General features: G+C 31.4%; 4 protein-coding genes across 4 annotated transcripts; all 4 read right to left on the bottom strand.

Annotated features, from left to right (window-relative positions):
• Positions 1-320: 320 nt before the first annotated feature.
• LOC134726234 (uncharacterized) lies at positions 321-19,736 on the bottom strand. Its single transcript, XM_063590636.1, has 6 exons — positions 19,637-19,736; positions 8,490-8,762; positions 6,297-6,566; positions 5,752-5,799; positions 2,553-2,603; positions 321-409 (listed from the first exon to the last, which is right to left on the bottom strand). Exons 1-6 carry the CDS (start codon positions 19,692-19,694, stop codon positions 321-323), a joined length of 789 nt encoding a protein of 262 aa, XP_063446706.1. The 5' UTR covers positions 19,695-19,736.
• A 2,559-nt stretch (positions 19,737-22,295) lies between these two features.
• On the bottom strand, positions 22,296-35,944 carry LOC134726233 (uncharacterized). The gene is made up of 9 exons (XM_063590634.1): positions 35,830-35,944; positions 34,921-35,193; positions 34,051-34,332; positions 30,819-30,881; positions 29,977-30,012; positions 28,805-29,113; positions 27,386-27,466; positions 24,821-24,896; positions 22,296-22,572 (listed from the first exon to the last, which is right to left on the bottom strand). The coding sequence occupies exons 1-9, from the start codon at positions 35,903-35,905 to the stop codon at positions 22,296-22,298; spliced, it is 1,473 nt and encodes a 490-aa protein (XP_063446704.1). The 5' UTR covers positions 35,906-35,944.
• Positions 35,945-57,792: 21,848 nt separating this feature from the next.
• On the bottom strand, positions 57,793-59,166 carry LOC134726232 (uncharacterized). The gene has a single exon (XM_063590633.1). It carries the CDS (start codon positions 59,164-59,166, stop codon positions 57,793-57,795), a length of 1,374 nt encoding a protein of 457 aa, XP_063446703.1.
• Positions 59,167-59,337: 171 nt separating this feature from the next.
• On the bottom strand, positions 59,338-60,726 carry LOC134726231 (uncharacterized). The gene is made up of 2 exons (XM_063590632.1): positions 60,510-60,726; positions 59,338-60,056 (listed from the first exon to the last, which is right to left on the bottom strand). Exons 1-2 carry the CDS (start codon positions 60,724-60,726, stop codon positions 59,338-59,340), a joined length of 936 nt encoding a protein of 311 aa, XP_063446702.1.
• Between the last annotated feature and the right edge of the window lie 222 nt (positions 60,727-60,948).

Here is a 60,948-nt window from a genome sequence, read left to right as displayed (position 1 = left end):
ATAGAACTTGTGTAGTTTAAAGTTAAATTGAATGAAAACATGGCTTTTTATCTATCAAAATTACTAGAAATATACAAAAAAAAAAACATTTTTTATACACAATGAAAATAATATATTTCATGTTACTACGAACATTAATTTGAACTGCATACAACCAGCTGATATGTGCCTGAAACATAACTTAAATTTTAAATCGAACCTTACATATTGTTTTTCTTACGAAGAACGTATGCATCGTTATGAAAATTTAAAAAAATGCAAAGTTCACCTTTAACTTGTCAATTATCTTGTTCTTAGGCAACACTAATTGATATGACGTATTACACACCTAAATTTGAGGATTTTGATTCAACCTGGTCAAACTCATCAGTAGGAACATTCGTTGAATATTTTCCAGGTGTGTCTGTGTCTATTGAATAAAAGGGATAACACTATGTACAATTAATTTAAATACTAAGGACTATCTAAATACAGTCGAAATAGAATGTAAAGATAAGTATGGCAAAATATAGCCGATCAACACACAGAGACTAATATCATATGGATTATTAGGGACGAAAAATGTAATTGTGATTAAAATGCGTTCACTGTAATGCAAGACACGCCAACCGGTACATGCTACTTGGTATATCAGTGCCTATCCTAACAAAAGCGCCTAAAAATTAGTGGTCGTCATTGGTTGATGTCTATATTATATGTTATTTTGCTGGTTGCTATACTATTCTTTTACACTAAATCAAGCCGTTTGCCTTCACGTCTGATTGATTCACATCTCGTCATTTTTGTATTTTAAACTGACTGTACAAATGTGTTTTTCACATTTTTCCTACTAGACGTTTACCGATTGTTGCTTTAATGAATTTTACTTATTTTAATATTTGTCTTGTTTGCAATCATACCGCATTCCCTACCTGTAAACGTCAGAAAGTATTGATTCATTTATTATTGCGATTTTGTAATTTGAGAGTAAACTGCGAACTAATTGTTGCAATATAAAGAATATTATGTTTTATTCATATTCAGAATTTCAAAACGCGTGTCTAAATTATTGCGATTATTATAACTCTGTCACATTTTTTGCAATAGTACAATCATTGAAACAATTTCTGAATTTGCATGATTTTACATTAGGAAGCTAAACTGCTCACGCAATGTCTCGTAAAGTAAATTAAATACAAATTCCTCCTTCTGACAGAAAAAAAACCTCATTTGGACTTAGTAACACAAAGTGTTGTTATATTCGACGAACTTCTAGGTCAATATTACTCAGATAGCCTTAATACTATCAACTTATAAGTAAAGTTTGAAACTATAATAATGGTCCATTATGGCTATCATTTGACAAGCATTTGTAATCATTGATATTACACTACACCGGCTTTTTAAGTTTCAGTACAGCCTATTACACTATTTTTGACGCAACATGCGAAAAATTTAGGTTCATGTTTACAACAATTAAATTAATAATGAAAATAAAAATATGTACAGACAACTGCAGTGTCATTTTCATCTAATTCAGCACTGCGAAGGAGATACTGTTTTTATGTAAGGAGTTGAAATATAACTTCTCAGTGATCACAAGCGAGGCCGAATTTAGACATTTCATCATTAGAGAAATTGTGTGTTAAGCATGCACTATTTCCTTGCATAGATTACCTTTAAGTTTAAACATATTTATTAATAGTGGTTTTGGAAACAAAATGTTGCTACTTATACTTATTCCTCTCCATTTGCCGTTGCGAGTGCTGCCTTATAGTGACATTAGCCTACTCTTTTTCGAAATCTACAGGGGGGGTCTTTTACGTGCAAGAGATAACGCTCTCTTAACACGGATCAGCCATCTATACTTATTCCCTGTATAATTTCCCATGAAACATGTACATATTATCAAATTAACTAATAATATTTAGCAATATGCATTTTTTTGCGTTATTTTTAGTGTCATACGGTTTTCAAACATTTAATAAAAAATGCCAAACTGACGTGAATTCTTTTTGTGAACCGGTTAGCCGTTGACATCGCTCTTACAACTAAGCACTATTAACCCTGTTAATGGTAATCAAATACCATTATTACATTTTACATTATATATTTGTTACTTGATTGGCTGATACGGAATAACGTGTCATAGTTTAATTTCGATTTTTTTCACAAAATTTGGCAGGAGCGTTGAATAACACTGACAAATTGAAGCCTTAATAGAGCAACCCTATTATATCCCGGTAATAACCCTTGTATGTCCACGAGTTGACTCCCTATAAAATATGACGTCACTTAACGTCAATTAAACAAAAACAAAATATGGTAACAGTCATGTAAAAAGTCCACCAAGTGACGAAGAATTATGACCATACAAGACTTTCGTTTTGGCAATTAGCAATTTTAGTGCATGAATAGTTGTTATCTGTTTAATATGATATAATTGTGTTGGTTTCTCTGTGTATTTGATAGTCATAGTAACATGATTGGCCAGAAATATTTCAATTTTCTATCATCTGATCTATAAATTGTATACTCATACAGAATGCACGAAAACGTCTATTCATACTCACTGTCAGGAGTTATTTCGTCAACATCGACAGCAGTTGTTACAAGCTCATTATCTGAAGAAAAAAACAAAGATACACGAAAAAAATATTATGTTAATCGTTGTTTATTTGATATTCCTTAATACAGGTGGTGTGTAAAAGAACGAAAAAATACAGGAAAAGTGTAACATACACAGTTATTCCAAATACAAAATTACATCTCTATATATGACTTTTAAAAATTAAGAAATTGCTAAATCTAGACTGCGTGAAATTATTCTATAATAGTTAATTCTTACCAATAATAGATTATTGTTGAATATTGTGGAGTAGTTGTAGCAGTGATGGTTAAAATAGGATATAAAAAGAGCAGCTAGAAAAATAGTAAAAGCACACACCCTTCGCTCTTTCCGAACCCTTATTCAAAAACATAAACTGGATGACAGTTGAACATTAAATAAAATATCAAACATTCATATTTGTGATGATATTGTTCAAGTGCATCTAAAATGATGCCCAACCATATCTTACTTGAAAAATGAGTTGTAATATTTTTCAGACAGAAATTAAACCCATACCCATTGACAATTGCTGTTCAAGAAAACCTCATACCAAAAATAGAATCGTTAAAGAACTGTTTTCTGTATTCCGGACCATTTTTGTGGAATAATTGTTGATACTATCAATGATAAATATTATTTCTTTCAAATACAAGATAGCAGATCATTTATTGAAATCAACCAGTTGAAGAAATTTTTTTTATCCGGTTTATTTTTTCAGAACATTTTTTTTCAAGTTGTATTGAACATCATACTTGACCTTTATACTAATGTATGTCATGCATATGTTAAGTATTGATTTGTATTTTGTAGCTTTTCCGTTTCCATAACGGTTGCGTCATCCCTCGACCCATATCGGCCCTCGTCTAAAGCCTCGAGGCCGATATGGGAGTCTCGGTGTGATACCCGGACCAATATGGAAAAGGGCATGTTTTAATCTATACATACAATATTCAAACTAATTTTTGCAAGGTATAATTTCGGCAATAAAAAAGTATTTAAAAGAATATCAAATATGTCCAACTGACTTAAAGGGAGAAAACGGTCCAGTTTTGCCCTCAGTGTTGAAGGTTTTTTTTTAAATCCCAGAAAGGTTTAAAAGATATGTATAATATTTTGAATGGTAAAAAGTCAAATCCTCAACATAAATGTGAACAAAAATAGACATTAATTCTCAATGCGAACTTTAATTAGAAAAATATCCATGTATTGCCTATTTATATTACAAAACAAATCAAACTTGCAGTGGATTCAATGAAGAATAATACATCGAATTTTAGTCACGAATGATTCTCCTTAAAATAAAAATTAAAGGTACAAATATTTGTAGTTTTGGGTGCGGAGAGGTCAAAACAATAGAATATATATTCTGGACGTGTCAATATATATCAAAATTATGGGAAGACCTTAACTCCTGGATATTTTAGAAGACAGAAATAGAACTTATTAGTACTTAAATATTAATTTGGTTTTATTTGGTATTTCAACAAAAGCAGATAAAAATGATATAAGTAACTTAATACTTCTGTTAACAAAATTCTATATCTATAGATCTGAAGCAAATTATCTATGGGACAAACCAATATAATAGCACTTAAAAAATATTTAAAGGAAAGCTTATTTATAGAATAAAACATTTTCTATAAAAATGAATTACTCAGTAGGGCAAAAAATTGCTGGAACCCCTTTGCTCTTTTACTATCATAAAAAAACAACTAAAACCAAAAAGACTCCACATATATATTATGTATATATATTTCCTATCCAAACAGCCTCTGTGTTAAAAAGTCATTATCTGCAATGTATCAAACGAAAAAAGCTGTGTCCATTTAATGTATTATACATCTTCTTTTTAGTGTATATAACTATTATGCATACAAATGTGTGTAACTTATTATGTTCATGTGCAAATAAGAAAAAAAAGAAATTTAATACAAAAAAACAATATATATTCAAAACCTGTGCATTTGTTATACATATAATTATGTTTGAAAATCTGAATGGTAAACTTCTTTATTTTTGAAATTATTGACATGGTACAATTTTTTTTTCAAATATTGAAAATTTAATGTAGAATACTAACAAGTATTAACAACTGTATACATATGTTATTTACTAATGTTAACGAAGCAAGGATAAGGTACCGGTACTTGATGTACTAAACTAACAAATGTTCAGATTTCATTAAAATATAATAAATTTAAACAAAAAAATCTTTGTATATCAAATGTACAAAGGCATATAGTATACATTGTATATCGTATTAAAAAAAAAAAACATTTCCAAAAAAGAAATCAATTAATATTTTAAAATATGTTGATATTTTAAGCACTTGAGGTACTTGATGTTTGTGTTTTATTGTTTAAACTGATATTTTTGAATTACATAGTATTTGGCTGATAAGCACTCTTTATCACCTTTTTACTGTACTATATGTATCATGTCAAAATTAAACAAAAAATATGAAAACAGTTAACACCAGTACATTATAAAAACAATACAATTGTTTAAATTTGTTTTAAGTACAGAGATTGCCCGCGAAACAATATTTCAGGTATGTGCAACTATCAATGGCCTTTTCGTATAAAAGGCTGTAAAAAATGATTATATTGTTAAATATATGAGCATGGTGTGTTTTTGTTAATTTTTTTTTGGTTAATTTTAAAATTCATCTTGTTCATTTAATTTTATTACATATCAAAGAGACTCAAAAATGATATATCAGAATGTGTTTATCATATTTAATAGTAAATTAAAGTAAGGTAATAAATAAAAAGCAAATGCACCGATATATAATTATTGATTTCACACATTGGTCCATTGGACAATTTTGCAGTTAAACTTAAGAATATCATCAATTCCTAAAACAAGTCTATAATCATTTTATACCACTCATGTATTTGAATAAAAAGGTTAGGAAAGATAACATATTATATACATGCACTTCAAGCACAATTACGATATTAAGTTGATAGCTTTCCTTTATTTTTGTTATTTGATTTTGCCATGTGATTATGGACATTCCGAATTGATTTTTCTCTAAGTTCAATATTTTGTGATTTTACTTTTTTTTCATCTTTCCAAACACTTGCAGATATATAAATTCAAGTCTAAAATTTCAATAAAAGGCAACAATCGCAAATTGCATTATTCACATTACAAACCTGATGAAGTGCTTGGTATGTTTGTTGTGGCTAGATAATCTGTTTGTCCTAAAAGGAAAGGTTAAATAATTATCTTGTTTCTTATCAAAGAATAATCAAGCAAAAATGACACAGACGAATTTATCGGACGTTAAACTCCACTGAAACAATAATGACGTTGCAGCTTACAAAAACACACAATATATGATAATCAAATTTATAAATGAACCATAACAACTAATTTACCTTGTCGTACCACTGATTAGATTTATAAAGGTTTAATTGACAAAAAAATACTGTATGCCTATAACAGTATCATCAATTAGATTCAGAGGACAGAAACAAAAATACAGGTATGTACTCCAAACTGACGATTGGTGTAATGGATTTATGTGAATATGGATATTTAATACTACATGTAGTATGATTTTTTTGTTGTAATTCTTTAATACATATTGTTTATAACACGGTTCTCTCTTTTTCAAATGTTTTATCCTTGTTTAAATGGGAAAGGGGGTTACGGAATTAACATGCATAGTCAATATAAAAGGATAGTAAATGCTTACTGCCACAGGCAAACTGAATGTTGGCGAATCTGTGATGAAAAAGGGATGAATTGTTAGTTGTGTCAGGTATGCATCTGCGTTTCTCATTGCATAATGTTTTAAGAGTTTCTGTAGAACAGTTAGTGTCTATGCTATCACAGTCACTCCGGATCCTCTGTGACCAGATATCTCTGATATGAATGTGGTATCTTGGAGGACACATCACCTCTTCTAACGAATTTGCACATGTATTTACATGTGTAGGGTGTTTCTCTCGCCACCAAAAACCTCCTAGAAACATACACAAATGTGATGAGCTAATTTCATGACATATACTTTAAAAAAAGGAATCATCAAGATATGAATTTCATTGAAATTGCACTAAAGTGTATGATGTACAACTATCCTGTTGTCATCAAAGTCTGACAATTTACATCTTTAAATATTTTAGTATTTCATTGTAAAAGATGTACCTGCATTCGTTTGAAACGTCTGATTTAACGCATTTGCGGTATCAAAGGGTCACGTCGATTAATTGTATCTCATTTGACAAACAGTTTTCAGATTTTCATATATACCTCGTCTCATTTAAAAATTTATTCCGATTAAATTAAAGCATATTGCAACAGGTTAAAATAAAAACGTTTTGGAATTTTAAATAAATACTCTACATGGAGGGAAAACGTTTGTTTGTACTCAAAAGATAAGTATGCATAATTTCAATTGATTGGGTGATATTTCTTTATTCAAGGACGATGAAAGTTACATAAAATAATTTACAATACAACATTTCAAAAGTGATCGAGTTACATGTATTTAGAAGCATGATAAAGTGTTAAATTAAATTTAAAACATTTGTAAACGTTATTTTTCATATCTGGAACTATATACCCATATGGAATGTATGTAGTTAAGTAAGCCAACAAAAATGGTTCCATGAAATTGTGTCTTGTTGAACTATATTTCACATTTCATCTGTGAAATTACGTTCACGGGACAGAAATTCACATGTGTTAACTATAACATAGTGAAAAATTGTCCCTAGTATTTGGACATTATTTCATGGATATTTTATAAAATCGAAAGGGATGTCTTATTTCATTCGTATTTTAAGAATAGAAGATGCAATCACACATTGAAACTACATGTTATAGCATGTTTATAAGAACTACTATTATATCAACCGATCATGACATTTTCGAACATACCTTTGCTTCAAATGGTTAATGTATGTTTTGAATAGCTCATTTGTTCGAGATTGACTTACAAAAATCACCAATCAAGACCCTTGTGATTTTTTTTTTCATTTTAATTACACCTTATATAATAAACCGGGGTTTTGATTGATTGATAGCCAGTGTATTTTCACCAATGTACTGCTATCAAATCAATATCGCTTATTTTTAAAGCCGCCGGGGCGTTTGCTAAAAGGATATGCCTTTTTTATCCTCTCTGCCGTGGTATTTGCCAAAAAATACTCTATTTGACTGGACGCTTGTAACGTCACGATCATCAATGCGTTTTAGTACATTAACATTCTGTGTACTCAAACAGATATATCATGTTATAGATTTTTGCCTTACGGCTCGTTAAATTTAACATTCTCTCGACTGGTAATTTTCGCAAATACCCCTCATCAACATAATATATCTGTTCAAAATTTAATCTTAAATTTCTAGCCGTGTTTTGAACAATCAATTTGCGTTTTGTTTTCATTGCCTTCGAGCTGGATCTGCTCTTCTATCGGCAGGACCTGAGTTTATATCAATTTAAAAAAATCGATGTCAGTTTTATGTCAGACAATATAGGTGATAAAAAAACCTAAGCAAATGACAGTTATACACAAAACAACAAAGTGTGGGGAAATCACATCTCAACACTTTTTCTAGCAACACAGATAAATTTCTTAAATATAAATATACACAATCACTTTTACTTTTTATCTATAAAACTCTAGATTTATTCACTCAATATGTTCAATATGATTAAAATAACAATGTAAGTTAAATTTACAATGTCAACAAAACGTCTGTGTCTTTATAATTGTTTACTATTTGCAACACACAGGACTACTTGCAGTTAGTACGATGCCAGCTTTAGACTTCACTTAAACTGATAGAAAGATTGAAAGTTTATTGTTTCTGTTGATATATATATATATATTCTACACTACTAGTACGACTGCATTTATTGGCAAGGTATGGTAATACTCACTGCTACACTCAAAGAGTACTTTCAAACGTCTAGGTGGTCTTTGGCAGCTATTCTTAGACAAAATGTCGGTTGGAAGGGTACAACTATTTTGTCCAAGGCAATGGTCATTGAAGTATGCATTTACATTTGCAAGACATATATCTCGGTTGTTGATATCCTGACATGATGATTCACCATACACAATCGATTTCCAAGTTATTGTTTGGTTTTGAGGGCAGATTACATTTTCATATTCTTTCCCCGAGTCTTCGCATAAGGTCAGTTTAAAAGAATCTACAATTTAACATATTATTTAAAGTACAACTCTATACGTAGATTAATTCATTATTATAATCACGTCAAGAATGGCGAAATCGTAATCTGCAATTGTAATTGATTGTATTTGATTACATTTTTTCAAGTAATCGACAGTAATTTTCGATTACATATAATCGTGATTTAATCGAATACAGCAAAAAATTGGATGTAATCATTGATTACTTTTCGATTACATTTCGGTTACTTTTGTAAAATAGTTTGATAAAAAATAACATATTTCAGAGGAAGATATGTATGTTTGTTAAGCAAATGCCGTATTTCTATCTATTGGCTCATGCTGCATTATGAGCAACCAGATCCCCTACCTATATTTACTTTATATATCTAGTTTTTGAAACAAAATGATGTACGTGCTTGTCAATAATTCAAGAGCTTTAATATCAAAATAAGTTAAAAGATTTGAAATAATAAAATAGATCGTAAAAAAGAAATGTGTCTGTCCTTTGTTAAGTTCTGTACCACATTTTCAAAAGTGGTAAGCTTATTTGTATTAAATTTCCTGAAAACATCATTTTCAATCAGAGTTGAAATTAAAGCTTATAATAGATAAACAGTTGATTTCTCAAATGTTATGATATACATTGTATATAAATTAAATTAAAAAAAGAACACAAAATCATTTTAACAATAAACCAATATCAAATACATTGAAATCGTTTTTAGAAATAGATACATGTATCCCTTTGACACTATAAATATATGTTGCATATAATTTGATTGGAGAAGTTAACAAACCTAAAACAGGTCGGGACCACTACCTTATATGGAAATGCATGAATTAGCATACTTATGTTCTCGCACATGTAAATTTTGATTTACATGTGACGCAATTTATTTTTTCCTAGGTTTTTGACCAATCCACTAAATGAGTCACAACGCATGATGGACTACTACGTGTTTACAATCAATCAAGAACACGTGTTATTTGCTGAAATACAACACATTTTTTCGTGCAATGCGGGATTCTCAATTTCGCTTAGTTTTTCATTTTGTGTATCCTCATTTATAGTTCGTGATATAAAGTATTACTTCCATGCTCAGATTAACGAATAGTTGTTTTTATGCTAAGAAAAAAGGGTCTGAATTACCCGATATATAGCCATTAACACGTTTGAAGATGGCACAGAGATTTCATGTATTTGTCAGCCACTAGTCAGCAACGAAACAACAGCAAAAAACAAAATAACCCATGAGACAAATTTACTAGCATAAAGTAATCCGTCGATAAACGCCGGTGCTGATATTCACGAGTACAGCAATGTTCGTATAGATAATTAAAGGCAAATGTGGGATACTTGAATTTTGTGTTCGTAAAAAACGGCGAAGAAATATTTACACATATGGTAGTGTTAACAAAATTTATAAGTATTTTTTTTTTGTCACATTTCAGAATATGGCACTTCCAAACTGTTCCATTTGTTTTGAAGGAAGTGAAGTCAGCAACTGTAATTTCAGTTTATTCGTTTTTTAACGGGCTCGGACATTTGCCAAACTGAATAAAACCATTACAGCTGATTTTGTTTACCTACAAGGTAAAACTTTGGTTGGCTTTCTTGCTTTGTCACTATACAAATCCTTGGTTGTTTATATACAAGCTTTGAAAATAAAATTGACATCTTTAAACAAAATATATATATAGGCATAGTTTAACTTGCATATTTTCTATTTTGTACAATATACAAATAAAGCAAGCAGGCTAACCAAAGTTTGGCTCTACATGCATAAGGAAATAAGCTGTAACGATTTTATCCATATGTATGAGCGACAAGGTGGAACATTTGAAATGTTTTGAGAAAATTGCAGCGTTGGGTCTATAATAAAAAAGAAGATGTGGTATGATTGCCAATGAGACAGCTGTCCACAAGAGACCAAAATGACACATAAATTAATATTTATAGACCACCGTCTGGCCTTCAACAATGAGCAAAGCCCATAACACATAGTCTGCTACAAAAGGCCCCTTTATGACACTGTAAAACAATTTAAACGAGAAAACTAACGGCCTTTATTATATATAAAAAAAATGAACGAAAAACAAATATGTAACATATAAACAAACGATAACCACTGAAAAACAGGCTCATATGCAATATTTTTTTTTTGATGGGATAAATTTCTTGTCCTTTTAAATATCTAATTGGGCCGTTTTTTGTTGGGATTGTTCTACACAAGTAATTTTTGGGTCATTAATAGCTTACTTTTCAGCATTGAACCTATGTCTGCTTACTTTACTAAATTATGTCTTTGTTAGTAAGTTGTTTCATTTGGCACTCATACCTCATCTTCTTATTTCTATATACAAAGCACGTTTAAAAAAAACTAATAATAGGTGATATGGCACCGACTATGATCCAGAGACTTATAATATTTGAGATATTTTACATATGTCAACAGGAGAGCAGCCGAACGATAAGAAACCTCTGAGGTAAATTTTGTGATAAAATTTGCAACAAACGGATATTGTCGATGGATGAAACTATAAAAAATATATAGAGCTATATACCGTACCCGCTCAGTGGCGGATCCAAAGGGGGGTTCTGGGGGATTAACCCCCTGTTTTGCACGATCAGTGCATTTGGATAGGGACATGTAGTTGGAACCCCCGCCCCTTTTGTCCAGGGTTAGGACCCCCCTTTTTTAAAATGGCTGGATCCGCCCCTGCCGCTTTCATAACACTTATTTTTAGCATACTGAATATTATGATGTTATTACAATTAGTTCAGATCCTGATAAAAAAAATACACATTCAGTACAAAAAGAAGTGTTTCAATGAAAGTTTTCGTGTTTTTCTAAGCAGAAACGATTTTGGAATGACAATATACAGGTTTAATAGAGCTCAAATGATTTTCTTACTTTACAGTGGTCACTTCATTGGATATTTCAGTGGCGTGTCGTGAAATTAATGCAGGTTCAATTCATAATACTGGACAAAACCGGTTCAATTTCTTTTTTGCAAGGCGAAAAAGAAAGTCGAATCGTGAAGCCAATAAACAATACTTTTTTAATCTGAGCATGCAAATTGAAGATTACGTTATATATGTTACATTAAATATATTTGCAGAATAAAAACTTTGATAATGAGAGTCCCAGACAAATTATTAGTTTGACTGTTTTCCCACTAATTCCAAGTGTTTTACGTAGTAGTTTACTCGTATAACTTTTAGACTAGTTTGAATCTCGGTCTATTTCTGTAATTTATTCTTACATATTTTTTAACCCTGTATGCGTACATTGCCTATGTAAATTTTTAAATTGTTTGTATGCACATTGAACGACAAATTTATGTGACGTATATTATTTTTCTGACGTCAGACACTCAAATCAATCCATGTGTTCGTAGATAGGTTTTTGTGTCCTGTTAAATTGTTCCCTCTTAAAAGTTTGGATTCTCATAAATTCTATGTATAACTTTTGGACTAGTTTGAATCTCGGTCTATTTCTGTAATTATTCTTACATACTTTTGATTTTTTAACCCTGTATGCGTTCATTGCCTATGTAAATTTTAAAATTGTTTATAATCCTGGTACTTTTGATAACTATTGTATGCACATTGAACGACAAATTTATGTGACGTATATAATTTTTCTGACGTCAGACACTCAAATCAATCTATGTGTTCGTATATAGTAGATATTTTTGTGTCCTGTTAAATTGTTATACGATGATGACTGATGTACCCATATTTTGACTATTTTATTAATTGTGACTGTTTATTTAACGCATCATGTAAATGTAGCGGAATTTGATGAGACTGTTATTAAAGTGAGAGGGTTAGCGCTATAGAACCAGGTTTAATCCACCATTTTCTACTTTTGAAAATGCCTGTACCAAGTCAGGAATATGACAGTTCTTGTCCATTCGTTTTTGATGCGTTTTTTTTTTTTGATTTTGCCATGTGATTATGGACTTTCGAAATTGATTTTCCTCTGAGTTCGGTATTTTTGTGATTTTACTTTTTACTCGTAGTAGCCCACATTGCATTGTAGTTCGTTGAGTCGATTGGTCAGTTTTTTCAAGGCCATATTGGCCTTGTATTTTGGAAATTACTATGCAAATTTATTTTGACGTCAGAAAATCTAGAGTTCTCGACCTGTTAAAATCATTCTTGCCTTTACTAATGAGATGATCACAGTCTTCTAATCAATAACAAACAGACTTTGTTTTTATTTCAATTATCGTATATCTAATTAAGAAGGAGATTTACAATATTTAGCCCCAGGTTATAAATTGTACTCCAGTGACAATCAAATAATCTGTCATTAGGGTGGTTACCCAAAAAAAAGGTTTAAATCATGCACGTCACTATAAAAGTAAATGTTGATCTCAATTTTTTGCTTAACTAATTAATTATTCTACTTTTTTTTTTATATTTCCTTAAATATTACAATTAACTATGCTAAAATATTTTTTTTAAAGAGTAAAAACAAAAAAGCTTACGTAAGTCAGTAAGAAAGCGAAATTTTGGAAAAACAATTAGTTATGAATTAGTGATTGTTGCAATGCGATGACATCTTTCATTTATGTTAAAAGTCAAAATTTCAAGTTTTTTTTAAATATTGCTACATGTGTAAGCTTCATTAAGAGATTTGATCTAAAAACAGCTATTAACTTATAATTTAGAAACAATGCTTTACATGATGTATTTTGTAAAGTTCTTAATTTTCACTATACAAATGTTGAGCAATATTATTGTGTTTTACTCATATTACTTTTTGTTGAAATGTTGTAACATGTAATTGGCAGTAATCGAAAAGTAATGTAATTAGTTTTGATTAAGTAATCGATTGTAATCGATTGTTATCGAATACATTCTAAAATTTGAGTAATCGATTGTAATTGATTACATTCATAAATTTGAGTAATCGATTATTAATCGACTACATTTGTCAATTATCGTACCCATCCCTGAATCACGTATACACTTGTCATGTACTTTTCTTTTTCGTCCGTTCTCACTACCGTGAAGTACAGGCAATATATTTAATTTATGCAGCAAACCTGTCTTATCCCTACTTATTAAATTGGTTAACGGCGTTGATGCAAATTATACCACAAATCTTTAGTAGGTTTTGGTAAAACTTTGACATACATTTTACACATGAATCCGGCTCCATTTCGTAAGTAAAATAAGTAAATTTAAACTGTTGCAAAAGCTAATTACACATGTTACATGAAGATATTTTATTTTCATTCTGCGTTTCAGTTTTCATGAAAAGCAGCCAACATGTTTTCCTATAATGAATTGACTTTGTCTTTGTCTGCCCACCGTCTATAACCTTCTATTTTCTCATAAAGCGGAAGTACATTAGCAGCAAGGAAAATTGCAACAAAAAAGAATATATATTCTTTTTTTTAAATTTAAGTTTTCCATAATAACACTGTTATATTTTCAAAGAAAATATATTATTTATAGTAATTAAACTAAATTCTTAAATTGCCAAAATAGACAATAGAATGACTACCGATATCATTTCGCAACATCCTGAGCAGAACGTTCGATAATTTGAACACGGGAACCAACTAAAGCAGTGTTTGCATAAATAAAATTAAGATAGATTCTAGTATACAGCGTAAGGTAAAGTTGATACACCATTCCAAGAATACGGTTTTATGATTGTTTTTAATTGAAACGGGTGGCAGTTTTCGATGAAACGTTTGAATCAATGGTAACATAAACTATTCATGATCAAACGTTGTATTATATCATTCATGAAATGTATTATCAAAAAAATCAAACACATAATATAATGACACAACCACATCTTATAAAGATGTTTGCACTTAATAAAACGGTCACTACACATCATATAAGGAAAACTGCGCATGATAAATGGATATGTGCACATCATATAAGGATATGTGCACATCATACAAGGATATGTGCAAATCATATAATAATAATTGCACATCATATAAGTATATTTTCACATCATATAGTATTATTGCACACAATATAAACACATTTGCACATCATATTAGGATATTTGCATATCATAGAAAATGTTTGCATCTCATTAAGTACATTTGTACATCAAATAAATACGTTTGCACATCATATACGTATATTTGCACATCATATATATATATATATGGACGTCATTTAATTATATTTGCACCTTTTTAAGAATATATGCACATTTAAGTATAATAATGTTTGCACCTATATATAAGTATATTTGCACATCATAGATACCAGGACTAAATTTTGTATATACGCCAGACGTGCGTTTCGTCTACAAAAGATTCATCAGTGACGCTCAAATCCAAAAATATCAAAAAAGCCAAATAAATTACGAAGTTGAAGAGCATTGCGGACCAAAATTCCTAAAAGTTTTGTCAAATCCAGCAAAGGTTATATATGCTTGAGGTAGAAAAGTCTTAGTATTTCAAAAATTTTAAATTTTGTTAACATATAATTTATCAATGTTACCATATCAATGACAATTCATGTCAGCACATCATATAAGCATGTCTGTTCATCATATAAGGATGGGTGCACAACATATCAGGTTATTTGCACATCATATTTGCACATCATATCTGGATATTTGCACACGACATATAAAGGTGTTTGTGCATCATCTATATTGACAAGTGCACATATTAAGTAAATGGTCATAACAAGACAGTGTTGGCGTTCCATAGTAGAATACAGATCAGATTTCTTTGAAAACTGTGTATTTTGCAGCATAATCTATCTATAACATAGATAATGGCAAGCGATTTATTGATACTATCCGTTTGATCAATTGTAACTACATGTATAAAAGAGGGACGAAAGATACAAGAGGGACAGTCAAACTCAAAGATCGAAAATAAACTCACAACGCCATGGCTTAAAATGGAAAGAACAATCAGACAAACAATGTTACAAATGACACAATATATATAGCAGTTTGACAAACACTCATCATTTTAAGCTCATTTAGAAAAATTCTGATGTAAATAAAACCTTCAGCTGATTTTTACAGAGTTATCTCCATGTGTTATTTAATACCACCCAAATTGAATAACTACAGGATAAAATAGCCGTACAGTTGATTTCGATCGATGAGGAAAACAAAAGGCTGTCAGAGCGACAGCTAACCGGATTTATTAACATCAATTATCTGTATGCATCAACCAACAGCTGGCCACATAAAAAATTAAGGTTATAGCAAAACTACCTCTAACATCAAAGTTAGTTGCATTATTCATAAAAATCAGTTTAAATCTTAATCATCCCAGTCCTTCTTGTCGGTTGCTAAGGAACATATATTTCCTTAGCAACCAAGGAAAAATTTACCTCAAAATTACCAAATTTCAATTATGAACAGCTCATTTATTATGGCAGATAGCTTTACATAGTTTATCAGTAACTGAACAACAGATGATGCTTTATTAAAATACATATATCAAATTAAACAGTATACGGTGAAATACAGTATAGAATATCAGAGCTAATAGCTATTTAAGGTATTGTGGATCTTAATTAAAAAGCGTAAAATTCAATCAAATTGGGTCTTACAACGTTTTTTTTGCAGAAATATAGCCAAAACATGACTCACTCCACTTAAAGATGAGGTATTTAGCTAGTCATTTTCCAAAAAAATATCTCTGGGTTAAGATATTTTAAATAAATGGCAAAAATTTCAACTTGTGTCATATTTGGGGTGTAAACTGTTAATGTAGGCCAATTTGTCATATGTTTGCTATCATACCAGACAATTTCAACCATATAAACCAACTAACATGTTATATTGAGGTTGGGGTTTGTTGAATATGTTTGTTCAAATGAATGACCTATGGTTAAAGAGGGGGCGATAAAGTGACATTAAATTTTAGAAATAGAGAGGCACTAAAATAAGAATAATTCAAATGATTTTCTTTAAATACAGAGATAAACAAACTAGGTTCATTACTAGGTTCATTTTATTTATGGAAAATTTTGGATGGTTTTATGTTAAAAATTGGGGACTTTGAGAATCAATTTATTTTACAGGGTAAAGGTTAGAGGTTTGTTATCACACAAGCAACACAGCGGGTGCGACATGTGAAGCAGGATATGCTTGCTATTACGAAGCACCTGAGATCACCCCTAGATTTTGGCGGGGTTTATGTATTCTTTAGTTTTCTATGTTGTGTAATGTGTACTATTGTTGTCTTTTTTTCTTTTTCACTTTTAGCCATGGCGTTGTCAGTTTGTTTTAGATTGATGACTTTGACCGTCCCTTTGGTATCTTTCGTTCCTCTTCTTTAATAAGTATCAGTGTCAGTGCTACTGGTGTACTTTCGTGTTCATACTTCAATTATTTTTAACAGAAACAAGTTTTTCGGGTTTTTTTTAGTGTTTTTTTGTTGTTGTTATAGATATAGACAATTGCTAATTGCCTTTATATATACTTATCGTTTAAAGCCAAACATGACAAGTTCTGTATGTATACAAGTTTTTTTTAATAAATGTGTTAACTTTAAATTGCTTGAACTATAAATCATTTTGTATTGGAAGTTTGAGTCAATACTCATTTAGTTTCACATCAATATATATGTATCATACACATAATACAGTTGTAAATTTTTTTTAAACAATATATTTTATAAACAAGAATAAGAACTAGTAGCTTTTACTCCCAAGAGCCTGTGTCGCTCATCTTGTGTACATATAAAACAGAGGGCACAGATGGATTCATGACACAATTGTGTTTTGGTGATGGTGATGTGTTTGTAGATCTTACTTTACTGAACATTCTTGCTACTTAGAACTTTCTCCAACTATAATAAGCTTGACAGTTAGTTACACAGGAAAATATTTTGTTAATATTGTTAAAAATTGACTATAGAGGGCAATCTATCAAAACTCTTTAAGGGGTCAACTGACCAGTTTGGTCATGTTGACTTATTTGTAGATCTTACTCTGCTGAACATTGTTGCTTTTTAAAGTTTGAGATCTATCTATAATAGTATCCAATATAACCACAAACGGCAAAATTTACTTTAAAAAATTACAAATTGGAGGGGGAGGCACCAACCCAACAACCAGTTAACCAATTCAATGGAAAATTTCAGGGCAGAAAGAAATTGACTAGATAAATAATTTAATTCTGTCAGATTTGCTCTCAATGCTTTGATTTCAGAGTGATGAACCAACTAGAGGCTCTAAAGATCCTGTGTCGCTCACCTTGGTCTATGTGATATTTTCAACAAAGGACACATATGGATTCATGACAAAATTTTGGTTTGGTGATGTTGATGTGTTTGAAGATCTGACTTTACTGAACCTTCTTGCTGCGTACAATTATCCCTTTCTATAATGCTTGGCCTAGTAGTTTCAGTGGAAAATGTAAGTAAAAATTTACAAAATTTATGAAAATTGATAAAAATTGTATATTAAGGGCAATAACTCCTTAGGGGTCAATTGACTTATTTTTAGGTCTTACTTTGCTGTACATTTTTTCTATTTACAGTTTATCTCTATCTATAATAATATTCGAGATATTAACAAAAAAATGGCAAAATTAACTTAAAATAACCAATTCAGTGACAGCAATCTAACAACCAATTGTCGAATTCATCCGAAAATTTCAGGGCATAAAGATCTTCACCTGATAAACAATTTAACCCCGTGTCAGATTTGCTCTAAATGCTTTGATTTTTGAGTTATAAGCCAAAAACTGCATTTTACCCCTATGTTCTATTTTTAGCAATGGCGGCCATCTTGGTTGGTTGGCCGGGTCACCGGTCACAATTTTAAACTAGATACCCCAATTATGATTGTGGCCAATTTTGGTTAGATTTGGCTTAGTAGTTTCAAAGGAGAAAAATTTTGTAAAAGTTAACGACGACGGACGACAAACGACGGACGGCGGACGCCAAGTGATGGTTGTGGTTAAGATTGGGTTAATTAAGCCAAGTAGTTTCAAAGGAGAAGATTTTTTTATTTTGTATAAGAGTACAAAAATTTATGAAACCTCTATGTTCTATTTTTAGCCATGGCAGCCATCTTTGTTGATTGGCTGGGTCACCGTATAGACGTTTAAACTAGATACCCTAATTATGATTGTGGTTAAGATTGGTTTAATTAAGCCAAGTAGTTTCAAAGGAGAAGATTTTTTTTTATTTTGTATAAGAGTACAAAAATTTATGAAACAGCTTCACACAATAAAACATGATAATAAGTCGTGAAATATAGGTTATAAGTTCTGACGTTATCGTGTTCTTTTTACTTGCTTTTTATACTTAATCTTTGCTGTTAATTTCATTTGACGTAGATACTGTTGGTGTGGCTATATAATATGTCTTTTGAGTTTCTATTGTAAAAAATGTTGTGAGACATTTTGTTTTTATTGTTAAAAAGATATTTTTCTGTATTATGATTAAGTATAAAACACAAATTCGACTGTTGTACCCTTATATTTGACATTTTTGGCTTTTAAGTCTGTTTGGTTTACTCATACCTTGTTGTCAATATACAGGAATGCTATACATATACATTGTAACAATAATACGAGTGAGAAAATTAGCTACCATTTTACTACACAAGGAAATTCGTGTACCAAGCTAAAATGAGGAATGTTTCAGTTGTTTTCAATTCGTTTGGTGAGTTTGACCTATAGATTTTGCCACTTGACAAGAAACTTTCCGTTTTGAACTACGTATTATATTGTTTTACTTTTTACCAAACAAAATTGAGTTGACATCTTTTTATGTCTTTTTGTTAGCTTTACTTTTGCTTGTACGACGTCATTGATAAAAGTACTTATAAATGTTAGTAAATACAAACGTTGACATAATAATACCCATTTACATTATTATATTTATCATTTATAGTAACAAATCATGTGGGACTCACCTATGGCTCCAGCTAAAAACAACATTTCACATAGAATATATATCAGTATTTTTACCATTTTTGCGGCAGGCGTATCATATTAAACAAGGAAGTTTTTATCATATTTATAGAGCATCTATATATACATGTATTCATAAATAGGAAATGCAAACACTTTTGAATATGAACTTATGACTAGTTTCCATCCGTTTGAATAGTTCAAGTTTTAAAGTGGCCATTCTATTTAGCTTAAAATAAAAAAAAAAATTTATTTAATTTGTAATGTTTACTATCAATATAATTAAAGATCAATGCTAAAGATACTGGTAATCCATTTTATTTGTGTTTCTTAGTTTTTTTTTAAGTATTTGTATTTAGATGCTTATTCTTTAAACATTATTTGTTTTAAAAAATATAGATTTAAAATTGTTACTTAGATGGAGAGTTGTCTCATTGGCACTCACATCACATCTTCCTATATCTATTAATTAAAAAAAATATGTTTCCTTTGCAATATTCCGATTTCTCCACTCGAGACATTTTCGTTTTAATATTAATTTAAGCGCAAGGCTTGCCGAGCTTTATAAATATTTAAAATTTAACAGTTGAGAGTGGAAAATTATCGTAATACACGAGTTACAGTGGTGGAATCTGTTTCTTTTATGATTTTTATCCTTCCTTTTATTAGAGTATCTACTATATGCAAGTGAAATGTATAATTTCATAATTTGAATCGTCTTGATTGTCATGGATTCTGGTAGTGCGATAACCATTTATGTCAACATTCGGGGTATACGTTTTAAAAAAGATGAGGCGGAGGAAGGCATTTATTATTTTTCTTTCTTGTTGATGTAAGAGCATTATAAGTATATCTCAATGTAAAGTTAAAGGATTGGACTTCTTTGATGTTCTTGTTTTTTGACAAGTGTATGAAGGAACTCCGACTAATCAGTAAAGTTGAAAAGGAAGGGCACACATGTCGTTTCAATGGGAGTGCCAACTAACTTGCAGAATAGTCTATCTCCATATTCAACCAGTTTGTGGTCAGTGAGAAACTCCAGCATATATACCGATCGAGTACTTATCTTTGTATTACATTTGACTTGTGCGTTCATGACAGTATGCAACTGTCTCGGTTTTAATAAACGATTTATAAGACGATAAGTTAGCAAGTGTTGTCCTTCTCGCAACATTTATTTTGGTTGTTTTATATATAAATTCGAACAGTAAGGCTAACTTAATCTATGTTTACAGACATGTTCACTTCTTATCATAAGTCCCAGTCTTTACTGTGTACTTATATGTTGGTATTGTACAAGGTCATGTCTTTTTCAAAATTATCATGCCGTCTAAAAAAACTCAATCTGTTGGATGGTAACATATTTATATTTATTATTGTATAACACGAATTATTGATAAGTTTTAATTGGCTCCGAACTATCTTTCAGTTACTGCGAGTATAATAATTTCAACTGATTTTTACAGTTTGGTATACCACTGTTCTATAATAAATTGTTATTTGGTGTTCACAAATATGTTTTATCCCGCCATATTTTGTATCTGACTATACTAAGTCAAGAAAATGTAGTTCAGAGCTTTTAGTTATTACATGTCTCATGTTTTCTTCATCAGTTGTTATGTAAGAAATGGACGTAAATGTTCGCATTGGAACATGTAGAATGTTCTCACTTTTTTATGTTAAATTTTTATCCGTCTACACATTTCGGATTTTTTCTCACTGTTTGACATTTTATTAGGATTGGTTTATTACAGAATGTATTGCTTACAGCAACTTGATTCGAACGTTTCCGTAAAGTTGTCGTCCAATGAAATTACATTGTCTTTTTCATAACGCTCTAGTTTTTTTGTCTCGAGCGAAATAAAACTTTTCAAGATTCGTTAGTCAATACTGTCAAGAACAAATACGTATTCATTTTTTTACACATGCAAATATTCATGCAAAACATAATGTATTCAATAAAAGAGTTCTCTTACAATTCAGAAGTAATTATCCGTTGATTCAGTAATTATTGGTAACACTTAAAATGAAAATGTAAATCAATTAATCTGACTTAGTCAAACATGTAAATATAGATTCTGAATTGTTAAATATTAACGGTATTGGTCGATATCCCAGATTTGCATGTTAAGAAAATCAAATTTTTATATAAAAAATTAAATATATGATAAACATCAAAATAGATGTGCTGCAAACGTTGATGAGGTACATTAGCACATGATGTAATTACGATTTTGTACAAGTGTCCAATCATTTTGCTGGTTCCAGGAACAATTGCGGATACATAACTAAAACGGATGAACGACAAAATGACAAAATGAACCAAATCACTAATACACCATCTGTTTAAAAACATTCAATAAAAAAATAAAACTAGCTATTTATATAAAAATTATTTCCGAGCTATATAATTAGTAAATAAAGTTCACAGTTAACAAGCGGATTCATAATGGTATTTGGCATGTTGATTCTGACTGTATTTTTCAATTTATATATGACATCTTTAAATATAAAAAAACTGGTATAGTATATGTTGTCCACCTAAATGAATCAAACACAGTGATTTATTGACATACATGTAGTATTTACTGTTGTACGACTGGTTTGGCATACAATAAATATTTTAATAAGTGATCTAGTAAAAGGTGTTCCAATCCAGTTTCATATTTTTGTTGTTTGGTCGTTATCATTATCAGTTTTCTGACCGAAAACATGATCGTAAGTCTCCTCTTTCCTATTTGGTCTGGTTTGTTGTTCAGCAGAATCATACACGGTATCGACAGTACGGCTATAAACATCTGTGTCGTTAACAACATGCCTTCTTTCATTTGTCTTGTCATATACCCCTTCCACAGATAGAGCATACGGCGAATCTGTTTCATTTTTGTCTTTTTCCATGAAGTTTTGGAACTTCCTATCCGAACTCTCACGAACATATCTGTAAAGTTGTTAAAAAGTTTGAAATGATTTTTGCTGATGCACATTTTAGTAAATAATCAACTACCACAGAAATAAGCCATCAAGTTTGTTCCTTGTTTTAAGTTTTGTCAAAATAAAGGGAAAAGAGGGTGTTATTTTTGTGCAACGTGTTTTGCCATTTTTATTTCACCTGCAGCCATGAAAAATGTTCCTTATTCACCGTGTTTCGTGAAATCGGTAAAAAGATCAACGTACAGGAAATTTGTAAATGTTCGTTCATCGTGAAATGGCAATTTTATTTCGCGTTCTTCAGTGCAGATACCTTCCCTTTACGCCCCTCGGAAAACATTCAATGATTCCATTTAAATTTTGAGATAATTTTGCCTTTTAAAAAGAAGACTCATTCCCGCGTATTTATCATAACTTTATCAAAATGTACATCTTGTTCTCTATATTAAAAGTATAGTAACATTTAGAGGTTTAGATAGCTATAAAATCTGATTTTCTACGGAGGAAATACTTGTTCCAGCTCAAAAATATGACAGTTGTTTTCTATTCATTAAAAGTATTTGATCAATTTTGCCATTATATAAAGGACTTTTCGTTTTTAGTTTCCTTTTGAGTTTGATATTTTTGTTATTTTACTTTATAATGCATCAAGCAGTCAAATCAGCTATTCATCTATTTATGCAATTATACATGTTATCATGCTTTCAAATATTAAGCTATGTGTGTTCCTCGATAGTTTGGTCCTGAATACATTTTAAAGTGATATATTATCTTGAATGAAATGTCCAAATATTCTTCATAGCGTTTATTTGTTTCTGGAACAGTGAGGAAGATAATGGGTCATTTATCATTATCCAGGCCTTTATCTTGTTGATAATTGACAATTGAAAATATTATTTCCTGCTAGAATCATCAAGAAAGGGAAAAAAAGACTTGATAATATTATGATAATATTCGTTTAGACGATACAGCCTTTTATGGGCACCAATTAACCAAACCAAATAGTACTACATTGTAACTACAAAAATGTATGCTGTTCTTAATATTATGCCAGTGTACATGTACTAGAATATGGTTTGTATGAAGTTTCCAGGATTAGTATCGAATTCAAACTAAAAACATTTAACTAAGAAATACATGTATCAGAAAATATGGTTGTTTCATATTAGACTATTTGTTTTTTTATGATAATGAAATCATTTGTTTAGCTTCTCCTTTAATAATGACTACGGCATACATTGTTTGATTCATTGATTTGTGTTTGCTTTATGCTGCATCAGCGCATATATAAAGGCTATATTGCGGCGAGAGCTAATTCAAATATGTTTATAATTTAAAGTGTTTTAAAGTCCTTCAATATAATCAAAATCTAGTTTAAAGCAACTATTTATTTTTGGGAAAAAATGTGCAATGCCAAGAAAATAAGGTAACTATTTCTATATTTACATAAAGACATTTTTTTTTTAATTTGTAAATGGGTATAGGATGTTACAATGATGATATAAACATGTCAACATAGGTTTATATGATTGTTTAAAAATGCCATTTTACGTAAAGTATTTGGGATAAAATTATGAACAATTGCTTAACCTAAACAGATATTTCATACACAAAAACATATTTATGATACAAGGACTTCCAAATTTTCAATTATAAGGGATTTTTTTAAGATGTCTTATGGAACCTCTATACCTCTACAGTGATGCGTTATAAAGATTAAAATCTGCAACGACAACGAGATATGAAAAATGAATTAGTTATTTAGTTTGCACTATCATAATTATAAATGCTTTAACCGATACCACAGAGATTCCTACAAATCATTTCGAGATTTCTATTGTATTCGAATCAAAATATAAGTTTGGTATATAACCAACCTTCTATTGTCAGTAATTAGTTTTCGTTAATGTTTAATACTTCTAAATCCTGCTGTTTGTAATGATGTTATGATGATACAAACACACATATAACAATTAAATAACCTGTAATTTAGTGGTTGACGTTCATTGATATGTTACATATTTGTTTTTCATTCATTTTTTGTACATGAATAATGCCGTTAGTTTTCTCGTTTGCATTGTTTTAAATTTGCCAATTTAGGGCCATTTATAGCTGATTATGCGGTATGAGCTTAGCTCAATTCTGAAGGCCGACGGGTGACCTATAGTTGTTAATTTCTGTGGTGTCAATTGGTCTCTTGTGAAGAGTTGTCGCATTGGCAATCATTACACTGCTTATTTTTTATAATTATACATTACCTTCGTCGGATAAAAACAACGATTACCAGAATGCAGATAACTGCAACAATAGCCACTGGTACACCAACTGATAAACCTGTAAATACAGGGAAAATATATTAGAAACGATAATTAAACATAAGATATTTAGTCAATTATACTCAGTACAACAGTTTTTCAACTGCATTTGTTTTGCTTATTAATCAGTTAATATATATTGTGGAATATTTGGTTGGAATTTGATTATTAAAATGTTCCATTTGATTACATTTACTCCACTGCCTATAATGTTGACATATATATTGAATTATTACTTTTTGGAAACTGATTATTTTGATTTGATATAAATATTGTCATTTCTAAATCTGTTAAAAAATATATCAATGACACTCAACGTTTTGTTTGAAAATTTACTAATTTTTTGCTTTATTTAGTTTTACTTTATATTTTGTTAACCTCCACTTCAAACAATAATTTATTTATTCCACTAATCAAGCTTAGTGTCTTTGTCAAGCTATACACATATATATTTCTAATGACTTATCAAGGATGTGTGCATGTTGCAATATACTTGATTAAAAGCTGAGTAACTGCTTATATACTTTATATTTGGTTAGTAACACTGTAACCATATGTTTGCACGTGTGTACTCATAAGTAGCATGCAGCTTCAACTATATTATATTAGTTCAAATACAATAACTGTTGTTAATAATCGAATTATAACTTGAACATGTAATATGAAGAGTGTTTTATCGGATTTGCGGGTGCTCAATCCTTTTCATATCATAATGAATAAAATGTGTTTAAATTCAAATGTTAAAACTTTTAGTTTTTAAACAGTTATGAAAATATGCAACTTCATTTCGAAGTTTTGATTTCAGAGAAGGGGTCAAACTTTTGAAATAAAATTATCAAATCAGTAATATGTAGGTTGTCTCGAGAACTCCATCACATTTTTTTATAAATTGCACCTCTTATAATGTAAAAATATTCAATGCTGAGGTCAAAATTTGCTATGATGATCAATTCAGGACTTTCCTTCAAAGCAGGTATCGACAAATAGTTTTGCAAGATGCATTTTATATTGAAAATTGCCTTTTTAATGTAAATCAATGACAATCAAAACCATGGAGTAAACAAAGACTCTCAAAACCAAAGAACATTTACATCAACAGTTATGAATAATAATTAAAAAAAACACATGAACTGTACTAAAAACCGGAAGTGAAACCAGGTGCTCCGGAAAAGTAAGCATTTCCTGCACCGTATACGGCACCCTTCGTGTTATTTCTTTGTTCAGTTCGGTAAAGATTGAAAGATATTATCACTGAGGAAAAATATAAGATATGATTTCTGACACACTTTTCAATCAGCTCATGATGGCGACCGTAAAATTTCTTGATTGATGACCCTATTTGATTGACTCATAGCCCTGTCTTAGCAACATTTGAAAAAGCAGTATTCCTCGTTCAACAAAATAAACGTACTTTGAGCTAGCTCTTGAGTAACGTTTCAATTGAGACACACATACTAAATCTGCTGATGCCGCTGGGATGTTGCTACACAGAAACGGAAAGTAGAATTTAGGAAAACAAAAATCATCGCGTTTGTCATAAATTTTGGTAATCAACCTACCATCAGTATTCATTTCGAGAAAAAGGTCAAAATATAGAACAGATTTATCTGTGTCGGTAATATCTTTAATTTCAAGCTCACTTGGATATATTAAATGTAAGTGATCACTTAATCTATTATTATTTAGAGACAGTACATCATCAATATACCGAAAGGTGAAATTAAAAGACTGGACTAACTTTTTTCCTCCTTTCTGTACAAGCCTTTGTATAAATTCTGCTTCATAGGAATATAACAAAAATCTGCAAGTAGCGTAGCGCAATTGGTACCCACTGGGATACCAATAGTCTGTTGGAAGACCAAACCACTTAATTCAACAAATATGTTGTCAATTAAAAAGTCCAGCACGACAGTGAAATCCTCGTCGGTCCTTGACCCTGTATGCTTTTTCACAAAGTAAGGTCATTTCCTGCCCAAAACTAGATATTTGAAACGTCTAGTGCCCTTTTTGTTAAAGAAACATGAGCCGACGGGTTCTTTCAGTCGAGTTTTAAGTTTAGTATGTGAAAGAGTTGAAAAATCAAAGGTTTTAATGATGGTATAATGTTTTAATGATTGAGGTTGTAAATTCACCAATAACTCTTTTGAATTTTTCAGTATCCACATCTGATTAACATGTACACCTTGAATATGCCGTTTCGGAATATTTCTGGAGTCTTTCTTCAAAGGTTTTATATCTAGAAACTCTCAAGTGGTGACTATTAATGACCGTCCACAAGCTTGTCAGTGTTGATGCCTAAAACACCCAAACATACAAAAGAGCATACAGAAAATGACGGAGAAAATCACGAAACCGAAATTTTCTTTTTAATTCAGCCATTCTTGTTATACATATATCTACATCCGATCATTTGCATTCCACAAACCATAAGAGGAATTTTAAACTCCATTGTATATTTAACAAGAAAATCTTTATATGTTTTGAATATATAGTAAATTGTATAATTACCGATTGTTGAATAGTCCGTAACATCTGCAGAGGTTTCATGGCTTGATGAAGTAATTACACATTCATTGAGTCCGCCTGTATCTGTGTGTAAAATAAACATCGTTATATAAGTTAATCTCAAGAACAATTTCATTATTCATTACATATGAGTCCATTTGCCACACTTATAGTATTCCTAGTTCTTTGGCTTTCTCGGCTCTTTTTTTAAAGATATTAACTTTGAAATCAAATATCCTACCGTGAAAATGGAGTTATCGAAAACATAGTAATCCGATTTGCTTCTATGTCTACCTTTGCAGACCTGTTTGAGAATGGAATAATTAAAAATCCTTCGTTACCGTTCATGTCCATACACTTTAACATGTTTTATATTTGTTACAATCATCGACATTTACAATCTACAACCGCATATACTTATCTGTCTTTGATGAAATGAGTTACCCTAAACTTTAAAGACCCACAGAAGATTGTGAAAACTTATACTAACTTTTAATGATATTAACTAGCGTGTAATTGGTTCAACCAATTCTAATCAATCTCAACAGTTGTATATTAGTGGCTATTTTTATGCGTAAAACAAAGAGTATTTTGCTTAGTCAGAATAATGTAACTAATTTGCATGATAATCATTTTAAGGGAATATTTTTATACGAGTACCTTGGGATCTCAAATATTGCAATATAACTTTTATAAACTATCTTGTTTAAAATGCTAAAATGCTAAAACGCAAACACATATTCATTATTTTGATCCTAAATATGGATATATAGTTCCAACTGGACATAGTTAATATCCAATATCTTTCTCAAGGGCATCTGTTTTGATACATAAACATCGATTGTTGATGTAGTTGCCTGATTATGACAGTACACAAATTATACAACTTTTCAATCGCATAGTTTGAATAAAATAATACCACTCGCTTCTCTCGTAGAGCACTCAGCTATACACATATCACTTTCAAAAAATAAAAAATACAAACCAGTTGTCCAATGAACTAGAAATCAACTTAGTGTGACCTTTCTATAATTAATTCTAATAGTAGGTTTCTATTTTACGTGTGTACACATTTTATTGAAAAAAGTGCATGCTCGTGGATATTCAATATTTGGGTTTTGACCAAATCACCATTAGAGCTTATATCAATTGTATTCGTTGAAAATTTATTTCGGGGTTAACATGTATTCTTTGCCTTTATGAAAGTATAAGCATAACAGTTGATTAAACAATCTTTGCTGATGAATATATCTGATCATTTGTTTAATAACTTATATGCAGTGTTTTCTACTGAAACGGGAACTGCTGTTATAGATATTTTTGTATTCGTTAAACGAACGCAAAAGATATCTTATACATTTAATATTAAGACATATATCATTGAAACCACAAAACTCACAAATAACAGTGTTAAATATTTACCTTGGCAACATTTAGCCACAGCTACTTTTGAAGTCATACATGTTTTTTCGCCCGAGATTAAGTTACAACTAAACAAATTTGTCTCGTTACCATAACAATTAAAGGAAATAGGAACGATCAGGTAATCGGATATTTTTTTATCACCAACGGTAGCATTCCCGATCCATGTGTGGTTAATAGACTGACAAAAAACTCTTGCAGCTACTTCATCCCATCCGGTACTACAAATGTAGTTTTCCGTTTGGCTTGATTGGTCGAAAAATATAACACGGCCATCGTTATCCATATATATTGCAGGTAAATCGTTATCTTAAATAAGAAAACAAATTACTTTAAATCGTTTATCCAAATGTGGAAAAATAAAATTGGAAAGAACAATTATACTAAACCATTAGAAGGATTTTTGGAAACTAATATCTTACAAATAAGTCATTGCTTCCTTTGATTAGTGACTTACAAAGTTCAACTGTTTTCTGTTCTAGCAAATGAGTTAACTGTTTTTCATTCTCAATAAATGATCCTTCAATTTGAGGTTTGAATACTGCGCATATATACTTATAAATGTTATATCATACACCTGTTATGCAGTTGTCAATAAGGGTCGGTATACCATATAAGATAGACGTCGGACGTTGGATTTTGCAGAAAAAAAACTGACGATAACCGAGAGTACTAAAATATATAGGTTTAATGAAGGTATTCATGACCAATGTTTTTGAATAGGGAAACATTGTTAGAACCTCCCTTTATCCTGGGTTCGAATTTACTTTTAAAATGGATAGTTTCAATCCTGCGTGCTTTCACTAGTCTATAAAAATCTGAGCATGTATATTCAATTTATTATCAAGATTTCGTCAAAACGAATACTGTATGTTTTAATGTATATTCAAAATACAAGTTTTGTATGTATGTATGTTTTTTTTTAGATAATGCCATATGGTATAAGGATTTTAGCTTCAGGCGGAGAAGTATTGAAACAATTGTATCTAAATTGAAAGTAAACGCTATAAAATATTTATCACTATTAGAATTTCTTAACCTATGAATGCTTTAGTAAGTCATAGTTATAATAACTTAGTGCACAGAAAATATATGTACTTTGAACTGGCAAAACTGAGTTCGGAAATTCAAGCGTTAAACAGTGATATATTAAAGTCTTATATACGACTCACATTTAATCGTAGATGTTTGAATTTCAATTTCATTATCTACAAGACAAAATAAGAGATTGTTTAAAACATACAAACACTCATGTAACATGTTTTCTTGGATTTACTTAATGAGGCATTAACTACAAGACATGAACAGAATAGATTTAGATTTAGTGTGGTTCAAACATAAAGAAGTGTATTAATTCTATTATAATTCGCTAATAACAATCAATTTGGTTCAGTTTTATCGAAATAGACACATAAACACCACTGATGATTTATTCGTTTGCAAGTGAATAAATCGACTTCATTGAATCCGTATCAATGAGACCTTTACTTCAACTCAAAAGCTTGAGATTGGATACGCATGAGCATGTATTAGTCGTTTACAGCCATGAACATTGAAGGATGGTCATTGGCTCTCATACCACAGCGTCTTATATCGCTTTATACCGGTAATATCTTATCTGTAAATTAATCAAAACAGACGTAGAAAAAACCATTTGTTTGAAGACAATACAACATTGGCTAGGTGCATGGCAATGTGCTACGCATTAATTTATTACATGTGTCGATGTAATGGGATGCTTAAGATTCTGTGTTTAATTCACTTATCGAAAGATTGATTCTGAGCGTTCAGGTGAGTATGTAAAGGATGATTCAAATATTAAAACTGTTTATCATCACTACATAAAACACATCAATTAGCTAAATTTACGTACTGCATAATATTTGTACAAATGATAAAAGAATCAGCTGCAATAGAATATATACAATAAAAAATACACATATTTTTTCACGATTATATCACATACGTTGGTTATAAGAAATCATCGTTTTTATAATAAGATAAAGAACTGAACCTGAAGAAGAGTAACTAGGGTTATCCGTTGGTGTCTTTATCGTACCAAACGTAACTGCAGGGTCTGAAACACAAAAAAGGAAAATATCCCTAAATTTTCAGACTCAATGATAAGATAGTTGTACTTTAAAAGGTCTCTGCCAGATATATACTAGTAGTCGGTACCTAATAGACAATTTAACTAATTAAACATGCCGGACTATCACAGATCCGAACAAGATAATTACACTACAAACTGCTAAGTGTCAGAAAAGCCCAGTTTTTTTGCTCGACCAGTAAACATGGTAAAGTCGAGAGCACATTTTACTCGACTAATTCCGACATTACTTAACTGTACCTAATTGTACTCGACTAGGTGTCGACTTTACTCAATAAGATTTATTCAGTACTTGATGATCTTGGTGTAGTCTAAAATGGTCTCGACCAGTCTTGACCTTCTAATTTAGACTCGGCTGGTGTAACTCAGCCCATCTAACTAAATTAAATATAGATCTTACAAAATTCTAGTGTGTTTGGTAGTTTGACTCACTGCTGTGAAATAAAAGATTTAAATTAATAGGTGAAAAAAAAAATGATTAAATTCAGAGAGGCTTCTTTCGTATTGTTTATAAAAGTTTCAAATCAACTTGGATATTCATCAAACTATGCATAAATCTTACTTATATATTTATCTTGCTGAATCCCAGGTCGTTATGAAGTTTGGTTTATTGCTGGTGAATTTTAGATTTAAATTAATATACGGGTAGGTGAAGAAAGTTAGAATTTGCAGTTCGAACTATATTCAAACATTAAACTTCAATTATACTGATCGGCTTTAGAAACGCAACACTAATTATTTTTGTTTTGTTTTTGAATGAATGTGTCACCGTCAAAAGCGATGACTGCCTGTTACAAACACCAAAATGATTGTCAGAAGGGTCAACAAATACTGTCTGACATGTTTTAGGTTCTGTTTCACACCTTCTGATTTTGCATTTGTTCGACCCATTAATTGCTTTTTGCAATTATGCGGTTGGAACTTGATGGCTTTAAAGGTTTTCCTTCAGTCAATTCATTGGTAATTCAGTTTATGGGAAACATTTATGGCATGAATCTGTACTCAATGACACTCGGCAATTTGATTAGCAGTTGACGTTGCGGCAGTAAACATGTCTTGTAAATGACGTTGCGTATTCAAATTCTGTTGACGTTTCATTGTCACTTCACGTTGATCTGTTCATTGAAGGCTAGAAACAAATCTGGTCTACTTGTTTCGTTGTCGGAAGGACAGTAAGACGAATTTCTGAAGTCATAAAGTATGGTTGCAGCACGTTTATGTTTTCATGTTTGCAGTATTCTTAAGAAGTAATTCAGTTTTTTATTTCTCAGTCTTGGCAAAATTGGGATGCAACATTTTTAAACTGAATTAAGTGAGGCAAAAGATTTAAAGAACTGTTTGAGAAAGCAAAAAAACCTGAAACAATCTTTCATGTGTCCAAAATTTCGCTTAAAGAAATTCGTGCGACTTAAAAATTCGGTATGTTCAATAACCACAGGTAAGTCAGATTTTGATTTTTTGTAAGGAGAAAGAAGTATGATAAGCATGGACAGAAGTTATAAGAGAATCAAACAAGATTTGGTAAAACAAATCAACAAAACGAGTGTTGCGTTTCTAAAGCCGTTCAGTATATTTTTATTACTTTTTGAAATCAACTAAGATTTTCATCAATTTATCCAGCTATCTTAGTAATATATTGAGCTTACTGAATCCCAGGTCATTATGTTGTGTGGTGTATTACTGTTCAATTTAGAAATTCAATAAATCTAGGTAAACAAAGGTAGAATTTGCAGTTCGGACTATATTCATAAAGTACACTTTAATTGTTTGATGACTTTTTAAAATCAACTCGGATTTTCATCAAACTATGCATCTATCTAAGTTATAAATTGATCTTACGTAATCCCAGGTCATTACGTAGTTTGTTGTATTGTTGTCAAATTAAAGAATTTAATAAATCTAGGTAACTAAAGCTAGGATTTGGAATTTTGGACAAAATTCAGATAGTACACTTTTGTTTTTTTATAACTGAGACTGAGTCAAGTTGAGATAGGTCCAGACTTGTCAAACCTTGATCGAGACAATTCCAGAACGTTGGTGGAGACCATTTCAGACTACACCAAGATCATCAAGTACTGAATCAGAATAGTTAAGGAAAGTCGAGACAACGTCGAGTACAATTAAGTACAGTTAAGTACTGTTGAGACAATTTTCGAGTACAAAATCTGGCCTTTTCTTACTCTGAGCAGTTTGTAGTGTAGTACATGTAAACATTCATCTCGTTTTTACTAAGCGATGAATATCTTAACACGCTGTTTGTTAATGGATCTGGTAACTTAAAACAGTTCTTTCAATAAGAATGACCCTTCTCAAAACAGCAAAGATAATGAATAATAGGGTTTTGTACGAATACCAAGGGAAAAGGGACATATGTGGCAAAAAAAAACACGATTTTTGTAGAATATCCTTAGACTTTAATTCAGAGGTGTTTGTTGTAAAATTTTAAACATTTTTTAATATTTCAAATTTAAAAAAAGAAAATTACTGAATCACTCAAATCGTGTGCATCTTAAAATTTGTACTTGAGCATGTTGAATTAGTCCATATTTTTTTTTGTTTTCAACTAGAATCCAAATTGATTAACTTGTTATAAGGAAATTATTTCTAGGCCTGCATGTACCAAATTGCCCTACACTTGTATGTGAATACTTTGGAAAAGGCTGTGCATTTTCTATAAAATTTCCATATGTTCAGCTTTGATCATCACAAGGGTACATCATTTCTAATCATTCTTATCTTTTCAATGAAATTTAATATTCTAACTTAAACGTTTTAAATTGGCAGAACGATGGTATTAATATTTTGTTTACTGAAACTGGTATTTCAAATCTGATGCTGTCAAAAACAAGATGTGAAGTACATACTCATGGATAAAACAAAAAGGACGAATAGATTTGTACGTGCATTTAATATTCTTTCATAAGATATACAAAGGTCTTACTACATTGCATTTGAAAAAATATGACGGCAACTTGACTTCTTTGTTAATTCTATTTACGCATATTGTGTATGGGCTGATGTAACCTGTATATACTTGCGTTTTGTTCAATTCAATTGAATAAAAAATTATACACAAATTTCATGAATACTCAATATACCGATGTAAATGATTGTTAGTATAACAATTACTACCTACCTTTACACCAGTACGAAAGACTTGCATATCTGTAATTAAACAAGCATGGATCCCGAGATGTATCGGACTCGCATCGCCATTTTTTATCGCATAATTGTCGTAAACGGTTAGATGCGCAATCAGGACCCGTTTCTTTTGTCTCACATTCATCGTCATTTATCAATTGCACACGTATAATGTGAACGTAATACAGCTTCAATAATGGACATTGTATTTCTGGAAGACGATTTGCACAAGTGTAGACATTAGTAGGTTGATGATCAAAGTGATGCCACACCCAAGCTAAATGAATGAATGGGGAAAAAAACAATAGTTACATGATTATACCTGTATGAATCATTTGAAAAAGGCTTTATAAATCAAAAGGGAATTGCTTAACATTTTCATAACCGTACTTTATCTGCTTTCAAATTGCACTCAGTCTGAAAGTTTGAACACGGCAATGATTAAAGCTCGCACACTCTGTATCGGAATACGTCGACATATAATGCATATGCAATTTGACCGTTTTATCTACGAAACAATACATAGAAATACTCAAAGTGTCATGCAAATACATCGTATATCAATACATTCAAAATCTTCAGTACACGAACGGTGGGCAGGTGTTGTTTTTTTTTTTTAACTTTTGTTACATTAAACGAATTTTTCAATTTGATGGCTACTAATTTTTTATGTATACTAAAATATGAAAGACATACAATACATCAAGAAGTACAAATGATCTGTACAATTTTGTTAAAAAAAATATTGAAATTGTGAGCTTGGTATTTAACCTAAAATATCTTGCTTAGGTAAAAGAAAATTATAGCGCTATATGCTTAACTTAAATAATATTTATTTAATTCGACTAATTAGCATTGTACTTACATTTACATTGAAAGAATACATTGAGATACTTGGGTTTTTCTTGACATTCGTTTTCCGATAAAATCTTTGAGGACAACGTACAATTGTTTTTATCAAAGCAATCGATTTGAAAGTTTCTTTTTACGTTTGACAGACAGGTTTCATAGTTATTGCCTGAATTACACGTGCTTCCAACAGTAAAAAAGTTCGGAAAGACTGTGGTGCCTGCTGAACATTGTAAATGTTTTATCTGGTCCTTACCCTGATCACAGAGAATTACTTTTTCGGTAACTCCTACAAATATTTATTTTACGTTAATTTATCAATTCTGTCTTATATAATTTGCACATCTACTTATTATAATCCAGATCATGCGTTTATGAATACAACAAATCAAGAACGTGTTTATTTGTGAATCAAACATAGAAATAAGTGTTATTAAAAGAACAAAGATAAAAACGTTTTAGCTGCTATCGTAAATAAAAGTAAGCATATTTTAATAAACAGATTCTATATTTTTTTTATCTTGAGTTGACAATAAAATCACAATTATGTAGTAAAGGCAAACCGAATTGTCTTTAAAGGAAAATGTAAAAATTTGATTAAACGGTGAACTCGAAAATACATGCACCTTCTGCTGATGTCTGTTCTATGGTCGGGTTGTTGTCTCGTTGATACATTCTCCATTTCCATTCTCAATTTAAAATATGTCTGTCAGTGAATTATATAAAAGAGTGTATATGAGTCTCTTTTTAGAAAAATTATTATACAAAGGACAGTGTATTTCGTAATACTTTACACATATTAAAGGCGGATGTATTCAAAAATGTGTGAAAAAAAACTGTATTTAAACATGAAAAAAACTAAAAAAGTGCTAAAATTATATTTATTTTTAAATACGGGATTTTACTCGGCATTTCTAGTGCTTACCTGTTTCCATTGCATAACATAAAAGTGAAAATTCCAAGCCAATTATAAGTATTTTGTTAATTCGTGTTCTCACCATCTTGTTAATAAATGTACGCACATCTTATGAATGAACTCAGTCGTACACATAGGGAAGTAAATACAAGGACTTAATACTTACTTTTGTATGTATTTATATATAATTTCCGTTTTTCGTATAAAATCACTTCAATTCTAGGTCAAAATATGATAGGTACAATTTCCGGCTGGGATCGGGCTTTTGGAATGTGGCCATGTTTTTTCTCTCAATTGAATATGATTAATTGTTTAAAAATGAACTTGTTATGGAAAGACGGGATAAAAATGCTTAAACTGAAAATACACAAGTTAATAATTTGTTTTTGTTTACCTAATGTTTTATCAACGTTATCATAATTATCAACTTGAATTTGGCAATCAAATGCTTGTATTTTAAAATATAAAATATAGTCATTTCTATTCACATACGAATGCAAATTTCTAAGGTAATGCATAATGCAAATTAAATTTCTTAAGATAAACATTGTACTCATGTTTTACAAAAATAAATGTAATTGCATTTATTGAACATTTTGAAAATACAAAACAATCATTTTTATATGACCCAGGTGTTTTTGTTGTTTCTTTTTTAAGTTTATCGAGAACAGTTAGGGTTTTCTGATTGGCGTTCAGATTATATCAGTCGATCAAAACATGATTTCTCTTGAATCATAATACTGTTTATAATGTATCATTTTTTTTCAATTGTTTTGAATAAATGAATTTTGAAAAAAAACGAAAAGTACGTTTTTCAGTAAAAAAAAACATCTTGCATTTAACAATAAACAGTTTCTGATAATATGTTGATGGCACATTTCAGAAAAAAAAATTAATACTTAATGCTTGATATATTGATGTTGGTTTTATCTAATAAATTGCATGGACAAGGGAAAAGGCTGCTAAAATCAAACACGTTCACTGTATACAAAAAATGCCGATTTGCGTATGTTCCGGTCGAATCAACATGTCAACACCGATATATACATGTTATATCTATTCATGATTTTAAATCCCAGTAAATAATCCAACTGGTGCATGAACATAAATAAACTAAATCATGTTTTTTTTTAAAGGGTACATATCTTTTTTTATTTTATTTTTACATTTATATTTTTGAAATGTTTCAGAAAGAAACCTTCAGTTGCACAATATTGCGCATACGATTTATTTGTAAAATATTCGACCACATTTACACCGTGTAGAACGCCACATGCGGGGTGTCGGCTATAATTGACATGGGGTGGCAATTTTGAAGCGACGCAAAAGTAGCAAGGTAAGTTCAAGCATCAAAATTTCTTATTGTAAGAACTCTCAGTAGCATATAATGTATTGCACGGAAGGAACCGCCACATAATCTATTTCCTGAAAGCAGGAGCAGTCGTTTTCAGTGCTTAGTTTTCTCAAACACCTCGCCCTAGTTTTCCGTGTTGCAGATTTTGAGGCTTTATATGCAAATTTCTGTATAAAAAACTACTTTACACAACTACCCTCCGTATTATTTATATAGAATTGTATTCCTCTCATGGACTTCTACCAGATACCAGTTCCTTAGTTAAAATTAATTGGTTTTAAAACTATTATTCATTAAAATATAAAGTGTCGCTCGGGGTGTCAGATTTTGCATGTCAAGGGGTAGAGGCGTGTCATTAAAAAAAAGAATACATTGTCTTATAAGTCGGTCCTGTCTGATACTTTTTAATTCAAACACACCTACACTGTTATGATGACAAATTACAAACTTAATTATGTCATTTGGTCCATATTGTGCATTTTTATTGACAAACATAGCAAATAGAGCCTCAAAGTAGAACAATAATTGTATATGAATAGAAGTGAAATGTTATTTGTTTTATATTATACATTTAAATAACAAAAATATTGACAAATGCACTTAAAAAAGATATGTGAAATTTTCAAGGTATGAATGAAGAAGGGTGTATCCGATTTATTATCAAATTATTAATGATTTAGATTAATTTGCATAGGAATACAATTAATTAAAGGCTTTGAACAGAACAATCAGATGTTATTCTATTTGACATGAATCTGACTGTTTCAAGGAAAAAAGTAGCGAAATATTTTCGAGAGGAAATGTATTTTCTTCTACCATTTGGATAAATGATAGAAATTCAGCAGCCAAATTCACTTTTTTTTTTCAATTTTTAATCGCTGTTTTGAAATCATTTATAATTGTAGTATCATCGTCTTCAGGATTACTTGAAGTTGTGTTGTCATTCGATGAAAAAGATGCCAGTGAGAATTTCTTTGGAGAGAGCATTCTAATTATTTTTGAAGTGATGGTTTTTTGCGGCGTGCACGAGTGCTTTTAAGATGAACCTGGTGATGAAGTATGATGCAGTTTGGCTGGTGGAGGTTTCGAGCTTATATTGAGGACTATTTTGTGATTTTCCACCAGGTTTTAGTTTATTGAGCCATAGCCTTAATTTATGTCTAACCATGATAGTGACTGAAAAGGAAAAGAAATCATTTACCAGCTTTTAAACTAACTATTTTGAGCCATTTTGTACTATGAATGAAATCAAAAGCATATGTTTTATAAGACCACAAACAGGCAATATTAAGTTCCCTTATTTTGTCATAGTATAGAAGTTGCGTTTGAAATAAAAATGTATCATATGAAGACTAATTTACATGCAAATATCTCTTTTTTATGACACGCCTCTACCCCTTGACATGCAAAATATGACACCCAGAGCGACACTTTATATTTTGATGACTAATAGTTTTAAAACCAATCAATTTTAACTAAGAAACTGGTATTTGGTAGAAGTCCATGAGAGGAATACAATTCTATATAAATAATACGGAAGGTAGTTGTGTAAAGTAGTTTTTTATACAGAAATTTTTATATAAAGCCTCAAAATCTGCAACACGGAAAACTAGGGCGAGGTGTTTGAGAAAACTGAGCATTGAAAACGACTGCTTCTGCTTTCAGGAAATAGAATATATGGCGGTTCCTTCCGTGCAATGCATAATATGCTACTGAGAGTTCTTACAAAAAGAAATTTTGTTGCTTAAACTTACCTTGTTACTTTTTTCTCGCTTCAAAATTGCCACCCCGTGTCAAACATAGCCGACACCCCGCATGTGGCGTTCTGCACGGTGATTTACCTTGTGGCAGAAACCTATATAACGTCATTTCACAATTCAAATGCAATTAAAAGTTCCTGTTGCTTTCTTCATATGGTGACCAAGGCCAGCATAGGCGTATCCAGTGGTGCCTGGCAAAACTGGTTGATTATATATAGAGAGAATCACTGAAGCGTAACTGGAGCACCCCCGTCCCCTTTTAAGGTCATCCATCGAGCCTTACAAAACGTTCTAGATCCGCCACTGCCCAGTTTTGTTTGGACCAATGAGTACAAATCAGGCCTTCTCCATGCTATTAGTTTTCATGCTCATTGAGAAGTCTTAAAATTTTAATTAACACTGGTCATTTTTGCGTAACTCATTAGTGTAGATCTTCCTATACCTGTGCAAACTAGCTACCCATTTGTTCTTGAAAGGACAATTAGTGCATTGGTATGAAGACCTCTTCTTCTTAACTTTAGTTCTGTGGTTCATCATGACTTGCCTCCCGTATCGTAGAACCCCAAATCTCCAATATGCATACTCTGAAGGAAAGGTAAATTAGCTCGATTATTGCTTGCATGTTCTTTACTGTATAAAATGAAACGACATGTGACATAAAATCCAAAGTCATCAAAACATGAAATGCAAGTCATGTTTTACATGTGTAGGGCAGACTTTTTCTGTGAAAAATATAAACGGATAAAGTTGCATTGGTACGTGATGTACGTGTTGTAGGGCACCCTTGATACTACCGCAGAGGTCAACCCTGAACAGTTTGGGGTAAGTATGTACGCAACATTCAAGCTAGATTTCACTTTTGATGAAATAAAGAAAATGTTGAATATCAGATCCTTTGGACCTCAATGTGGACCATTTCTATAACTTGGTCCAATATACCATAATCCCAAAATTAAAAACACGGTGAGATTCAGAATGCCAAAGTACCCGAAATATTTAATTGTTGTTGAAATTCAAAATAATTTATTTCTTGACAGTAAGGACCCCACAAACTTGTTAAATGGACCAAAAAAATAATAAACACAATCATGTATGGATTCAGCCTACCACAAAACCTCAAGTTTTATTTTAGACCCTGTAAGCCAATTTAAAACCGGACCCAAAATCAAAAATCTTACGTCAAAACCTCGTTGAAATTGGTCAAGAAGTGATTTATAAAAAATATTAAAAAAGCATTGTTGTTTTTTATCCCTTTTTATCCCATTCTTTTTCGAAAGACATGATAGATGTACGTATTCAGTAAATAAGTGTCATTGTATTGTATAAATATAACTGTACTTTGAATAAAAATAATCTATGACATGTTTCTTCTGCTTTGTAAATAAACCAATACTCGAAATCCAATGATAAAATTTGCTTGCACATGCGTATAATTACTACTGCAGAAACATGAATTTTATCAAATTGGCATGCATTTTAAAATATATTTCTTTAATCTAAAACAGTTACACTTTCAACTCTGAAATGATCCACATGTTGTTATATTATGACTACAATATATTATATTTAAAATAAATATTAATTCTATTGAATTTAATTTATTGTGTAATCAAACCCATCTCAAAGTCAGTACTACCCTTTTCTTACTTTTATCATTGTTTGAGCAAGTCGGCTGAATTACACATGTAGGAATTTATTGCATAAAAATGAATATAATTCATACAGTGAAAATGCACCGCATAAACAATACTAATGAATCGCTCTACAGTGAAAATGAAAGTAAAGTATCATTGTTCAACAGTAAACTTGACTTGCATAAAGATAGTATCATAGTGGAATTCAATATTATATGGACAAACTGAATAACAAAAGCTACTCTACGTTATACAACATTAATAATTGTGTTGAAATGAAGATTTTTCTTCAACCACATCTTTCCTGCTAGTTTTTAATCACCTGCACGATTTGTTCGTAAAACGTCATAAATATTCACCTATTTCGGTATATATTTCACGTATGGATAGCTTTCGGCTCGATAAAAATCCTTTGCCATCTCTTACTTTGTCTAACTTGTATTATTTATTACTGAACATTAAAATGTGAACTGTTTTTCTTCATTTTCTTCAAATATCATAATATTTTCGTCTGTTTATTTACCATTCTACATCAGAAATGCATGGCATATACAGTGAAAATGGTATTTTAGGATCCGCATTTTACATACACTGAATTTGTAACGGATGTCACTAGTAGGATCTATATACTCCTCTTGGAGTATATGATATCGTATGTGGTTTTGGGTGAGATTCGTGTTGCTTATCTATGAAATTCATCCCTGATAATCAATCGGATATACAGAGACAAAACATTTTCTATCACATTTTCCTAGAGTTGAATATGAACAAATATGGATTGATGTGTCTAGTCTAGATATTTAATAACATTTGCAATTCTCTCGGATTTAATTGTATCTTCCTCTCATTCCGCTTGATCAGTTAGTAACGAGTGTATCTTTGTTCACCAGTTGTTCTATTAAAAAACATTTATCTACGGAAAAATGTTCAAACACAGATGTCATTCGATACATGTATATCGACAAAAATGATACTGAAAGAATAAATAATGGTGGTCAAGAATGATATGTTAATGTGAGATACCAAGATAAAATCGTAAAGAGAATCCTATCGAAAGGATACATTAAAGGTCAGTATACAAATGTGGTCAAAATAAAATTGTCTGTTCAAAATATTCAATATCATGATCAGTAACCGAGAAATATCACGGTTAAAAAGTTTACCATTTGTGCAATGCCTTGTGAATAACAGAAGCAATATTGTTGTCAAGATTTACAAATATTGGAGAAAAAAGACGATATGAAAGACATGGAACATTGTTGCGTACAACATACACCGATTGACATTGTGGTTTTACGTATTATTGGGATAAGAAACCACTACCGTTTTTGCCATTTTTGATATCGGTTTCTATTTTTTTTTTTTAATTTTAATCCGATTATTTTCAAATGAGCCACAAGTCCCTATTTTAGTCTTGATTATCAGTCTACGCATGTATTCTTTTTATCATGTATAGCAAAATGAAATTTGTACCAACATCATAACAAACACAAACATACAAAACGAGTCATGTTTATAAATTTAATTGTCTACTACAATTTATGTTTTTTCTCTCATTTTGAAGGCCGTATAATGTCCTATAATTTATAATGTCTTTTCAATTTGAACCCTAGAACTAGCTGCCTCATTTGCAATCAAACTACATCTGTTTATTTCCATATACAATATTTTAAGGCCGTACATTGACCTTTAATGGTTTACATTTTTTTAAATTGTTATTTGGATGGAGAGTTGTCTCATTGGCACTCACTTCACATCTTCCTATATATATATATATATATAATATTATTAACAGTACTGTAAAAACATTGTGTCTTATAAAGTATCAAAGTAAATTTACTGTGTCTGACTACTGTTATTTATCTATTAAACTGCATTCCTTATACGTGTAGGGTAAAATGTATTCTGAACAGTAAATTGGTATTGCATTTTAAAAGTTTAAGTTATCTACAAAATAAATTATGTTATGTCTCTTTTTGTCCTTTGTTCAGTTATTATACATTTATAAAATCAATAACGTCAGTTTCAATGTCCAGAAACAGCACGAAGACGCATTTGTGTTTGACTGCCATTGGTTTTGAGATTTTTGACACATAACTTAACATATATTTGCTTATTGTTATCACTGTTTGTCTTGAATGGCGCAATGCTCATATGTATTATCGCTTGTAACATTTCGTTTACCGCTGCTTCCAACATCATATACACCGTCAAGTGTTCGACTATAAACAGCAATGTTTTCTGTCTCTTTGTAACCGTTATATGTTGTGGAATCTTTCATTTTAGTTGTATCATACTCCGAACAATCATTCAGCGTATTAAATTCACTAATGTCGTTAGAGCGACCAACTTTGGCAACTGTTCCCAGTGGTTTTGCCACATCGTATCGGAAGGCACCACCAGTATCAAACGTTAGAGGCTTTTCTAGTTCATATTCAAATATGTTTTCCTTATGTTTCTTTTCATAAGAACATGAAGTTTCTTTACTCAAATCGATGTCTATATATTCATGAACAACCAATGAAACATCTCTTTGTGATGGACTCTTTACTTCTTTTGTTTTATTGATATTCATACTGCCTGTTGTGTTACTTGTTTTATTAATGTTGAGTATTCTTTGTTTCTCTGTTTTTCTGAAAATAAATGAGAAACAATAAATTAATTTATTTGTTTGTTTATACGCTGTAAAAAGGCTTCATATTTTTGGTAATGACGACATATGACTTTACAACAACCGGCAGAAGATATAAAAAAGAAATATCATACCTAACAAGTGGAAGAAATCACAACAACACTGCATGGTAAAAGTTACAAGAAGACGTATAATTCTATAAAATATTACGCAGATTACAAAGATGTAAGCAATTCTAACTTATCGAAATTTGTGATAACGTTCCAAGGAAGGATAAACAGATCCTGTTCCGCAGGTGACTATTGCAATTGCAAATGCTTTTGTTATTGATCAATCGTATACCAAGACAATAGACAATCAAGAAAAAGGATAGGATTGCGGATGTGTAATTTGGATCATATTTATAACTATTATTGATATAAATATTCCGTAACGGTTAATTGAATTCTGCAGCTGAATATACAAATTTGCTTATATATTCGATTTACGTTTTGAATAGTTGTAAACTTTTCGTGTAAGAACGAACATCTTACTAGCGGATAGTTGAATTACGTGGCTAGATGACACGTCTGGCCTGCTACACATAGTGATAATCATTTGTTCGTGGGTTAGATATATTATTTGAAGAGCTAATAACTACTTTCGAATTGTTCGGCTATTTTCCATGATTATATTCATGAAAAAAATAACTATCATTATGCAATTTGTCGATTTTATAAAACAAAAGATTAACAGTCTAAGTGTCGTTTTCTGACAAAAAATATGACGATATAGCCTTTTAAAACATTGTTTATTTCAGCCAACCACATATTTATATACAAAATGGATGTGGTGTATCTGTTACATTTCATGAAACTACGCAATGAATGTTTTACCGTATACCGGGATATTTTCGCGGGGTGTAAATTTTCGCTTATTTTCGCGGATAAAACAAAATCGCCAAAATAAATTCCACCAATTTAAAAGTGTACATGCAAAGGTAATGTTAAAAATGTTGAATCCGCCAAAATAATAACCGCCAAAATATTTCGTATACCTCATTCAATGAAAATCGCGAAATTTTACCCCCGCGAAAATAACCCGCTATACGGTATCTTATTATGGGTTTTTCAATGTTTGAAAATTGTAACTCTTGTGAAGACTTGCAGATATCATGAACTGTGACATTATGTATTGTAATGACAAGTTAACCATGTCTGTATTCGACAGGTGTAAACTGTTTCAGTTTATTTTATCTTCATTTTTAATTTCACAGCATTGGTGATTGATTAAACGGCAAGACTTTAAAAAATTGTAATGTTTATATTCAAATGTATGTCCACAACAATATTGCCTTCAAAATGTATCGTTCAAACATAACAAAATTCACTATTTCTTCACGTGCGATACAATATGTTAGAATTTTTGTTTCAACAGGTATTTTTTGGAATTCTTTTAGAGTCAATTGCCCTTAACGTTGATTATCGTAAGATACTGAAGGCACTGTAAGAAAAAAAAGATTGAATTAATAACAGACCAGGTTTACTTTTATATTAAATATTGCATTTACCGTTTAAATACGCATATACCCGCAATGATTAGACAGACGACCAATCCACCACAAGTAACAATGGCCACCGCTACACCTGTCATGTCTGTAAAAAACGAAAATGTATTACGTTTAATACTGACATCGGGTTACAGTAAATTGTATTATGTTGCCCATGTTACTAAAAACACGTCCGCATTTTAATTTAGGTATCTCTGATAATTTCATCTCAATGAAAAGCTACATGTATTTCATACTTACCAAATGTTTCCTCCGTATTATATTGGACAGTACTGTTATCATGTCTTGATTAAGAAATAATTCACGGGGGCTTGAATATATCGTTATTTTACCACGGGTTGGCCCTTTATGTAAAATATCGGCATAAAGGGACAACCCGTGGTAAAATCTAGATATATTCAAGCCCCCATGAATTATTTCGATTCTAATAGGACAAATACGGCAACTGTTTTGGATCGAAGCGCTCTATGTGGAGGCCATTATTTGCCGTTCTCATAAATTAACGCACTTTTAGATTGGCGTAAAAGAACGGAGCAAACAGAAATAGTGTCATGCTCAAACTATTCACAAAACTTATTTAGATAGATTTGGATGAATTTATTTTAATGATAATTAATTTATATGTCTTCTATGTATAAAAAAAAATGGGCTTATACCACATTTAAGCATCGTTTGTTGACGTTTCCTTGTTGTGATGATTTTCGGTATCAGAAGCGTGTATGTTCCCGTAAAATGCTTAAATTATAACGTCATCATTCTATGACGTCGGGTACTTCATTCATAAAAAAACATATGACGTGGGAGTACGATCGGAACAGCCAATGCAATATATTCATATTTTACCACGGGTGTGCACTCAAAAAGTTTGAAGGACGTCATGTTAGAATGGTAATTCTACAATAAATACATTGATTTATTCCACATCCGACAAAAACAAAACAACCGTCTTAAATTCAATGTCGTGAGACTGTTCTATATTCATTTATTTTTGTTTACATAAAGTTCAGATTTGTAATTATTTGATTTCAACGAAACATGTGCATTTCGACTCATCCAATTTTGACTCATCAGGAGTCATAAAACATACATTTGTATCGAACTAAGCTCGAGACCACGGAAAATTTCGACTCATACGAAAGTTATAGTCAAGCGACTTCGAAACAAAAAGAGTTAACTGCATTATCTTTGCTAGACTATTAGTACTTTGTCTACTGTGCGAAAATGCATGTTCTATCGATATTGTAAAGGGCGTATGCGGAAATCGAATATGTCCAGTCCACGCGTGTGGCAATGTCGATACCTTACAACTGCTTGATTGCACTATTTGTATCATACAAATGACTAAGACGAGTTAGATATTTACCTTTTTTAATATGACAGTTACGGTTAAAGGCAACATGTTTCTGATTCACGAACTCAGTACAGTTTTATTTGTCAATCTTTTTATCGAATTATAATATACAATCTCACAAAACATGTTTACCCAACCGCATTTTTTCGATTGTCCCATGACAGGAGCTGATAGCCTTTGTTAGTCTTGTTGTTTAATTTTAGTTCATGTTTATGTTTTTGAGATCAGTGAAACGTCTATTGTAACTAAATAGCTATTCAGAGGCCAGCTGAGGACCACCTCCGGGTGCCGGATTTTCTCGCTGCGTTGAAATCCAATTGTTGGTCTTTGACTGTTGTCTGGTTTTAGCCAGGTTGTTGTCTCTTTGATATATTTCCCATTTCCATTTTCAATTTTAATTTTGAGAAGAATAACAATTTCCAATGTATTAAAATGAAACTGACATCGGGCGACATTAAATTATGTTTTTGTAACAACAAATATGATTTTCACAGTTTTATCTAGATGAAGGTGAATGTCTGTTATATATTCGAAAAACTAATTATAATAACAAGTACAATTACAAACATAATAAACTCGGAGGAATACAAATGGCAAAATCAAAAACTCAAACAGATCAAACGAATGAATAACAGCTTTCATATTCCTGACTTGGTACAGGCATTTTAGAAAATGGTGGGTCGCACCTGCCCTTACAGCCAGCCAAACCTCTCACTTGTATGACACCTGTATCAAAATTCATTATATTGGGACTGATGCGTGAACAAAGTAAACTGAAACAAAAGGCAAAAATGCAAAACAAGGGTAAAGCAGTCAACGCTATGACACAATCTTAATCACTCGAGAACAAACATACATGTACCAATATAGCACAAAAACCATATAAACAAAGTATATTAGCAAACATAAAAGACAAAAATACAGAAATTAACCACAGTTCCCTAACACAATAATGTGATGAATAAGTACAGAGCAACATAGTATGCTCCCTATGTTACTAAAAACACGTCTTTTGTCGACAAAGCTCGAGCCTGCCTTTTAAAACTTATATCAAGGTATCTATAATGATTTTATCTACAACGTCAAGCTATTTTTTACTTACCAAATGTTTCCTCCGTATTATATGGGACAGTACTGTTATCATGTATTGATTGTATTTCTACAATAAATATAATTGTTTTTTATGCCATTGCCGACAAACAAAAAACCGTCAAAAATTAAATGTCTAAAGACTGTTCTAGATTCAATATTGTTTTCAGTTTACCTGAAATTTAGATTCCTGTTTATTTTTTTATCCTCTCTTTCATCGATGAATGTTTATTTTGACTCATCCAAGTTAGACTCATCAGGAGTTATACTACATACATTTGTATGGAACAAAGGTCGGGACAACGACAAACTTCAACTCATCCGAAAAAAACGAGTCAACCAACTTCGACACCACAAGAGTTAACTGTATTAACTTTTTTTTAGTATTATTACTTTGTACAATCTATCGTGCGAAAAACTCGCGGGAGTTGAGGTCGTTAAACTTCTTGCAGTAGTCGAGATGTCTGCAAATAATACATTTCAGATTGAATAACATTGTAACAATATAAACCAGCGCTGCGTTAGTGCTTGCTTACAAATTTCTTAAATTGCATATATATCAAAATGCATGTTTTATCGATAACGTCTTTTGTCGACAAACCTCGCGTCTGCCGGTCAAAATTTATATCAAAGTATCTTTAATGATTTCATCTACAACGTAAAGCTTTTTCATACTTACCAAATGTTTCCGCCGTATTATATGAGACAGTACTGTAATCATGTATTGATGGTGATTCTACAATAAAAACAATTGTTTTTATGCCACTGCCGACAAACAAAAGCCGTCAACAAATTGCAGGTATTAACACTGTTCTAGAATCAATAGTGTTTTCCGTTTACCTAAAGGTTCAGATTCCTGATTATTTTATTATCCTCTCTTTCATCGATACATGTTGATTTTGACTCATCCAGTTTCGACTCATCAGAAGTTATACTACATAGATTTGTATGGAACAAAGGTCGGGACCACGGAAAACTTCAACTCATCCGAACAAAACGAGTCAACCGACTTCGACACAACACTAGTTAACTGTATTACTTTTGCTTTAGTATAAGTACTTAGTACTATCTACCTTGCAAAACACTAGCGGGAGTCGAGGTCGTTAAACTCCTTGCAGTAGTCGAGAGGTCTGAAAATAAAACATTTCTGATTGAATAACATTGTAATGATATAAACCAGCGCTGCGTTAAGCGCGCACTCACAAATTTCCTAAATTGCATATACAAATGTATATCAAAATTCATGTTCTATCGATAACGTAAAAATAGGATCATACTATTCGTTGAAGACATTTAGCATTACGGTTGATTATCTTTAAGACGATTAATATTTAACCTCAATTTGAATGAAGTGTTGTTTCTAATTTCCTGTATGAGGAATACTATATGAAAATTATAAAGCTTACTATTCGATATTAAAATAGAAATAATATACCCAAAAGGGAACGTTTAAATAATTCCAAAAGTTAACCGTCTCCAAGTTTGCCTGTAACTTATACATGCTGGATCATGCTGCTATTTGTCTGATAAACGGGAAATAGCATTGTGTATAACCTAAACAATTTTTAAGACTTGTTCGCTTGTTTTAGATAAAAATATAATGCTATAAGGGACTGAACTGTCGTGAAAGATCTAAACACACAAATCAACTTAATCTACGTAATACCAAATGCCGAACAAAATAGATAAAATTCAAAACTATATACACACATGTACACACATTCTGTTCAGTTTTCCCTTCGAGTGTTGAAGGAATAGTTTAAAAAAATTGTTGAATATTCGCTAACCTGTACAAGAATTTTCTAAAACATTACCCTTATTAAAAATCATGCATTCATGTTCTTTAGACATGTTGAAGCCAATAATGTCATACGAATTGACATAAAATCTTAAAAAAATATATCGTCTCACAAAGGTTTATCAAATTGTCCTTAGTCTTGTTTTCTTTTTTTCGTGGCATTCATTGTTTAAGGTTTCAAATGCTGGTTGAAAATTGTTTGTTTCAAGATTCAATGAAGGAAAACTATATATTTTGAAATTTTCAGTCATGTCAAAACAGTGTTTTCTAAAGAATCGATATTCTGAAATGTTTTCATCTGAAATTAAACATTTAGCTTATGTTGTTTGAAAAGTTTTGCGTCGGAACTAAACACATTTATTCTAAAAACAGTTGTTGGCATGACACGGATTATGTTCTTCTCATATATATTATGATGGTATGATACTAAACCCCTAACGGGAAGGATTGTGCCTGATGTTCATATGATGAAATCATAATCTTTCAGTCAGTTTAATTAAAGTCTGGAGCTGGCATGTCAGTTAACTGCTAGTAGTCTGTTGTTTTTTATGTATTATTGTCATTTTGTTTATTTTCTTTGGTTACATCTTCTGACATCAGACTCGGACTTCTCTTGAACTGAATTTTAATGTGCGTATTGTTATGCGTTTACTTTTCTACATTGGTTAGAGGTATAGGGGGAGGGTTGAGATCTCACAAACATGTTTAACCCCGCCGCATTTTTGCGCCTGTCCCAAGTCAGTAGCCTCTGGCCTTTGTTAGTCTTTTATTATCTTAATTTTAGTTTCTTGTGTACAATTTGGAAATTAGTATGGCGTTCATTATCACTGAACTAGTATATATGTGTTTAGGGGCCAGCTGAAGGACGCCTCCGGGTGCGGGAATTTCTCGCTACATTGACGACCTGTTGGTGACCTTCTGCTGTTGTTTTTTTATTTGGTCGGGTTGTTGTCTCTTTGACACATTCCCCATTTCCATTCTCAATTTTATTGTATTGCTTATCTTGATTCTAAAAGACTCGATTTTAATAGGCTCGTTTTGCTATTAGGTTAATATTGTTTGAGGTTTCAATCAATACTCTACGAGTCAGTTTCTGTTTGATGTATACTTAAGTCGCATGTGACTTTCTCCTTAAAGTCACAGACGGTACTCCATCTACACTCTGTCTTCTACTGAAAATGCGGCGGTAGATACTTGAATAATGTGAATTTAATTACGATATGCATTTGTTTTCTTGTTTTTATTTTTAAATACAAGTTTGTACGACATATATGCGAAAGACACACCAATGACACTTAATTCAAATAGAGAACAAGTTCAAATATCACTCGAATAAGAAGGGCTGGCATTTGCTTTCGATTCCTTAAATGTGTGATCGATAGTTTTGCATACAAATTGTTTTCTTTTTCATGTAGGTTGGTTCGATCCTTTTTTTGAAACAAACAACCGAGAATTAATCGATATTACAAACGTAGGTATACATTATTGCTATAAAGGTTGTATAATTGTTCAAATATGATTTTTTAAATTTGTTTTATCGAATATGAATTGTCAAAATATTCTTTGATCGAAAAATGTGATAATGAATACCTTTAAAAATCGTTGTATCATCAAAATGTAACGTAATTACGAAACTTACCACTACAACTTCCTTCAAATGTATTAATGTCATCAAGTCCAATGTAATCATCAAATATTGCCATAACTGTTCCACGAAAAACAATTCTGTAAGGCCCAGTGCCTGGCAGATCAACAGTCGCTCGAATCCATTTTTCTTCTGTACTATTTTTATATTGTCTCAGTTGAATAGGTATTGTCGTTTCATTAATTTGATATAGTTCTAGTATTGAACCATCTGAACCAACACTCTCCATATTATACCAAAAGAATATACATTTTGATGTGTTGGACACTTTAAAATCAGTAGAAAGTTCAGCCTGTCTTTTATCGTTGCCACCAGTCCAATCTATAACGATGTAGTAGCCTGAACCTTAATAAAAAAATATATGTAGAGATCAACTTATCAGAGCATTTGTGAGATTTTAAAAAAATATTGTTCGATATACTCGTACTGTTTACATTGAAGAGACTTGTTTTATTCTTATATACGCTAGGTTTGTTAGATACACTTTAGAACTAACAGAAATTGTTTAAGCATAGCAGTTACAGATTTTAATTACACTAAAATTCATTTACAAATTTGCATGTACTAAGTTATGATTAATTGATCTATACACAAATGTTTTAAAAATATTGATTAGATTTTGATTGTAATCAAATGGGTTATTACAGTACCTGTTTATAATAAAAAAAACTCCATGCAAAGAAAAGTCACTGTACTAAGTAGTAATCTCCTATCTAGCGTTTTATTTATGTATTGTCTTTCTGTCTTTGCAAAACAAATACACATATAAAATGCAGCTGATGTTTTATGATGAATTAAAAAAAGAAGTTGTCCTAACCTTATTTATGACATATTCTACGAGTTTTGTATTTTACTTTCCAGTTCTGATAATATTTAAGAAACAATTAATGCAAGCTATACTTTATTGTAGTTTTAACATGGGTAGGAATTACGTTCGTCATTATTTTTGCCTGAGCTATAGTGAGGGCTTAAAGAACATGAATATAATGCCTACCTATGTTAACACTACAATAAAGTATAGCTTGCATCAATTAAATCGATTCTGATTAGGACAATATTTAAGTAATTTCTATGTGCGATGTATATAAGGGTAAAGCGATTGTGTAGGCTCTTCCATGAACCTCCCTTTTTTGTTTGAAGAGAAAATAAGAGCACTGAGATTTTTCAGAGGAAGGAGTTTGTGAACAGCCAGCATGAACGGTTATCGTATCTAGGTCAAATATGTCGTTTCGGAATGCACACATTACAGTCATAATAAAAGAATTAGTAACAATATGTGCATCATTAAAGAATTTGGAAGTGTTTTAAGCTAATGAAATATATTAGATGCACGCCAATTTGATAAAATCCATCATTCTGAAGTAGTCAATATACGCATGTGCCAAAACTATTGGATTCAGAGCATGGGTTTATTTATTAAACGAAAGAAGCACGACATATTAGAATTAGGTATTAACACAAACTATTAACAAAATTAAACGCCTTGTTTCTGCCCTGTTCAACAATATATGGAAAATTGCATTCTCTTACGTCCTAAATTAAACTAATGACTCACCGTCGCTATTTTTTTTTGTATTTTTTCTGTAGATTTTAATTTTTGCGATCAAAATATATTTATATTGAACTAATTTACCATCTACGTGCTTTCTTTGTACAAATTACCTTCCTAAATGGCACTTCGTCAATTACCTGGTATACGTTTCAACAAAAGTAAGAATAAGATCATACTTTTGATTAGTTTTATTATTTCCCGTTATTGTCTCCTAACACTAGATGACTCCTACATTATTTTCAAAAGCATTAGCAAGAAAAGGGTGAACAGACTTCGTATACCAAACAGGTTCTGTATGAAGTATTTAGTTAGATGATATTTTTATTAATCGTGATTGCGAAACGTGCATGAAGGACGTATTTTCTAATACTAAGTAATATGCACACATCGGTTTATTGTTGTTTGTTGTTAGTTTTATTGTTGGTTTATTGTTGTTTTTTTTTCTATGGTCGGATTGTTGTCTCTTTGATACATTCCCCATTTCCATTCTCAATTTTATTAATATTTTTGTTACAATTATTATTCCCATGAATTGATATTAAGGTAGATAGGGTGTCTTCCTCCATCTTACATGTACCAGACAACAAGGTCTAGATCTTAAATAGAAATTTTTAGAGTGGGTAATTCATGTATAAGAACTTTCATTTCAATATAGAAAATGACAAGTTTTATCATATTCATGGCTGTATTTTACAAAAAACAGAAAATATTTGTTTGATAAAACTGTTTCCAATTTTGCAACATAAGGGGAGGCAACTCAAATGGAAGAGCAGAAAATTCAGGTCAAGGTACTTTTACAATAGAATGTGTTAGGAATTTATCTATTTTATAAAGTAGCTAGAAAACAGGTCCGGTGACCTTTTTTTTTCTTTTCTTAACTGAAAGCACACAATTAATGCTATCTTCTCGTATGTTTATACTATGGTATAATTTATGCTTTATTGCGGAAAATTGTGTTTTGCATGCATAATCTATACAACCTCTGTCAATTTTTAACACTGTGTAGCGAAAAAATAAGCCCCGTGACCCATTCTTTTAATTTTCATTTAAAAAGCATAATAGTAACTACATTTTGGCAAATTATTAAAATATTCTATGGATCATAATGTAGAAACCCAATCTACCTTAAAGGGATCATCACAATGTATTTCAAATTTAGAAGAAAAAAAACCTTTTTAATTTAATTTATATGGTTCCGTTTTCACTCGTTTTTATTTAAACTGAATATATTTATGAATGAAGTTCGTCTTCAAAATACGTTAGATTGATACGCATCTTGTCTTATGTGTATGGGGAGAAAGTGAAAACATTTAAACAAAAATATGTAAGGTCTTATATGATTCACTACAATGGTTGTGACTACTAAGTGGAGAACACTTTCAAGAAGTCCCAAACCTAACTAAAAATAATAGAGGGACCACTCTGTAGCAATGAATCATTCTAGTGACTTAGGAGTTTAAGAATCATTACCGGTTGTATGGTCTGTAAAAGGACTGACTGCCTTTACACGTTTCCAATAAAATGCACTTGTAATATTTCCTGGCAACCAATTGCAAAAGTCCTGTTCAAAACTGCATGCGTAACTTTCTGGTCATAAGTAAAGAAAATTCAACATCACATAACAGAAATAATTGAATAATAAAATAGAATAACAGTTTTACAAAATTTATACAAATACTACAAAATACAGGATTATGAATACTGAAAAAAAGAAACAAACATCAAAATCACGACATAAACATATTTCAACAGCTATGTCTACCCTTTAAAATTCAATAAACTAAACTTATTCTGTCTATTAATTATTAAGGTTATGATGATTTAAAATAAAGGAATATTAATTAATTCCTGGTCTGTCACCAATACAGCTGAGTTTTTAATTATTCACTGAACTGGTACACACTTTTGGACGACCTCCGAGTGCGAGATCTGTTTGCGTTGAAGTTGTAGGATATCACTGAAACGGCCAGAGGTTAAAGTTTGTGGTAAAAGAAATTCACATTGCGAACGTCATGAGCAATGTGATGTTCACTTTTATTACATGTCCAAGTAGTAAGATGTTGGTCTAAATTTTACTGTTAGCTCTGTGAAAAATTGCATTTATGAAGTTGTTAAGATTTATTGATGTCCAAGGTAGCGATTTATGAATTAATATGTGATCACGTTTAACATTTATCAGTCATGCTTTTAAACCTGAGATTCAAACTAAAATGAATGGTAAACAAATACAAAACTACTGCTAATGCATCGTATATTTAAGATTGTTGTTTCCACTCGAGACAGCTTAATGGTTCTAATACACAAATCACTCTTGTAGTTTCAGGCCGATTAGATATTGGAAAGCTAGTCTTTATGATACTCTACAATCATCATGTAGTTGATCTTTTGTAAAATCGAATAGTACTATATTAACGTTGAAATAATAATATGTTCGACTAACCTGCTTTTGTGACTATTATCATAGTACTTATTCCTAAATTAATAATGAAACTCCACAACATATTTTAGCTGAGATTATTTATTTTTTAAATAAGTGAACTTTTACTACAAGGAAGAATATGATGAAATGGATTAAATCAATAACTTCCATAAACGATATTTTTTAATACAATGAATAAATGTATGTTAACGAATTTACAATCAACAGGAAGATAAATTAACAAAAGGTTTTTGTATTTACAAATGTTACAAAGAAGACATATAAATATGTAGCTCTCAAGGGCGTCACACTAAACTTAAAACATGCACATGAATTTTAATCAAAAGCATACGAGACTAATGCAAAAGTATGATTTTGAATGGTAAAAAGCGGTTTAGTTCTATATTATTAAATTTGAGTCGCACTAGCGCATTTAATTTTAATATAGATTTTGGTCATTCTGTTACATTCCATTACTGTACATTGTCAATAATTTGAAAAATACAGCTTTTATTTGACCTGTTTGTAGAGGGAAGCAATGACGAATAATGATATAAAGGCATGTGAGCTAGCTATATAGAAACATGATGCCAATGTAGAAGAAAATGATTGGGATTTTATTCACTGGTATTACAGCGTCATTGACAATGAGACCATGACCAGATTGACGGAAAATAACGGAAAACAAGTTTAAAAATTTCGAATTTACATTTTATACTTTTTTTCTTTACATATACTTTTAGAGATTTCTTCCAAATATAAAAACTTGATACATAACAAGGAAATAAAAGAAATTTGACAAAATATACCGATTTCTTCATTCATTGTTAGTACATGAATCTGATGTTCAGTAGTTTGTTAATGGGGTTTATAATTGTTTCTCGTTTATCATATATATTAGACAATTAGTTTTTTCCCGTTTGAATGGTTTTAAATTTAGTCTAGTCATTTTTGGGACCTTTGATAAATTGCTGTTCGGTGTGAACCAATGCTCTGCCTGCGTTGAAGACCATAATGTGAGTTATACAAGTTATAATGGTTTACTTTAACAAATTATGACTTAGTTGGAGATTTGTCTCTTTGGCACTCATACCACATCTCCTTATGTCTATATAATAGAAAATGTTAGATTAATATCACTATTCTATAACTTTCAATCTGTTGTGTCTAATATTTTTCATTTTTATCTTCATGTTATAGCCTTTTCATCAAAATGTTGGTTTTTAATGTAAAATTTGAATAATAGGTGAAAAAGCCTTTGTGAGACCATGCAATTGAAAGTATTATCCTTTTTCTAAATTTAACTATTGTTAATCAATAAAATAAAAAATAACCAAACAAATAATCGTGATTTGGTACTGGCTGTAATCAAAGGGAGACAATTCAATCTCAATCTCAATGTGTTTAAATCCAAGGAGAGATAAATCTTGTTACACGAGGGGATAACTCATCAACTATAGTATTTTTTTTTAAACATCTAGATATTTATTCTGCTTACCCATGTCTGTAATTGATTCCTCACATTAGAACAACAAAGTAAACTTTGATAATAAAATAAACTTTGTGGTTTTGTGAAAAAATAGTTTGTTTTGTGTGCGCATGGAAGTTAAAAACGAGATGTGTGAAAAAAATGGCCATTATTCATGTTTTAACAGCAAACAAAACTGATTCGTAATTTTTGCATATAGAAAACAAATCAGGTATTTTATTATAATTTGTCGTCGAATGATGGGTTGTAAATGGGTGCGAGTCATTGTGACACTGATAAGGGGGTGGACAGATTATAGGAACTATGTAATGAGAAGACTATAAATGAGAATTTGATGGATGAAAGCTTGAGGCAGGGTGGTTTTAATCGTGAAAAAATGGTTGTAAAGCAGATAATTCTTGTTGATGAAAAAACAGATGTACAGCGGAACATAATATGGAGAGATGTAGGAGTTTTGGGAATCAATTCCCCCTGCCCACCAAATAACTTAAAGCCATTAATGAAATAAGGGAATGGGGTCCGACATGTATTTAAAAAGTATCAATTATGCAGAGGATGCAGACCACAGATTAGTCAAATTTGACAACTGATCAATAAGAAGACGATGGATGCCGAAAAGCACTTTCTAAATTAAAACAATTTAAAACAATATATAATTTATTCATAAGTACATATTTGTAGTGTTCTGGGTTTCTATAGCTATATATGAAAGCCTAATGTTCTATAAATATTCTTTATTTCCATACAATACATACTTCCCAGGGGAAGGTAGAAAGCTGAAATTAATAAAATGTTCCTATTACAATATGTCTTAGTATAATAAACAAAAATACACAAATTAGGTAAGTATCAGGTAAGTACACATGCACTAACAGTATATGAAAACACACACCTAAATCAATCAATCAGTCAAAAGCTCACACATCTAAATCCTAGTTAAACACTTGCAAAGTGTCCTATAAACCTGTGCCTATAAATATGTTACATGATTATATATGCATGCCTAAACCATGACTACAAACTAGCACATAAGCATTCCTAAGGTGTAAATATACATAACCAACAATTCCTAGTGTGTAAGTTTGCCTATCACTACATGTAAGAAAAGATAATGGTTGGTAACCTAGACAGAGAATTTTACTTTTGTGTGTGTAATAAAATAAATGCAAAACACCTAAAAAATATATATGTCTATGAAGGTAAGTATTTAAAATACTTTTATATAGGTTTACAAAGTGTGTATTGCCTGGACCAAGTTAGAAATTCAGATCGTATGAACCAAAAAATAGAACCCTTATTTACGGGTTGAAAACACAAAAATGTATACCTTGCACTATTTGTGCATACTTCTTATACATAATAAAAATATAATCAGGCAGGGAAATAAACTTACTCTGTGGGGGACTTCTATTATTCTAATTTTGTTTTGATTAAACTGAAAACGTGTTCTATGGCTGAATTTTGAGAGCTATTAAGGAAAGGGGATGGGAACTACCCTAAAATGTGTTTACTCTAAACCTGTACAAAGAAGGATAACTCTATACCAAAAAAGTGAAACATCACATTCCCCGCCTGATTTTGACATAAAAAAAATCACTACATTTAAAAAGAAACAAACAAATTCAAACCAGAATTTCTACAATTGTCTGATAATAAATGATTTCAACATCCTTAATTGTTCATTCATTCACAAACTGATTCTAATCAGAAAATAAGTACACAAGTTTAGAAATCGGACGAATGTAAGTTGTTGGTTCGCCATTCTTGATGACACGTACTAATGCTTTACGAACCAAACCATCTGAACTCGGATAAACTTCAACTATAGTTCCTGTTAACCACTGATTCCTATGCAGAGTATCATCAATCATGAGCACAATATCATCCTTACATAGATTGCGGCTTTCAACTTCCCACTTTTTCCTGAGTTGAAGATTGTGTAAGTATTCTGTTTTCCACCTTTTCCAAAACTGATTGGCTAATACTTGCACTTGTTTCCATTGAGCTTTATAAGTATCTTTAAGTGATAAATCTGGAATATATTCCGTAACATTGTCTGTTTTGTGAGTGAGAAGGACATTCGGCGATAACACATGAGGTGACTCTGGATCACTAGATACTACAGTTATTGGTCTGTTGTTCACAATACAACATACTTCCGCCATGAAAGTGCATAGAATTTCATGTGTAAGTTGTTTACCTTTTATATCGCACAACATTGAATTCAAGATCTTTCGAGCTAGTCCTATCATACGCTCCCAAGCACCGCTCATATTGGAGGCGTGTGGTGGGTTAAATTTCCATATGGTTCCATTGTTTTGGAGATAGTCTTTAATTGGTTGGTCTTCAACGTTGAAACTTGTAATGTCTAGTTCATTAATAGCTCCAATGAAATTTGTACCTTGATCTGATCGGAATTCCTTGACTGGTCCTCTAAGAGCTGTAAATCTGCGCAACGCATTGATAAAGGAAGATGAAGTCATCTCCTCAACCACTTCTATGTGTATTGCTCGAGTTACTAGACAGGAAAACATAATCGCCCATCGCTTTGTATTGGCTGAACCTCCACGTGTGCGTCTTGTTAAGATGGACCAAGGACCAAAGGTGTCCACGCCCACATAGGTAAATGGAGGGCTTGGTGTGAGACGGTCAGAAGGGAGATCAGCCATCTTCTGTTGTTCGGCACTTCCTCGCAATTTACGACATTTTATACAGTTATGTAGGATGGAATTAATGAGCCGTTTACCTCCAGTCAACCATATTCCTCTCGAACGAATTGCTCCCTCAGTAAAATGTCTTCCCATGTGCTGAACAGCATTGTGACAGTGCTTGACTATTAATGTAGCAATGTAGCTTTTACCTGGTATAATTACAGGCATTTTTTCACAACTTTCTATGTCTGAGTTTTTAAGTCTTCCTCCTACTAGAAGTAATCCATCGGAGTCTAATACTGGTGAAAGTGCAATTAAACTACTGTTCTTTTGTAAAGGTTTACTTTGCTTCAAGCAGTCTATCTCATTATAGTATGTGTCTTGTTGTACCTCCTTTATAATCAACTTCTCAGACTCCTTCATAAAGGTGACGCAAGACTTACTGTTCTTTTCATCAGTCACATCTTTGTGCTACATTGACGCTTTTCGTTTAAGAAATGCGATACCTCTGACAAGACTTGTCCATGTTGAAAAATGTTCAAATAAACTTATGTCTAGACCTGATGACTTAACAAATGTCTTTTTTACTTCCACTCATGGTCTGACTTCTTTGTCGACTTCTGGTTCTATGACTTCAAACAGTGTGCTATCTGATAAATTCTGGGACTCAAAAAAGGCGTTTGGACCTTTTAACCATTCTGATTGTCTTAGCCTGTTAACTTCCAATGGTCTTGTACCATGATCTGCTGGATTGTAGTTTGTTGGCACATAGTTCCATTGCAATTTTGTAGAAACCTTCAGAATTCGGTCAACTCGATTGCTGACATACACGTAAAATCGCCTAGTCTCATTATATAGATAACCTAGGACCACTTGACTGTCTGTATAAAAGTATGTGGCAGATGAAGGTATCTCAAGAGTCTTCTGAATGAAAGACGCAAGTTCTGTTGCTAGAACGGCTGCACACAACTCAAGTCTGGGTATGGTGTGACCATGGTTAGGTGCTAATTTTGATTTTCCTAATACGAATCCCAACTGAGAATGTCCATTGTCATTGAATGTGCGAATGTAAGCTACTGAGGCTATAGCATCTTTGGATGCATCTGAAAAGATGTGGAGTTCACATTTTGAACAGTCGCCTAAAGATGTTTCAGTGAAAGATCTTCGAATTTCTAATGTTTCTAAGTCCTTTAATGATTGTTTCCAGACCTGCCAATCATTCATCAAATATTCTGGTAATGGATCATCCCATTCTACACTTGCGTTCTGTAAAGCTTGTCTCATTATCAGTCTCCCTCCTAGGATTACAGGCGCTACAAAACATATAGGGTCAAACATTCCATTTATGACTGAGAGTACTCCTCTTTTTGTGTAAGGTTTCTCATCTGCTGATAGCTGATATGTGAATATGTCTCGAATGACGTCCCAGCTTAAGCCTAAACTACGCTGTAAACAAGATGCGTCAGAATCAAAGTCTATTTCCGTAATATTCTTTGCTAATAGATATAGGAAGATGTGGTGTGAGTGCCAATGAGACAACTCTCCATCCAAATAACAATTTAAAAATTAAACCATTATAGGTTAAAGCACGGCCTTCAACACGGAGCCTTGGCTCACACCGAACAACAAGCTATAAAGGGCCCCAAAATTACTAGTGTAAAACCATTCAAACGGGAAAACCAACGGTCTAATATATAAGTCTTTTTGTGGAAAGCTAGAAAGCACTTTGTTACTATTCGATATGATTTTGTGTAGTCGAATATTACCACCCGTCATTAGTCTATCCTGTGTTCTTTTAATAAGACTAGCAATGTCTTTTTCACTGTCAATAGAAAGAAGTCCATCATCAACATAGAAGTGTTCTTTCACATATTTACATACGTTGTCACACGGTTCTTCTCCTTCATGATTACAAACCGCCTTTCGTAAACAATAATTTGCAACTGATGGAGACGGAGAGTTTCCGAACACATGGACTCGCATCCTATACTCTACAAGTGGCATTTCAATGTCATTGCTTAAACCAAATAAATCTGAGAAAGTTTCTGTGATTCTCTTGAACTTCAAAGTTAAAAAACATTTGCTCCACATCAGCAATAGCTGCAAACTGACCTATTCTGAACTTTGATAATACACTAACTAGATTGTTTGTTAAGTCTGGTCCTTTAAGCAGTACGTCATTTAGACAAATCCCATGGTACTTAG

This window comes from Mytilus trossulus, chromosome 7, assembly GCF_036588685.1.
Source record: "Mytilus trossulus isolate FHL-02 chromosome 7, PNRI_Mtr1.1.1.hap1, whole genome shotgun sequence".
NCBI classification, from domain to species: Eukaryota; Metazoa; Mollusca; class Bivalvia; order Mytilida; family Mytilidae; genus Mytilus; species Mytilus trossulus.
This window is presented reverse-complemented; position numbering and strand designations above follow the sequence as displayed.

Coding starts and splice junctions, on each gene's coding strand:
- LOC134726234 (XM_063590636.1), bottom strand. CDS start 19,694: ATGGTAAAAATACTGATATATATTCTATGTGAAATGTTGTTTTTAGCT. Junction 6,567..8,489: donor AGTACTCTTTGAGTGTAGCA/GTGAGTATTACC, acceptor GTATGTTTCTAG/GAGGTTTTTGGTGGCGAGAG. Junction 5,800..6,296: donor CATTCAGTTTGCCTGTGGCA/GTAAGCATTTAC, acceptor CTTTCCTTTTAG/GACAAACAGATTATCTAGCC.
- LOC134726233 (XM_063590634.1), bottom strand. CDS start 35,905: ATGGTGAGAACACGAATTAACAAAATACTTATAATTGGCTTGGAATTT. Junction 30,882..34,050: donor TCTTTCGTACTGGTGTAAAG/GTAGGTAGTAAT, acceptor TTTGTGTTTCAG/ACCCTGCAGTTACGTTTGGT. Junction 22,573..24,820: donor GTTGTTTTTATCCGACGAAG/GTAATGTATAAT, acceptor ACAACTTTACAG/ATATGTTCGTGAGAGTTCGG.
- LOC134726232 (XM_063590633.1), bottom strand. CDS start 59,166: ATGAAGGAGTCTGAGAAGTTGATTATAAAGGAGGTACAACAAGACACA.
- LOC134726231 (XM_063590632.1), bottom strand. CDS start 60,726: ATGCGAGTCCATGTGTTCGGAAACTCTCCGTCTCCATCAGTTGCAAAT. Junction 60,057..60,509: donor GGATAGACTAATGACGGGTG/GTAATATTCGAC, acceptor TATGTTTTGTAG/CGCCTGTAATCCTAGGAGGG.